Source organism: Quercus suber, unplaced genomic scaffold (genome assembly GCF_002906115.3).
Source record: "Quercus suber isolate HL8 unplaced genomic scaffold, Cork oak 2.0 scaffold_46, whole genome shotgun sequence".
Classification (NCBI taxonomy): domain Eukaryota; kingdom Viridiplantae; phylum Streptophyta; class Magnoliopsida; order Fagales; family Fagaceae; genus Quercus; species Quercus suber.
The window spans coordinates 177,429-249,517 of NW_027069511.1; the positions used below are offsets into that span (position 1 = coordinate 177,429).

A 72,089-nucleotide genomic window follows, 5' to 3' on the forward strand; every position below is an offset into this window, starting at 1 on the left:
AGAGAAAGGATGAGAGGTTGGGAACCACCATCGGGGTGGCAGCTGGGCTTCACAACGGAGCTAGGAGGCTATGCCTTGTTTAGATTGAAGAGAGGGTGAGAGGTGGGAGAGAGTGAGAGAGAAGTGAGAGACCGGATTAGAGAGAGAGAGAACTCTGAGGTGTTTTTTTTTTTTTTTTTTTTTTTTTTTTTTTTTTAATTTATACCAAACCTGTAGTTGTGTTTCTTTAAACGCAACTATAGACATGCTTGAAGCCGCATTTCAAAGAAACACAGTTGTAGGCAGGCTATAGCTGCATTTTCAAAACGCCGCTATAGGCCCTTTTAAATATATATATATATATATATTTATATTGTTCAACCTAGAGCCATGATTAAAAGAGCAGCTATAGGCAACACTATAGTCTGTTTTTGTAAAACATGGATTTAAGTGTACCTATGGTCGCATTTTCTAAATGCAGCTGTAGAACTTCTTTAAAAAAAAAAAAAAAAATTGGGCTGGACCTATAGTTGCGTTTTTTAAACGCGACCATATGCCCTAGTTGATAAAACACTGCTGCAAACACTAAAAACACTGCTACAGAACTATCCTATAGCTGTGTTTTGTAAAACACGCTATAGGTTCATAATTTTAACTGCATTTATAAAAAAAAAAGGCGGCTATAGGGTATCTATAGCCGCGTTTTTATAAACGCAGTTAAAAAAAGCCTGTATAGCTAGGTTTTTTGTAGTGAGGAGCGACCACAAAACTTTGAAGCTTAAGAATATATTTAAATGGGCCTAAGGCAATATATTTAAATGTGGCCTTTTTGTTATTACTTAAATAATATTTAACTAGTTTTTAATATCATAATTTTTTTATTACAAAAATCCATTCTTTTTATCTTGTAATATATATATATATATATATTCTTTTTTGGTTGAAGAAATGCTAAAACTATAACAAATTTTACTACCAAAAACTTACAAAGATGTAGCAAAAAATGTGATTAGTGACACTTCAAGAAGATAATAAACAAGTTTTTTTTTAGAAGAATAATAAACAAGTATTTGAATGAATGATGTTAGAGATATTATAAATTTTACAACATGAGGCTTATAAAAATGTATCACTAATAGGTTGTTAATGTCCACAAATCATATTAATTGTCACATCAATTTTTAAAGGGTTTGAAGTAAAATTTATAGTTGTTTTCCTATTTGAAATTATTTTTTGTGATCAGTGACACATATTTGTAAGTCCTATATATTTAAAGTTGTATTATTTCTAGCATTACTCAATTTTTTGGGACTTCTTATAAGTAGAGGGAAAATGTAAAACTATTTTTTTTTCCTATATCTCAATTAAAAAAAAAAAATTCAATTTTTATCCCAAAATTTGGGGCCTTTTTCTAGTAGGGGGCCCTAGGCGATGCCTAAGGGCCTAGACCTAGGGCCAACCCTGTTGTCTGGATATAATTCAATAGCAGTTTACCTTGTTTGGACTAAATGTTATTTTCTCCTAGATGTTCTAGTCCATAGATCTAATCCCTTATTTTTGGATAAGTCAAAAAGAATATATATATATATATATAGAGAGAGAGAGAGAGAGAGAGAGAGAGAGAGAGAGAGAGAGAGAGAGAGTTTTATTAATGTATACCCTCAGAGACTTAGAGCAAATGTTAGGAAACCATTTAGGGAAATTTTTATGAGAAAATGAAAAAGTGATTAACTTTTTTTTTTTTTAATTTTTTTCAAATCCTTATAAACCCTTTTAAAAAATGGATGGCTAAAGTATACCCTTAGGGCATATATTAACTAGACCCATATATTAAACAGTACTTTGGTTTTCCATCGGAGAAGATGAACTTTTTTTAATCAATTGAAGTTCCATTAGAGGAATGGTAATAGCCAAGAGCAATCACTCTTAAGTGACAAGTAGCTCCACTTTTTTTTTTTTTTAATGAAAGCAAGGTTGTCAAAATCGAGATCCTGCGTGGGATCATTAAGGTAAGTGGAATCGTAGATCGTAGGACCGGATTGTGAATCATAAGATCCTACATATTTTCAGATTTAAAGAAAAAACACATTGATAATGACTTTGTATATTGAATAATCAAGTAAATTATAAATTCATCCATAAAAAAACTAAGATTTGCAACATATGATGTAATTTGCATATCATACATCGCTAAGTTTATACTAACGAGACAAATATATTTAAGTTTTAATCCAATGTATCTAAAAAGTTCAATAAATGTTTAATTAGCAACCAAATACCAAAATATTTATCAAAACATATGGAAAATATTTTCCAAGTTCTAAGTTCCAAGTTTGAAATCCTAAATAAGTTAGCAAATGGAAACTAGCTAACTATAATATGAAATCCAAAAGCAAGATGAATATTAAGGTGAAATGAACATTTAATTATTCACATTCCAAGGTTCTTATAACCACCATCCTAAATTCTTAATCATCATCATCCATTGCATCATCTATGTGGACATTATATATTTGTATACTAGAGCTGCAAAAGATATCAAGATAAAATTTCACACTCAACTATTCAAGTTATTCCATTCAGCAACAATTAAAGAACATGCTCAAAAAAATAAATCAATCAATATACAAATACAAGCATAACTATAAAATTATATATAAAAAATATTTTGTAATATTAGAACACAAATTAGTATATTGATAAACAAATTAACAACTTTATAGCTTAAAAAGTAGCAAAGCCAACATCAAATTCTTCATTTAAAAATGATTAAGTATTCTTCATTTTGATTACAAGTGAACTAGAAACTAGAAAACATTTGCTTAGGTTAACATAATTTTATAAAAATAAAATAAAAAGTCATACCGTCACAACATGAAAAAACCCTTAAAGTTTCATCAAACAAAAAATTTATCCAAAAAAAAAAAAAAAAAAACAAAATTTATGTTTTTGGTAGGATCGTTGGATCCCATATGATCCTACGATCCTACATGATCCTACATACATCTACCCTTTTATGATCCTAATGAATCCTAAACATTTTGTTGAGGTAGGATTCTAAAATCGTGCGATCGTACGATCTAGATCACGATTTTTACAACCATGAATGAAAGACAAGCAGCTACACCATACACAAGGCAATAAATTTGGTTGTTCTAGCCTGAACATCCCTTCTTACGCCCTATCTGTCCATGTTCTTAAAAGACAAGCCATTTTGACCCAGGCCTAAAATAAAATGTGCTCCATATGTATCCTTTTAGACTTGCACCGAAGGCTGGAGAAAAATATGAGTAGAAAACTTTTGAACGGTGACCAAACAATCATTGAAACATTAATCTAGAAAAGCCCACATCTCTAGACCCTTGAGGTGTTGCCCAGTCAAGGCCCAAATAAAATTTAGAGTTGCTGCACGGTCCAGTTCACACTAGCATACAAGTTGATTTTTTTGTTTTGTTTTGTTTCGTTTTAAGCTTGTTTTTTGGTCTATATCAAAGATTTGAAAATCGAATTTCATTTACATCATGCATATTATAATTCAAAGAAAAACATAGTTGAGCATCAAAGTTTGTATACATATTTTGGAAAGAAGCCAAATATGCAACATTTTTTAGGAATAGTCCTAGGACTCCTAGCTGCCACATTTTTATTTTTTACTTTTTGTTCAATTGAGGAATATATAGTAAGCTGAATTTTAGATTAATTATAGACTAATCTAATGGTTATTTCATTTAGGTATTACATCTTGAGACACCAAGGACTCAACCATACTGCTTATTTCTTCTTCAGTTTAATAAAGTATACCAATTTCACATTTTTTTTTTAAAGATTATTTTGATTTCACTATTTCAGTACATTAAAAGGTTTTATAATAAACCAATAAGATTATAAAAAAAAAAAAAAAAACCCTCATAAAATAACATAATAATATTTTAATTCGCATAATTTTGATTTTTTTTTTTAATACCTAAAATGATTTAAAAGGAAGGATTAATGGGAGATGGAAGTTTATCCCATTGTTTAAAACAAACCATTGAGTAAATCCACATTATGATTATTTATTTATTTATGGCTAGATGGATATAATTGGCTAAATATCTATTACTTTGGCTTTGACAAAGACAGAAGGAAAATATCTTTCTTGTCATCTATCTATATAGATAGATGATTATGAAGGTACAATTTGGTAAATCCAGTTGATTATGAGGGTACAATTCTTCTTTAATCAAATTGAACTTGTGATCCCGCTCTATTCCACCAACCAAAGAGGACAGGGTGAAACAAGATTTCTTGTTAATGGGGGCTTTGAAAATTGGTAATAATGCAACTATAATCTGGGTCGACATCACGGGTTCCACGACCTATGTTGTTCAACAATATTCAGACATCACTATATTTTTCATAATTTCTTTTTTTCATTTATTATCATATCTATTGGAATGCGATTCCATAAAAATAATAAGAATAAAAAAAATAAAATTAACATGCGAAAAAATATCACTCCAATCACAATACTACTGACATTCCCTGTTATAATTGGAAATAATAAAAATATTGTTAATAATAGATATATGTGAAAGTTATGTTACTCAAATTTAATCACAATGTTTCTTTTACTGAAAAAAGTTATCACAACATATTATCTCAATGATTCGTGGGAAAAAAAATTACGCACTCCCCTACTATTACTAAAGAAAAAAATAAAGAAAAAAGACGGGCCTAGGTCTAATGGCACACCATCAAGTCTCAAATCTCAAGTTTAGGTTTGAGTTCAGATAGTAATGGGCATGGAGAGGTTTGAGAGGGATTGAAGAAGAGCATTTCTCTAGTTCTCTTATTGTGAAGCCCAATGATCCAGGGAAAAAAAAAGAAGAACATGTACAATAAAATAAAAAGAAATGGGTAATAAAGTAATCACCATTCCTTTTAGGTTTAATTGTATTTTCCCCTTAATTATGAGGTCCATTTCAACCCTCTACCAAACTTTTAAATGAATCAATATTTCCTCTCGCCAACGGGTGCTTGGCTTAGCTGGGTATGGTTCGTTCGTTTTGCCTAACATGCTCAAGTTCGATTCCCACTACCAGCAGGAGTCCATTGGCGGGCATCCTTGGTGGGTACCCCCCACAAAAAACAAAAAATTTATCCAAAAAAAAAAAAACCAAAAATTTATGTTTTTGGTAGGATCGTTGGGATCCCATATGATCCTACGATCCTACATGATCCTACATACGATCCTACCCTTTTTATGATCCTAATGTAATCCTAAACGTTTTGGTGAGGTAGGATTGTAAAATCGTGCGATCGTACGATCTAGATCGCGATTTTGACAACCATGAATAAAAAGACAAGCAACTACACCATACACAAGGCAATAAATTTGGTTGTACTAGCCTGAACATCCCTTCTTAAGCCCTATCTGTCCATGTTCTTAAAAGACAAGCCAATTTTGACCCAGGCCTAAAATAGAAATGTGCTCCATATGTATCCTTTTAGACTTGCACCGAAGGGTGGAGAAAAATACGGAGTAGAAAACTTTTGAACGGTGACCAAACAATCATTGAAACATTAATCTAGAAAAGCCCACATCTCTAGACCCTTGAGGTGTTGCCCAGTCAAGGCCCAAATAAAATTTGGAGTTGCTGCACGGTCCAGTTCACATTAGCATACAAGTTGATTTTTTTGTTTTGTTTTGTTTCGTTTTAAGCTTGTTTTTTGGTCTATATCAAAGATTTGAAAATCGAATTTCATTTACATCATGCATATTATAATTCAAAGAAAAACATAGTTGAGCATCAAAGTTTGTATACATATTTTGGAAAGAAGCCAAATATGCAACATTTTTTAGGAATAGTCCTAGGACTCCTAGCTGCCACATTTTTATTTTTTACTTTTTGTTCAATTGAGGAATATATAGTAAGCTGAATTTTAGATTAATTATAGACTAATCTAATGGTTATTTCATTTAGGTATTACATCTTGAGACACCAAGGACTCAACCATACTGCTTATTTCTTCTTCAGTTTAATCAAGTATACCAATTTCACATTTTTTTTTTTAAAAGATTATTTTGATTTCACTATTTCAGTACATTAAAAGGTTTTATAATAAGCCAATAAGATTTAAAAAAAAAAAAAAAAAACTCATAAAATAACATAATAATATTTTAATTCGCATAATTTTGATTTTTTTTTAAATACCCAAAATGATTTAAAAGGAAGGATTAATGGGAGATGGAAGTTTATCCCATTGTTTAAAACAAACCATTGAGTAAATCCACATTATGATTATTTATTTATTTATTTATTTTTGGCTAGATGGATATAATTGGCTAAATATCTATTACTTTGGCTTTGACAAAGACAGAAGGAAAATATCTTTCTTGTCATCTATCTATATAGATAGATGATTATGAAGGTACAATTTGGTAAATCTAGTTGATTATGAGGGTACAGTTCTTCTTTAATCAAATTGAACTTGTGATCCCGCTCTATTCCACCAACCAAAGAGGACAGGGTGAAGCAAGATTTCTTGTCAATGGGGGCTTTGAAAATTGGTAATAATGCAACTATAATCTGGGTCGACATCACGGGTTCCACGACCTATGTTGTTCAACAATATTCAGAAATCACTATATTTTTCATAATTTCTTCTTCTTCTTTTTTCATTTATTATCACATCTATTGGAATGCGATTCCATAAAAATAATAAGAATAAAAAAAAATATCACTCCAATCACAATACTACTGACATTCCCTGTTATAATTGGAAATAAAAAAATTATTGTTAATGATAGATATATGTGAAAGTTATGTTACTCAAATTTAATCACAATGTTTCTTTTACTGAAAAAAGTTATCACAACATATTATCTCAATGATTCGCCGGGAAAAAAAATTACGCGCTCCCCTACTATTACTAAAGAAAAAAAGAAAGAAAAAAGATGGGCCTAGGTCTAATGGCACACCATCAAGTCTCAAATCTCAAGTTTAGGTTTGAGTTCAGATAGTAATGGGCATGGAGAGGTTTGAGAGGGATTGAAGAAGAGCATTTCTCTAGTTCTCTTATTGTGAAGCCCAATGATCCAGGGAAAAAAAAAGAACATGTACAATAAAATAAAAAGGAATGTGTAATAAAGTAATCACCATTCCTTTTAGGTTTAATTGTATTTTCCCCTTAATTATGAGGTCCATTTCAACCCTCTACCAAACTTTTAAATGGATCAATATTTCCTCTCGCCAACGGGGGCTTGGCTTAGCTGGGTATGGTTTGTTTGTTTTGCCTAACACGCTCAAGTTCGATTCTCGCTACCAGCAGGAGTCCATTGGTGGGCATCCTTGGTGGGTACCCCCCACACAGGTGGTAAGGTAGGCATGGGCCCACAAAGCTCCCCTTCTCGCTGCAACCTAGTGCCCTGTCCGGGGGCTGGAGTAACCTATCTAACCCCTATTTTTCATTCTCAAACAAAAAAAAAAAAATATATATATATATATATATATATTTCCTCTCATTTATTGATAATTAGCAAATTGTACGGAGAAGTTAATGCGACGTTTATAACATTTTCATAACAAATCATAAGTTTGAAGTTGTTATTAGTTCTAATTTAAATTCATTACTAAAATAATTTTTTAACCCGCTAGTTACAACATGCCACTTAAGATTTATTGTGAAAATATTGTGAAAACGTTGTAGATATAATACTTCTTAATTGTCATGGTTAATAAAATCCAATAAATATAAATGGAAAGTATGACTTTAAAGATAGGGTAATCGAGCTGTGAGCCTACTATCTCAGGAAAGGTTGAAGACCTTCATTTTTTTTATTTGACAAGAGAAAGAGGAATTTCATTAAAATCAATCAATGAAGACTGATAGTACTATAGTTCTACTGTTTTTCAGGTATTGTTAGTTTTCCTTTTCTTTTTTTTTTTCTTATACCAAGACTTTCCTTTTTGAATGCATTGATCTCTTAAACACGCCCACGTATCACAATTCACACAAAGTTAGACATGGAGTTATTAACAAAACACAAAAGCAACAAAAAGTTCACCAAGACTCGGTGTGTGGGAATTCTCTGTCTTTGAAATTATGTAGAAGATAAAGAAATAAAAGATCCCAGAAGACTTTGAAACCAGCAGTAGTAGTTGATTACACGGCATTCACGCCAACAACAAGGACCGGCACTAGTTAAGCTCATGCAAATCTTTTCTTCTGTGTATTATACAGTTCTGCTTTAATTAATAAGAACCAAAACCACACATACTAAAAGAGTATTTGCATGCGTGAATGATATGTGTAGGGGACCCAAATAATCATTTCTCCTCTCATGCACAGCATAAATCTTTCCGTCAACAATGGAAAGTAATTAGTTCTGTATTTCTCATTCATCACAACTTTTGTACGTAATGTCTAGCACTGATTTTTTTACCCCTTGATCTAGGCAATATAAGAAATTCTGGAAAGGCAAAGATGCCCACATTGTAGAGAGCAGCATTCATATATTAATACTATTCCTTTTTATATTTTATTAAATGTTTGGCAGAAGAGAAAGCAGTTCTATTCAGGCAACAAAGATGGAGGGGTGAGTGTGTCATGGGTATAAAAAATTAACTAGTTTTCTTAAGTGATACATAGCGGCCATAATGGTCCTTTGTGCTTTCTTAGTTTAAATCAAGAATTGAAAAATGAAAATCCTCCCAAAGTCTCTAGTTCAACTCTTTTAAATGTTATTAGCAAAAAGAGAAGAAGAAAATACAAGTCATTTAAATGTTACGGTGAGATGATAATAGTCATCTTAACTCTAATTTCCATATTATAATTATTTATAGGGTTGAGAATGTGAAAAAGAGAGAGAAATATTAACGTGGTTTGATTTGATGAATGACATCCAAAAATAGATAGTTTTAAGAAACTAAATCTTTACTATATAAATATAAAATTGATGTGTTGCAATGAGTAAAATATGACGTGAAGGTGCAGTACAAGTTGTGTAGGTAAATTGAGTATAGATTGATATTTTTAACATTCTCTCAAACATAAGGGGAAAGTTTAAAGATATCTTGAATCTGGAATGTAAGATGTGAAATGGAACACACAAGACATATATCGATAACACCAAACAACAAAAATCAACAATGGAGATTGGAATGATGACATTGATGAATGAAAAAATTGTGGGTGGCTAGACGATAAAAATTTTGACAATTGGAATGATGACATCAAGAGACCTCGTCATTGTTGGTTGGTCAACAACTGAGTCAAGGGTGAGTTTACTCCTATATACGAAAATTGACTCTGATACTATATTAGAATTATTTAAGAGAAAGAAATTCATGTGATTTACCTTGACAATCTACGTATGTACTAGAAATCTTTACAATTCCACATCTTTGCTTTATGAAATTAGAGGTACCATTATCCAAGTCAATTATACAATCAATTGTTTCATACTTTCATCCATTATTATTTTAACAAAGCATGCTATTGAATGAACTATCTTTTGATTGTTCCCTTGAAAGGATACACAAACTTATCTCATACCATGACACAACTCATTAAGCTTAAAAATTATAGATTCAGTGTCTATTCTTCTAACAAGGAAAAAGAAAATAAAAAAAATAACTATGATCTAATAGTAAGTGTCCTGATCCAATGAAAAGAATCAAAAGATATACTCATTCTATATATTTTATTTATTATTTGAAAAGGATTCACTCATTAGAGTACACAAGAATTTAAAATAAGAAAGTTATATGATGAACCTGAAAACTTATATACAAAAACATCAGAAGAAAATATATTAATACTTGCAAGAAAGAAGTTACTGTTCATGGGGTCTTTGACCAGATACTATTTGTATTTTTAACTGTAACAAATTTGACCAAAAATTACATGCTTATGTTAGAAGTCTCCTCCAACATACCCTTTAACTAATCCAAAGAAAAAGCTAATAAAGTATTAGAGACTATAATTTGATAGAGAAAGAGAAAGAGAAAAACAGAACCTTCTCTTAAGTGGTCCATTAAATGGGGTACACAATGTTAAAAGACACATGAAAAAGCTTCCCTCTGCAATGATTTAAAATGTGGGGGATCCAACGTTCTTCAATGGATTCACTTTCGCTCTTTGTTCATTTCAAAAAAAACACCTAACGTATACTTTCAATTTTGCCTTTATTCCATCTCTGGATTTGACCCGGCCACCACTAAGCACTAGAAGAAAATATTAAAAGCAGTATCAAGCTCGTTCTATTCTATATTTGATTGACACCCACTCCAATTTAGTGTCTAGTGGGTGATTTTGGATTCATGTTTGTCTGTGATGAAAATGGTTCACAGTGTGAAAAAAAAAGGTAAAAAGAAAATCTTTTTACTGTGTCTGGTTATGAGGTTAATGTGCTGCCATTAATTTCTCACCCACCATCTTATTCTTCACCAAACACTAGGTCATGGGAGGGAGAATAATAGTGTCATAGGTGAGCTTTATTTGAGTGATGCTGAGACCACCGAATTGGGCATAATTTTGTGCCACAGCTCGCTATGTGGCGAGTTGTGACACAAAGTTGTGTCCAATTTAGTGGTACTAACATAATTCACTTTATTTGGCAACACTTTTGACTTCACTACAACTTTAATAATAGAGTAAATTATATTTTCGTTCCTAAAATTTGAGATAAATTTTGTTTTAATAATTTATATTTTAAAAAAAAATTAAAATTGTTCCTTGAAGTTTTTAAATGGAAATAATTTATTCTTTCTGTTGATGGGATCGGTTTGATTATGGTCCCTTAAATATAGGTTTTAGTCAATTTTGGTTCTTTAAATATGTAGTTGGTTTTAATATGATCCCTAAAAATATGGTGATTAGCATTCCGCTAGTGACATAAACTGAAAAAAATAATATAAAAATTGAGATGACTAAGTTATTTTATAAAAAAAATGTTAAAATGCAAAATTGGCCCTGTAAGTTTCTTCAAATTTCATTCAATCCTTTAATTTTGTTTTCGTTCATTTCAATTCTCTACTTTTAAGTTTATTTAATTAAAGTTTTTCCATCAATTTTTTTTATATGTTGTGATTAATTTTCAATTTTTTAAATTTTTCTTCAAAAATTTTAAATTAAAAAAATTCAATTAATGATTGAAAAATAATTCCCAGATTTTTTTTTTCAAAAAAATTTAACAAAAGTTGACAGAAAGACTTAATGGAATAAATCTGAAACTTAAAGGACTAAAATGAATGAAAGCAAAATTAGATGACTAAAATGAAATTTAAAGAAATTTAAAGTGTCAGTTTTGCATTTTAACCTAAAAAAAATTTACAAACTAAATCAAAACTTTTAAAATTTGAGGGACCAAAATTGATCCTACACTTAATTTTTTTATTAACCCTTAATAATATGACCTTGAGCTTGAATATATTCAATCAATCAATTTAGTGACTGATATGTGTTGCTTCATTATCCAAGAATTCGCCATAGCTGTCAAGAAATTACTAGTTCTCCAAAGTGATGCTTACCATGTCTTCATTTACGTTTCCCAAGCGAAAAAGAAGGATTAGGGGGAAAATATCCTCGTTTGCGCTTCCCAAGTTAAAAAGAGGAATTAGGGAGAAAATAACTATTCTTGTAACTTTCTAGTTTGGCTCCTTTAAATGGTATGGTGAGAAAAAGATAGTCTATGTCGACATATATATGGATCTTGAAGGTTGAGTCAATATGTAAGACCAAATGCTGATAAACATATCAATAATATGAAAATAGTTTAAATAAGTTGCAATAGATGGTGGCTTAAATGGCTAGCTCTAAGCACCATTGGATGCCCATTTTATTTGATTAGAGAAATGCAAAACTATTTGACAAAGATATTCAAAAGTCAAAAAGAATTGACTAATAGAAAACATGTCCTTTTCTTTTTTACTAGAATCAAGGTTTGGTTTATAAGATTATAGTAATTTACAAATAGAGAAAACTAGCGTGATTATCCAATTGAGACATTTAAAAAAAATAGAAAATTTAAAAATATGGATCCACAAATGAAAGGGGGAAAATTGTAAACAAATGCATCAAAACTTTGAAATACCATAATTTTGTGCTCTATTCTCAAATTTTCCTTTTCGATTTCATTATTTCTTTCGGATAAGAAAAAAATAAAGATAAGATGAATTCCAAGTTGTAAACCATGGATGGTTGATTTTGTTTGATTAGAGAGAGCTTAATTACTTTTTAAAAATTACATAAAAGTTAAATTAATTAATAAGAAGTATTTTTTGTAGCATGAAGAAAAAATCAAATTTTTTAAGTAAATATTTATATAAATTGTCCTAAATCAAAGCAAAAATTTAATAGTCCAACTCGTTTCGTTTGTTCTGCAATCAAATCAGCATGAAGGTCAATTAAGGAATAGATTGGAACATCTTATTCATCATGAAAGAGTAAATGCAGCGTGGCAAACACATAGCATTAAGGAACATGTATTTGGTAAACAACGTACGTTAGCCTAGCATAAAAGGGCTATTTATTTATATAAATATAAATAAATAAAAACATTATAGTCCAAAGATTTAAAAAGCACCCCGTGCTCATCATTTAGGCCAGATCCTGCCGTCCAGTCCAACGATCCAAGGGTCCCAATGTAGACCACACTCGTCATCACCCAATTTGCCACGTGGAATGTCCATCTCAAGTCAAACCACACCCTCAACCCAAAGTTTAACGCCGTCTACCATTTCTTATATATATATATATATATATATGTTTCAGGTATAATATTTTCAAACAAATCATTTGTAGAGAATTTACAAAAATAAGAGTTAAAATGGACTTTATATCGTATAAGTTTTGGATCACTTCTGTATCAATCAATTACTGTATTTTAACTTTGAAAACTTGTAATATATCTTCTTAAATATCATGACATTTGAGTGGAATTAGGTTTTAGCAGTAGTGGTTCATGCTTTCATATTTATCACTCTCTTACTTAATTTTTGTGCTGTCCATTTCTTTATATTGTACCTAGGCATAAGGTTCAGTGCATGTTAATTATTATTATTAAAATATTATAATAATATAAATTTTGTTTCCAACTTTTTACCTTAGATATTCTCAGCTTTGGATAGTGTGGACTCTGGAGTATTTAACTGAACTTTCTGTGGTTGTTTTGCAGTGAAACATTTTTTAATACAATATATCCTGCAGGCTTAAAGAATATATATTTGTCAGGGACAGAGGGAGAGAGAGAGAGAGAGAGAGAGAGAGAGAGAGGCAAATATGCCACAAGAAAGCTACACCAATCCAATGCTAACCTCTCCTTGCAAGAACTTAAGAGGATTAAAGGCTTTGATTGCGAACAATGAGGCTTCATACACTGAAGAGATTATTAATGACCATGAATTAGCACACAGAAAAGCTGAAGAAGCAGGTACTATTTCTACCACCACCACTATGAGTAATTTAGAATCCTCCTACTTTATGGGAAAATTATAATTAATATATAATGACTACAATAGAGTAAGCTCATGGAGAAATATAAAATAGAATATAAATTCAGTAATCTATTCTCTTTTTCCAGATATTGGTTGTTGTAGCTGCTCAATTNTAAATATCATGACATTTGAGTGGAATTGTAGTGTGTCTTTATGTTAGAACTAATTTCATTAATATTTGATGTCATTAATGGATAGAAAAATATAAGAAAAAATGATCAATGTTTTTGGGTAGGTTGCGATAAAAATGTGTGAATCTATAACTAATGGGACACATTAGCAATAGTGTTTTAGATGACACATTGCAACCCTAAATTTAGAAGGTGTAAAGTGTATTTTACTATTTTAACCAAAAGCATATTGTACCAAACAAACACTAAATCCATGAAAAAAAAAGGGAAAAGACCTAGGCAGGTACTTTTGGCACTAAGTGTGTATTAATTAACTTTTTATTGATTTATTACATTTTTGATTTGTTGGAAATGAGAAAAAATATAGTTTTTTTTTTTTTTTAAGAAACGAGTAAAAATATAGTTGTAAGTGAAAATAAGAGACCTTAAAAGTTACAAGTTAATAATTGAGAAAAAAAAAATCAAACTTAAAGCAAGTTTATGAAAGAAGACCCTTTAACAATTTTTTTTTTTTTTTCCAAAAATTATATGGATCAATCAAGATTTTTTGGTATTTCCAATAGAAACATACAATACAGAATTTAAATTTCTCAACTTCCAACTATCAGTATATCAAATAAATAAAAAAATTCTACCAATTATTTTAGAACAGAAAAAGAAAAATTAGATAAAAGTTGTCCTTTTTTTTTGGAGAAGAAAGATAAAAGTCCTCCTCCTAGCTGTTCTCTACATTCGATATAAATTTATAGAAGTTCTTTATAATAAAAAAAAATTGTATAGAAGCTGTAACGACTTGATGTAAGTATAACTCCGTTAATGCACTGTGTCATGGCTTTGAATTCTTTTATTTGGGTCCTAGTTCTAGGCCAAACCACCAACGTTTCAATTTCAGGGTCTTTTTATTTCTCTCTCTTTACTTACACACAAAACTCAACTCTCTCTCTCTCTGTTCAACTTCACATTGGAGCATTTATTAAGCCGCTTGTATATTTGAATGCTCCTTCAGAACTCACGAGAAACTTGTTTCAAATCCCATTTTTTCCTGGAGTCAGATCAGATCTAGTTCTTCTACTTTAACCTCTCACTGCTACTGAAACTCAATTTTCTTGCTCAGTTTTCCTGGCTTTTCCCTGAACTTTGGATCAACACCCTTTAGAGGTAGTCTTTTCTTAAACTTTTCTATCCTTGTTTTCTTCTTTCTTGTTTGAAAAAACCATTGTGTTTTCATTTTCCTCAAGTCAAAATGTGATTGTTTTAGAGAGTTTTAAGGAGGTTTTAGCAGTAGTGGTTCATGCTTTCATATTTATCACTCTCTTACTTAATTTTTGTGCTGTCCATTTCTTTATATTGTACCTAGGCATAAGGTTCAGTGCATGTTAATTATTATTATTAAAATATTATAATAATATAAATTTTGTTTCCAACTTTTTACCTTAGATATTCTCAGCTTTGGATAGTGTGGACTCTGGAGTATTTAACTGAACTTTCTGTGGTTGTTTTGCAGTGAAACATTTTTTAATACAATATATCCTGCAGGCTTAAAGAATATATATTTGTCAGGGACAGAGGGAGAGAGAGAGAGAGAGAGAGAGAGAGAGAGAGGCAAATATGCCACAAGAAAGCTACACCAATCCAATGCTAACCTCTCCTTGCAAGAACTTAAGAGGATTAAAGGCTTTGATTGCGAACAATGAGGCTTCATACACTGAAGAGATTATTAATGACCATGAATTAGCACACAGAAAAGCTGAAGAAGCAGGTACTATTTCTACCACCACCACTATGAGTAATTTAGAATCCTCCTACTTTATGGGAAATTATAATTAATATATAATGACTACAATAGAGTAAGCTCATGGAGAAATATAAAATAGAATATAAATTCAGTAATCTATTCTCTTTTTCCAGATATTGGTTGTTGTAGCATTTGGATATATATATATATATATATTTTTTTTTTCTGGTCCTCCTCTTTTTTTTTTCTTTTCGAAATTTAGTAACTTACCTTTTAAAATCCTGTGTTTAATTAGCTGTGGTTTCAAATTAAATCATATAATTCCAAAAATTTTCAATTTTAACCCTAACATTTTATATTTTTTTCAAATAAAATCCAAAACTAATAACATCATATCAATTCAAACATTGAACTTTTTAGGTTTGATTATGGATTTTACATGATACTCCGTACAAGTTTAAAAGTTTAGGATTAATTTGGAACCACCTTTCAGATGTAATATTTAAAATGTAATTTTATTTTTCTTTGATGGTAATTTTTTTGGGGGGGTCAAACTTCAAATACCTAAACTTGCCTTTTTCTTTTTTGGGCTGAGATCAAAGTGGGTGTGGGTGTGGGTGTGGGTGTGGGTGTGGTTGGGTTTGGTTTGGTGGTCACATAATCATCAAACATTGAGAAAGCTAAAATAAAAGATTATGCTGAACATCATAATGTTGCGCAAAATGCGGTGATCCAAGGGTTAAAAATAAGTTAAATGTGGGTCCAAATATATTAGGCCCCCCTTTTTATGGTGTTCTTTCTAGCCGAAAGAAGGCTTACATTAATGTTTTATTTGTAGCATACTTGCTGGCTTCATGGATTTAGAATTAGCCCTCCTTTACGATCACCATATTTTTGGTACAGTGAAGGAAACATTACAACTAAGGAGAGGTAGTGTCTCAATTTTTATAGGTAGATGATAAAAGGTGACATAATTTAATCTGTGCATTTGCAACCATTAGAAAACTTCATTTTTTTTAAATGAGCGTTTGAAGATTTGTGGTTGTAAAATAGAATTTTGAATTTTAAAAACATCCGTTTAATCTCCCAACATGCCTAACCAAACAAAGTTAGGAAGACACAAATTTCACTACGCAATCACATTGATGATTTATAAATTGTTGTGCCCAACTTGAAAAAATTATGGAGATTTTGATAAAAATGGTTGTGTGCTCTACTTGATGACAGAATTTCATGCATTAACAAGTACTTTTTCTTCTTCTTTTTTTCTCTGAAAATTTATGCTGAAGAAAGATGGAAAAAGTACTTCATGGATTCGTGCCCAGAGTCACATTGGCAGACTAAAACTGTAAAACATACCTACATGTTTCAATTTCAATTAAAGGGAAAAATGTTTTTGGCATATTTAAATTGGTTGCTGCACTTGCCCAGTTGCCCCTACCCAACCTGTAACAAAAATTTAAAATGTTCACATGTACTACACCATGCTGACTAGTAATACATTTTGGCATCATTTTAGTCTGCTTTCACCGTGACACCTACTATTCTTAGAGAATACTGATGGATTAATTACACTGTAGGCTATAGCCCAATTTTCCCTATTTTAACGAATTCTAAATTCTAATGATCATATAGCTCGGCAGGGAAAAAAACTTCCAAATTAATTTTGTAACAATATTTAGTATATTTCTTTAGGACAAAATGTATTTTAAATCCTATAGCAAATTAAATCTTGAAAGATTATTACAAATCAAACTGTATAATTTTGTTAATTTCAAATTGAATCTTAGACTTTCAAAATCAGAACAATTTATATCCTTTATCAAAATTGAAAAATTAAACTGGGAAGTCCAAGTTTTAAATTGATATGATTTATAAAAATCAATGTTTGATCTGAAGATTTGAAGAAGCCATAAAATTTAATTTATAATAGACTTAAAATTTATGATTTAATTTGAAACCATTATAAAATATAGATTTAAAAGGTAATTGGGCAAAATACTATTTTGGTCTCTAAATTTTACCAAAAGTTTGTTTTTCATTCCTGAACTATTGAAAATTTTATTTTTTGTTTTTAAACTATTGAAAATGTTTTATTTATATCTTTAAACTTTACTAAAAGTTTGTTTTTCATCTCTAAACTATTGAAAAAAATTCATCTTTCATCCTTATTTTTTGTCTCTAAACCATTGAAAAAACTCTTTACAAAGTTTAGGAATGAAAAAAAAAACTTTTTAAAGTTTAGGGACGAAAATAAAATTTTTATTAAAGTTTAGGGACTAAAAATAATATTTTACCCAAAATAATTTAATTAACTATTTTAGGGTACATTAGCTGCTCCAGTTTGGCTTTTTCACGACTTGATTCATAAGCTTTCAATTATTATATTTGATTCATTTTGATTGAAATTAAAATATTAAACTTCTGTCCAAATTAACAAATTTTGCTTTTATTTTTTGGACAATTAATAAGTTACCCCATATGATTTGACCTAATCACAATTTAGTTCCACAATTTTTATAGCTAGTGGTATTTTGAATTGAAACCTAACGAGTTTAATTTAATCCAAATTAATCTAGGAGTAAAATATAGCAAATTGTAATTTTTCCTATTTTATTATTATAATAGTGTCAAATCATTGATGTAAATTGTAATTTTTCCTAAAATTATTATTATTATTTTTCCCTTGGGGTGGCTGATGTCTCAACTGTCAAGAACACAGTCAGTAGTCCAACCTTAACTAACATGTGTGTGTGTGTGTTTTTTTTTAGCTTCAAGGAGGTACCAAGCATCAGAATGGCTACGTCAAATGGACCATGGCGCATCATCAGCACTGCCCAAAGAACCCTCCGAGGAAGACTTCTGCCTTGCACTTCGCAATGGTCTCATTCTCTGCAATGTCCTCAACAAAGTCAACCCTGGTGCTGTTCTCAAGGTTATATATATATATATATACATACTCCTACCTTTGTATCATGTCCATGTTTCATTACAAGCAAAACTGTGCTGAACAATCATGTATACAATTCTTATAAGAAACTAATAAAGAACTTGACTAATAGTCCATGATGGGTTTTCCTTTCTAACCATTTTTTCCTTCATGTTAATTTTAATATGCATGCATGGAATTCAAAATGTTTTCTTGTAAGAAAAACTGCTTAACATTTTAGAATTTGTTAAAATTCTCTAATTATTTTGGAAAGTTCTTTTTTCTAGTATAGTTCTTAAGGTATTGTACATTAGGTTCTCAAATTAAATTCATCCATGTGGTTGCATTGATCAATGTAGCACAAAAGATGCTATCTTCACGTAACATCAATTAAATTTAACCATGCGGCTTATTAGCCAATACAATCGCATGGTTGAATTTAATTGAGAAACTTAAGAAATCGTACCTAAGTTTTGCTCAATATGGAATTTATTTTAAACTATAAGCATGGTTTATTCTAAACTTCTTGGTCTCTTTTGATTTTGAGATTGGGGTTTGTTTCTGTTTTGGAATTTATATAGGTGGTGGACAATTCAGTCATTGCGGTTCAGTCTACAGAGGGAGCAGCACAGTCTGCAATTCAATATTTTGAGAACATGAGGAATTTCTTAGAGGCTGTTAAGGAAATGAAGCTCTTGACGTTTGAAGCATCTGACTTGGAAAAGGTTTGGCTTATCTTTCAATTCCTGCATTTGCTATTAATCATGCATGTTACAACCTAAAACAATCATGTATACAATTCTTATAAGAAACTAATAAAGAACTTGACTAATAGTACAAGATGGGTTTTCCTTTCTAACCATTTTTTCCTTCATGTTAATTTTAATATGCATGCGTGCAATTCAAAAATGTTTTATTGTAAGAAAAACTGCTTAACAGTTTAGAATTTGTTAAAATTCTGTAATTATTTTGGAAAGTTCTTTTTTCTAGTATAGTTCTTAAGGTATTGTACCTTAGGTTCTCAAATTAAATTCATCCATGTGGTTGCATTGATCAACGTAGCACAAAAGATGCTATCTTCACGTAACATCAATTAAATTTTATAATTTTGGCTTATTAGCCAATACAATCGTATGGTTGAATTTAATTGAGAAACTTAAAAAATCGTACCTAAGTTTTGCTCAATATGGAATTTATTTTAAACTATAAGCATGGTTTATTCTAAACTTCTTGGTCTCTTTTGATTTTGAGATTGGGGTTTGTTTATGTTTTGGAATTTATATAGGTGGTGGACAATTCAGTCATTGCGGTTCAGTCTACAGAGGGAGCAGCACAATCTGCAATTCAATATTTTGAGAACATGAGGAATTTCTTAGAGGCTGTTAAGGAAATGAAGCTCTTGACGTTTGAAGCATCTGACTTGGAAAAGGTTTGGCTTATCTTTCAATTCCTGCATTTGCTATTAATCATGCATGTTACAACCTATTATTTCAAATATATGACTACTACATTTGATTGTCTTTTCCTGAAAGAGAGAGAAAGTGTGTGTGTGTGTGTACTGTACTAGTCTTTAATTGAGTAACTTGGATATCCAGGGGGGTTCGTCAAGTAAAGTTCTGGACTGCATTCTGTGTCTGAAAGGATTCTACGAGTGGAAGCTAGCAGGTGGAGGTGGGGTTTGGAGGTATGGAGGCACTGTGAGGATCACATCCTTTCCAAAGGGATCGCCAGCCTCCATTCTAAGCAGTGAAAGTGCTGATGAGTCAATAGATGAGTCCGAGTCATCACAATATGAACAGCTATTAGATTTTCTTCATCTTTGTAATGAGGTCTGTATTGAAGAATCCAGAACTGCCAATGCACTGGCTTTCCTCTTCGATCATTTTGGACTTGGACTCCTACAGGCTTACCATGAGAGAGAGTAATGGGATTGAAGACTTGCCTTTGAATGCAATGGTAGGTAAGATCCTTCCCAATTTGTTGTGCATTGCAGGTTGTTTTTCGTTTTTCTACAGACACAGCTTTCTCTAATACACATTATATAAGAGCAAACACTAGCAATCTAGCAACAAAGATTTTTGTTATCTTCATGCATATGGCATACAAATATCATTTGGTAGCTGCAAAAAAAAGCTTATTCCATCTCAATAAAACATGATTGCATGAATATCTAGTTTACCCATAAGGAATTTATAAAAGGTTATGATAGTGAGAAATTACAATTATCTTTTTCGTTTGACCTAAAACTGAAGATCTTTTCATTGAAAACCAAGTTGTAGGTAATTGATACTTTGCTCAGTAAGGTAGTCAGATTTCGCAGCACTGCTAGTTTCTCAAGGCACTCAGGTAATTAAGTATTTGGAGTGTCATTGAATCTGTTGTTAATACTTCTATCCAAAAGTATTTCCAGACCGATTTTTTAATATGAGTACCATCCTTATATTTTCCTCACTGCAGTAACTAATCTATAATTTTCTTTCCCCTATTTTCCATAGCTTGGATTGTTTTTGAAGAACAATTTTGTTGCCTCAGAGCATCATATTAAGGGGCGAAGTGGCCCCATCCTATCACAATGTTTTAGAGGAAAACCGCCAACTCTACAATATAGTCCAAGACCTCAAAGGTGTTCATCTGAAACTTTAAAGTTTTCAACTTGATCATTTATATATGTTACTAGATATGAAGCTTAACTAATAAATTTACTTACTTACAGGAACCATTAGGGTATATTGTAGAGTGAGGCCTTTCTTACCTGGGCAATCAAATGGGCAGACTACTGTGGACTACATAGGAGAAAATGGAAATATCATGATTGTCAATCCCCTTAAGCAGGGCAAAGATGCAAGGAGGGTATTTTCATTCAATAAAGTGTTTAGCACTAATGTCACACAAGGTAGTTTTCCTATCCAAAGCAGGGTTCTCAGTGAAGCTCATAAACTACATTGCAAGTTATGGGGGATTGGTTTAAACATTTTTTTATTTGAACCTGTTGCATAGCTTTATTGAAAGTAAAGAAAGGGTAAATAACCCAAAGATGGAGATATTGAAAGTAACTTAAGAGTAAAAAACTCAGAATGGATATCATGAAGCAAAGATTATTCTTTTTAACTACTGTTAGTAATGTTAACAATAAAATGATGATGGTTATATGGGTTTTTTTTTTTTGGAGGACTGAGAGATAAGGATCTAGTTACCTAGCTCCTTTATAAGCAAAACATATTGATGTTACGTCAGAAATGCAGAACTGAGTAGAATTTTAAGATCAGCTAAAACACAATGAATCTAATATGTCACTTTTAGTCTGTACATCGATATATTTTTGGAAACTACTGATGATCACTATCACTATCATGTGCAGAGCAAATATATGTTGACACTCAACCATTGATCAGGTCTGTTCTAGATGGGTATAATGTTTGNAATATTGAAAGGTGATACTGGTTTCCTATCAAAAGATGAATTTATTGAAGCCATTTCACAATATCTTAATCAAAGAACTAGTTTGGCGTCAAGTGATTTGTCAAAATTTTGCATTTGTGGTGGGAAACGTGAGGGGGTTCAGCCAAATGTCTGTCTCCCTGCCGACAATACAGAAGTTATTGATATTCAACAGAAACAGCTCGAGGTATGAAAAAAACATATTGATGTTACGTCAGAAATGCAGAACTGAGTAGAATTTTAAGATCAGCTAAAACACAATGAATCTAATATGTCACTTTTAGTCTGTACATCGATATATTTTTGGAAACTACTGATGATCACTATCACTATCATGTGCAGAGCAAATATATGTTGACACTCAACCATTGATCAGGTCTGTTCTAGATGGGTATAATGTTTGCATCTTTGCATATGGACAGACGGGCTCAGGGAAGACATATACAATGGTAAGATTCCAAACATTGTAATTCTTGTTTGTATATTTCACACAATTCAATGAATCTGATACATGTTCTATAAGATCATGAGTATCAGGCTGTCCCTAAAACTTTGGCATAAGGCTCATCCCAGTGTCATAATTGAATACTTTATCATCATCATAATGCCATTTAATATTATGGGATCCTTCTTAGATTTATAACCTTCTAAATTTTAATTGGATGGTGCGTTTTTCATGGTGTTTTTAAAAGTGAAAGCACTCAATTGTTTTGTGAACTCAGAACCTTCTCTAGCCATTGGAGAAAGTAGAAGGAAAAACTATAAGATAATCAATGTCACTATTGTCTCAGCATTATTTTTATACGATCTAAATTATAATGTTACTCTATCTTCTTTTATAGAGTGGCCCAGATTTGACATCTGAGGAGACATGGGGTGTAAACTATCGAGCTCTTCGTGACTTGTTTCAAATATCAAAGGAAAGGGCAGAATTCATAAAATATGAAGTTGGAGTCCAAATGATTGAAATTTACAATGAACAAGTTAGAGATCTATTAGTCAGTGATGGATCTAACAGAAGATATCCTTTCCAAGATTTACTTTCTTTATTTAAATAATATGATAAGCATTTGTGTACATTATGCCCATTTGGGTTTGAAAATTTTGAATTGAGGATATACTAAATTTATTAACTATATTGTTGGTTCAGTACCTTAACTCCATGCACATTAGATATACGAAACAACTCTCAATTGAATGGTCTTAATGTACCTGATGCAAGTTTGGTTCGGGTTACATGTACTCGAGATGTTCTTGACTTGATGAGGATTGGCCAAAAGAATCGTGCCGTGGGTGCTACAGCTCTAAATGAGCGAAGTAGCCGTTCCCATAGGTAGGTGCTTTTGTTAATTGAAGTTTGGGATTCTTTTGAGTGTTATTATTAATACCTATTATTTTAACTAATGGTTTTTGGTTCTGGCTATCCTTTTGCAGTGTTTTGACTGTCCATGTCCATGGAAAAGAGTTAGTTTCTAATTCCATTCTTAAGGGTTGCCTCCACCTAGTGGATTTGGCTGGAAGTGAGAGAGTTGATAAATCCGAGGCTGTTGGTGAGAGACTGAAGGAGGCCCAACATATAAATAGATCACTATCTGCACTCGGTGATGTCATATCTGCTCTTGCACAAAAGAGTTCACATATTCCTTATAGGAATAGCAAACTTACTCAAGTATTGCAGGATTCATTAGGTAAAGTATTAAGCCAAAATCCCTCCAAATGTCTTTATCTCTTTCACTGTTCTTACCATTTTTCCATCTTAAATAGGTGGGCAAGCAAAAACATTGATGTTTGTACATATAAACCCTGAAGTTAATGCTCTTGGGGAGACAATTAGCACACTCAAGTTTGCTGAAAGAGTTGCCTCCATAGAACTTGGGGCAGCCCGATCTAATAAAGAAACTGGTGAAATCCGAGACCTTAAAGAGGAGGTTAGTTTTCAGTTATTCTCCTGTTCAATTCTACATTTTGAATATTTTACATGAAAGCTTTCTAACTTTTTTCTATCTATATAGATATCAAACCTTAAACTGGCAGTGGAGAAGAAGGAGACAGAACTAGAGCAAATGAAAGCTGGGAATACTCGAAGCACTATTGAATCCCAAAGACCAAGAGCTGTTTCACCCTACAGAATGCCAAGATGTGGTACTAGTGCTGGCCTGAAGCCTGAAACTAGTCAGCGACCCATTGATGATACTAAAAGCTTTGAAGTAAGTCAATAGCCATCAGGAATTTGTTTCATTGAATAAATTAGAATGGTTGTTTTGTGATATATATACTACTTGAAATTTATATAAAGAAATTCTTGACAAGTTAGGAATAAACAGAAATGGCTAATATAAATCTTGTGATGAACTTTATTCAGGCTAGGAGTTGCTCTTCTGGTAAGCAGAGAAGGTCAAGGTTTCCCTCTGCATTTGCTGACAAGGAGATTACGCCAAAGGTACCTTTCCCCGCAGATGAAAGATTAGCAAGCTCTGGAAAGCCAAGGTCACCATCCCCTCCTATTAGGAGATCATTGTCCACCGATAGAGGATCTGTCTTTAGGAGCAGGATCAAATCTGATACACTTGACAACCAACCCATTGCAAAAGTACCATTCCCGGCTAGAGTTTCGGTTAATAAATCTGTTGCAGCAACGTCAATGATCCCTTCCACAGATAGCAATTCAAGAGCACATATTGGTTCACATGAACCATCCAAGCAGGATAACATTTATGATGCATTCTGTAGCCTCCAGAGGGTAAGCACCAGGAAAGTTTACCCAGAACATGAAGAGGAGCAGTTTAAGCAAGCTCTTAATGTCAGGCAAGGTGGCATTAGGAAAAGCAAAATTGACAGCAAGGCCAAGGCAAGGACTCATCAAATGCCTGCTAGGAATCAGAAGTCTGATGTGGTGACAACATTGCTATCTGACATGGATGTTCCTGGTGAAAAGATGGAGGAACCACCTCAAAAGAGTGACTTCTCTGAGCCAGAAAATGAGCATGGCCTTGTTGAGTCACCACTGCATGCTTTGAAGATGAAAAAGCTTCGACAGAACTTCTCAAGGAACTCCCAAAACCTTGAACCAAGGTATAATGAAAAACTTCTCTTAAGGGACTTAAATACTGAGTGGTTGTACAAGGGGGGGAAAAAGTTGAATTGCTCTTTCTATTTTTTCAGTTATGTGAAATATTAGTAACTCCATATGGTCATTGTTAATTAAAATGGCATTCACCATTTCTTTCAGAGGAATTGTTGAACCCATATTGGCTGGGAAGCTCGACAACAAGGTTCCAAATGGGCTAATTCGCTTTCCAAAGGAAGGCAGCAACACATCAATGCCTGAATTCAGGAGGAGTCGCTCTTCACCTCGCGGGAAATTTTTAATTCTACCTTGAGGATTTCACAGTATACAGCATTGAATTTTATTGCCACTAATTTCTTTTCCTTTCAAATTTTGTACAGTGACTACTATTAGTGTTCAAGTTCCAAATTGCTTACTTCTTCTATGAGGATTCTGATGATGTTTTGGCGGTGATTATGGTGGAGCCTCTTTCTCTTTTTCTGATAAATATTCTGGGAATATATTTATGTAATTCAAATCAAATTAGCATTATATTTTCTGGTTGTAATACTTGTGTTCTTGTTGTATCTGAAGCAGCTTTTGATACCATATCTATTATGTAAACTTAAGAATATGTATTGTTCAACCTATAATACTGAAAAACTTTATTTATAGTGGAAAAACTGTTCGTATAGGTTCCATTTTATTTAGTTTCTTTTAGGGAAAAATTCTACAACAGACACATTGGGAATGAAATGGAGCTCACAACTACTTCAGTTAATTTACTACTAATTATTTAGCTTGAAAATTTTGATTTCATGGCTGGATTAAAATGAAAGATAAACTCAATTCCCCGAAAGGAATTCATATGTCCAAAGGAGCATAAAACCATCTCAACCATGCTTGGATTTTTGTTAGTTTTCATCAAACACTCTTTTTCCTGGCATTTTGATGAAATTTCTTATCTACTAAAACTAGATGATGCCTAACGTAGTGCGTGAATACTTTACAACTTCATTTGAAATCATTTTTATGTATATTAATACTTATATATAACACTTATTTTGTTATATAATGTTTATGATTGTTACAATATTGTTGAATGCTTTGAAACTTGGTTTTCTTAATTCATATATATATATATATATATATTTTAAATTGTATAACACTATAAGACCAAAACATATTATAATATTTATTGTTAAAAGTAAACTTTATTTTTTAAATGATTAAATGATTTTGAAATCTATAAATTATAATTTAAGGAATAAAATATTTTTATATCCTAAAATTACATAAATTTAAGTAACCACTCTATTCTCACAACTAAATATGGAGACCCTAATCTCAAACACCCAATTCATTTTCTCAATGAAATTAAAGAAATCATGTGTAAGAATCAGCATAAAGAGAATGCAATTAAATAAAGAAAAATGGCCTAAAAACACATTCTTTTATCAAAATTTAATTGTCTTTAGTTGGACTTCTGTATCCTTATTTTTTTATTTTTTATTTTAACCAAAGACACTTTGAAATCATTGTCACTTTTTATTTTTATCACTATGGTTCATACAACAAAAAATAAAAAGTGATAAAAATAAAAAGTGACAATGATTAGAATGGTACAAATAAAATAAATAAATAAAATGGTACACTACTTCGAATAACTAAACTAATGGTACACTACTTCCTTCGCTTCAAAACTTATAAGGCAACAAGTGGGGGGGTTTTCCTTCGATGTGGACTCCTAGGACACCGTCCGAGGTGAATGCAAAGCATGCCGAGGGCGTTGCAAGGCCATCCAAGGACGGCCTAGGTGGTTGCCAAGCACGCCTAGGTGAATGCCAAGCACGCCTAGCAAGCCTAGGACGTGTGAAGCACTCCTATGGTACCCACAATTATTTTTTAGAAATAAGGATTATCTAATTAGATTAGAGGTATTTTTGACATTTGTTGAAGTCATAACTAACTTTCTTAATCCTCTTAATATATAGAGATTATATTCTTATATACTATTTCATAATTCGATAGGATTATAGGATAACATCTAACAATTAAAGAAAAGAAAAAAGACAACAACTTAAAAATACAAAACTAAATTGCATCAACCAAAAGTAGACTTCTAAAGGACACAAAAATTTATCAACATAAAGTGGAGATGCAAGAAAAAAAAAAATCCACAAAAAAAAAAAAAATAGAGAGAGAGAGAGAGAGAGCCTTTTTTTTTTTTTTTTTTTTTGTTTTTGTTTTTTTGTTTTGTTTTGTTTTGTTTTTTTTTTTTTTTTTTTTTTTTTTTTTTTTTTTTTTTTTGCGTATTAAAACTATATATAGAATGAAAGAGATAATAAGAATTTTATCTTATGAGGATGAGAATAATAAGAACCAGAATAAAAGAAGATAAAAAGATGGAAAAAGAGTGACATTAAAGTAGAGAGTAGTGTGGAGAAAAGATAGAGAAAGTGTAACAATAAGTTGGAAAATTAATATAAGAATAATAGTTAAAAATTAGAAAGAGGTGATATTTTGATTGTTAAATAATAGAGTTTTTTATTCACTTTAAATACGTAGATGTTAAAAAAATTATAGGAAAAATTAGAAAAATAATGATAATGACATAGTCACTGATGTAACTTAATAGGAGCGTAGTAGTAATAAATGCTACGCTTCAGCTTTTAGATATATACAGATATAAATATAGATTGATTGATTAGTTCGAAGAAAATGGACAAGGTGGTATAGGAGCACCTAAATTAGGAAAAATGATTCTCGACATTTGAAATTAATTTATTTCATTGTTCAGATAAAATATTAGGAAATCTAAAGTTGTATCAAATGCCACGTTTTATAAAATTTTAAACAACACTAGCCTCATTACACGTGTGATGAGGCTTTTTTTTATTTAAATTTTGAGTTTAATATAATTTTTCAATTTGAATTTATCTATTGTTAGCGAGTTTACACAGAAATGAATTTTTAAGAAACTAAAATTTAAGATTTGAAATTGAGCAAACTGCTAAGTTTAGTGTGTGCTAGTTTTTAAAAGAAAAAAAATGTATTAAATATGCATAAGATATACTTAAAGGGAAATGCTATGTTCACAACTTTTTTACAACGTTTTCACAACAAATCCTATGTAATAGGTTGTTACGGATTGTTATTGGTGGGGTAGAAAAATAGAGAGATGCTACGTCTACAATATTTTTACAACATTTTCATAACAAATCACAGGTGGTTAGTTGTTATTGGTTCAAATTTGAACATAATACTAAGATTATTTTTTTGCTCCAATAATAACAACTAGTAACAACTTGTTACTTAAAATTTGTTGTAAAAATGTTGTGAAAATGTTGTGGACATATCATTTCTCAGAAAAATAATTTCAATGATAGGTTCAAATTAGAACTAATAACAACTAACCACTTATAATTTGTTGTGAAAATATTATGGACGTAGCAACTCTCATATTTATATTTAAATAAAGAGTGTGTTAATTTTTAGGAAAAAAGTGTGTTTGGTAGATTTTTTTTTTCTTTTGAATTTTGTTAAATTACAATTTTAACCTATTTTTTATTTTTTAAGAATAAGGATTATCTAATTAAATTAGAAGTAATTTTGACATTTTCTAAAACCATAACTAACTTTTTAAACCTTCTTAATATATAGAAATAATACAATACACTCTAGATACAAAAAATAAAATTTTAAATGAACTTTTGATCCTTTTCCCTTGGTTAGCCACCCTACCTTCATGGCATCATTTTAAAATCGGAGAGATATTAATCTATTAATAGGAAAAATATTTATGCTTTTACACTTCGAGGACAGCCTCAGCGTAGATTTCATTCCTCAAACTAACCTTTTCATGTCAGTTTTTCCAAAACCTCCCACAGTTTCACCATTTCCTAACATAACATTTTGGCAGTTCTTTGACCTCTAGTTTGAGCCTCCCTCCCCATTCAACTCGGTGCCTGCAAATTTGGTACAGCAGTTTCCTTCTATAAACATAATTTAGGCATTCAAACATCTTCAATGATTTTCTTGGCTTTGATAATAATAGCAATGAAATTTTGATTCATCCCATATCTTTGACCTAATGTCTTTGCTTCAAATAGACAATATCTTATCATGCTGATATTCCAAACAAAGTGAAGGTTGAAGAAGATATATTCTATATTGTTATGCAGTTCTATCATTCTTGGAAGCATTGAAGTTTATATGGATTTGGTGACCAGGGATCAAAGAGCTTCAAATGACAATCCTCTATCAACATCACATTTGCAGGTTCAATCCAATCTTGTCCTAGTAAAAGTTCTTTAAAATGTCGAATTATATTCTGGGTGCTGCACCTTTTCCCAATCCAAAACCAGTCCCGCATCAACCACCAGCCAAGGAGAAAGTACATGAGCATCAGGCAACGAATAAAGCAGCCCCTCAGGCCTCTGTCACCTTTGTTTACCAAACCATTATAGCAGAATTGTGGCGGAATGTAACAGTGACATGGTGCAAGAACCTGATCCACCATTCCCTTAGCATCACGGTGGAAACTCCTCCTAATCAAGATCAATATACTTGCAAAATTGATTTGCGGACTTGGCAGTTTTGGGGTAGAAAAGGTCTCAAATCTTTTGAATTAGACAGGAAACGAGTGGATATTTTCTGGGATTTTAGACAGACAAAATTTTCCGGCAACCCAGATCCCTGGTCTAGTTACTATGTTGCCATGGTTTGTGGTCAAGAGGTGGTGTTATTGCTAGGGGATTTAAAGAAAGAGGCTTATAAAAGAACCAGGTCCAGACCAACCTTAGAAGACGCTATCTTGTTGTACAAGAAAGAGATTGTGTATGGAAAAAGATTTTTTTGTACTAGATCCATGTTAGTTGATGGTAAAAGAGAACATGACATTGTCATTGACACTTCTCTATCTGGGCCTGGTGATCCCGAAATGTCGATTATCATCGACGGGGAAATGATGATTCGCATTATGAACTTGAATTGGAGATTTAGAGGTAATGAGACCGTGATGCTGAACAATTTGCCAGTACAACTTTTATGGGATGTGCATGATTGGTTGCATACTATCCACGGGTCAGGCCCTGGCTTGTTCATATTCAAGCCAGGCACACTAGAATGTGAGGCAACTAGTGATCCTAATGGCACACTAGAATGTGAAGCAGATGGTGATCCTAATGGTAGTAACAGCAGCAATGGAAATGATAGTGACAGCATAATCGACTCAGTAGCCTCAGCACCTGCAAGCCCTTCATCCAAAACAACTTTTTGCCATTTTTTATATGCTTGGAGAACTGAATAAGAGTGTGAGACCAGTTGTGTCCAGTGATTCACAACATTATTTATTATGTTATACATGGTTAATATTTCAATGTAACATTATTAGAGCCTTCATTGTCCACTACATTGATATTCATCGTTTTTGCATTTCTTACATTTAGTTACCACAAACTGTGAAACTTTAGATCAAGTTTTATTGACATGAGATTTGAATGTAGTCATTTTTTTTTTTTGGCACCAGAAAATGGTAAATACTGAGTTTAACTTGAACTTTTGGGCATTTTACTTTCTTGCAGAATGTTACCTATTTTAACAATTATTTTGGCTCATAAATTGGAGTTAGTAGATTGGAATTTAGGAAATAGTTGAACAAGTCAAACCAGAATTCCAAACTGGCTCTATCCCAAAAGTTGCATTTTTAAAATAGTACAGAGTTTCTGTAGCAGTTAAAAAAGTTTATTAATAGAAAAACAATAGTGACCATCATAACTAAGTGGTTCCTTCCTCCTTTAAAATAGGCTGTTCCTTCTTGGTCTCAAGTTTTAGGCTCACCTATGAATCTCTTTATAGATTAATAATGGATCCAAGAACTAAATTGTTGTATAATTTGTTAGTACCCATCCTATTGTTAGGATAAAATTTAGCTATAAAATTGGTTATAACTAATTTTAAGCTACAACTTTACTTAATATCTTTTTATTAGAAGTGAATTTTGACAAATCTACCATTAGATTACAATTTCTTTTTATATCTTCCATACTTGCAAAATTTCTAAAACATTAAAAATCAATAGCTATATTATCAATAAATTGTTTAAATTGCAAGTTTTTATAGTTTAAAATTATACATAAAATATAAGCTTATAGATCATGTAGTAAATAATATTTAATTGATACGAAATTTAACATGTATGTTAAGAGTGTAAAAAACATTCAAACCAATTGTTAGATTTTCAAAATATATAGTAATATTAATTTTTTTTTTTTAAAGAAAGTTATAATTTTAACAAACCAATTGTTAGATTTTCAAAATATATAGTAATATTAATTTTTTTTTTTTAAAGAAAGTTATAATTTTAGGTTACAACCAATTTTGTAACTAAATTTTGTCCTTATTGTTATCAAAATTTGAATTAAATAGCAGATTAATCTCTATTATCAATAACTTTGGTGACACAAATTTTTTCACAATGGTTGAGATGATGTTATGATTGGTGTGTAATAAAAATGGTGAAACTATGTAAAAATGATATTGCTCTAATTATTATTTACCACCTTAACAAATTAGAATAATTGTTAAATGTCTTTTATGTTTAACCATTTTATGAAATACTAGTTCTTAAATGCTACTGAAATTTCATCATTGTAGGAAGAAAAATATATTATGGATAGTCAAAATAATAACAGAAATAAAAAATAAGACCAACATAAAAATAAAATCAAATACCATGAGCCAAAATGAAAAATTTAAATCGTAAAGGGCCAAAAAGAAGAAAACCCTAAATTTGAAAGCTTAAAAGTGTATTTTGATCAACTACTTTAGTGACAATATATTTTTGGCAGGATGAACATTTTTTCTTTTTTGGTAATATAAAAATGACCATATTAACGTGTTGATTTATAGTTAACTAAGAAGAAAAATTATAATATAAATTTAGTATATTTGAATTTTTCTTACTATATTTCATATTTGAAAGCTTCAATGAAAAAATATAATTATAAAGACAGAACCATAGGATCAATTTAATGATTTTGGAAGATTGCATGTAAATAAATATATAAACTTGTGCAAGTCCGTCTCTATCGTTAGTTTATCCCTTTTATCTGGCTAGCATGATAAGGAGGAATCCGTCCCAACTCCCAACTCCATATCTGAAAAAAAGGGGCATATACAAATATTGCCTTTACTAGTTAGGGCTGATCCATGGTCCGTCATTATCTCTCGCGGGATCGTATTAGAGCATTCGTATCAATTTGTGTAAAGATTTCTGTTTATTTTACATACTCACTTTTCAAAACATCTTACATTAGATTATTTATTTTGCACTACACTTTCTTAAAATATCATTTGTTTTTCCTTGATTTTATTTAATTTTTTCTATTTTTTCGCACACAACAACCACAATTCATTGTCTTTTTTCATCTTTAGGATACGTAAAAAAAAGAATAAAAATTAAATGCAAAATAAATAATGTCAGTATAAATTTACAGGGTTCCTATAACAACCTATATTTTTACACAACTTTGCATGGCTTGATGATAAATTTTGAAACTATAACTAAAATGCGATACTATTTCTATTATGCAAACACTTATGCAAGCGCTCTTTTTTAAGTACGGGAATTTGCAAAGGAGATCCCAAAGCATAATCAAGAGTCAAGATCCACCAATGTATGTTTTCACTATTGAACCAAACAACGTATGGATGTACGCCTACCTTCGAAATCTCCATTCCATGTTACTCATTGTGTGTAGTATGGTCCTTGTAATAAATTTTCACCCTTCAAATATTCCAGTTTGGACTCATGAATCACTTTCACTTCCTGTGGCTGGATCATATATAACTTACTTATTATTAGCCCCTATCATTTTTGGAATAGTAGTCCTCGCCATGAAAATTTTCCTTAGTATAATATAGAATAGGCAAATGTTAATAAGCACCGTAAGGTACTTGTTAAGGTTAAAATAATGTGAGTCTTATTTAATAAAAAAATTAAATATATAGGAAAAATTATATACAGTTGATCCTAAAACCAATAAAGTTAACAAAATACTTACATAAAACTGAATGACTGACAAAAATTCTAACATAAAATGGTGCGGTAACGAGCACCTTACGGTGCCCATTAACACAACACTATAGAATATTTAACAAATACTATACATAAAAGTCCATATTCTTTTTCCCTTTTTTTCCCAAAACCGCCCATTCCAAGATTAGGTATAATTGCATTGTCTCCACACATGAGCCACCTCTCCACATATGGCTCATAGTCGTCCAACAATTGGGTTGAGCTAAGGTGAAAGAAAGTGCTAATTAATTATCAACGGCTCATTAACTTTTTTGCTTCAACATATTCATTGCTTTCATGAAGCTAATAGATGTGCTGATGGGTTAGTTAGAATAGGTGCCAATCAATCCAGTTTTTCTTTGTTGTATAATAGTCAACCTATGGACTTGTTAGATACTTGGATTTTTTTTTTTTATTCAGACTTGAATAATCTATTATTTTTCAAATGTTGTCCTCAACTTTGTGTTGTTCGCTAATTTTTGTTAATGCATTTCTTTCTCTACCCACAATAATAATAATAATAATACAAATATTAAATATTAAAAAAATTCATAATAAATTTTTTTTTCTTTATACAAGATAAAAATTATATTTTAATCTAATCTAAGAAAAAATAGTTATTAACAATTGGATATAAATAAACCACTAATCCTTCATTTCCCACAGAGCATTAATTTAGGCTCTATTTCTTTCTTAAAATCAAAACACACACAATAGCAAACAATTATTTGGGCCTGAGCCCTGAGTACATGAGTGGGCCCAGAACTTATTCATTACGGCCCAGAAAATTACAGAAACCGAATATTCACGCTCCTACTAGAACATTGTCAAACACGCGCCCCTGAAAACAAATTTACAAAACCCTGACCCATCCCAAATTAGGGTTTATGACTTGTCTCTAAAAACTCAAAAAATGGCGGCTTTGGCGGGAAATCTCAGCTCCAGAATCTCATCCCAACTTCAATATCGAGTCTTCTTCATTCCCTGGTGAGAAATTTCTCTGAATTCTGCTTCATAACTTTTGTACCCTCTGTTTGGCTGCCTAGAAAAAGAAGGAAATGGAAATTAAATCATATACATATAACCTTTTTGGATTTTCTGGAATTGGGTATTATTCTCTTAGTTCAGAATATGGTTTTTTTTTTTTTTATTAAAAAAAAAAATTAAATTTCTTTCTCTACCCACGAAAAAAAAAATAATACAAATATAAAATATTAAAAAAATCATAATAAAATTTTTTTTATTTATAAAAATAAAAATTATATTCTAACCTTATCTAAGAAAAAATCGTTGTTAACAACGGGATATACATAAACAATTAATCCTTCATTTCTGTAACATTAATTTAGGCTCTATTTCCTTCTCAAAATCAAATCACAAACAATAGCAAACAATTATTTGGGCCTGAGCCCTGAGTACATGAGTGGGCCCAAAACTTATTCATCACGGCCCAGAAAATTACAGAAACCGAATATTCACGCTCCTACTAGAACATTGTAAAAGGCGCCCCTGAAAACAAATTTACAAAACCCTGACCCATCCCAAATTAGGGTTTATGATTTGTCTCTAAAAACTCAAAAAATGGCGGCTTTGGCGGGAAATCTCAGCTCCAGAATCTCATCCCAACTTCAATATCGAGTCTTCTTTATTCCCTGGTGAGAAATTTCTCTGAATTCTGCTTCATAACTTTTGTACCCTCTGTTTGGCTGCCTAGAAAAAGAAGGAAATGGAAATTAAATCATATACATATATTCTTTTTGGATTTTCTGGAATTGGGTATTATTCTCTTAGTTCAGAATATGGTTTTTTTTTTTATTAAAAAAAAAAAAATTAAAACTCGCTTCCCAATCAATGAAATCTCTCAAGTCTAATGCTTCAATTTTTATTTTCTTTTCCTACAATTTCTCAGCAGCCAAACAAAAGATTAATAATTTACAGAATTATTTCACTGAAAGTTGAAAATTTGTGGACATGTAATCTTGTGGTAGTTTCCAATAGTAATTTTCTTTTCATTTATAGGGTGAAGAAGAACAATGCCACGGCAATCACTTGTTTGCAGAGTAGGGACTATAGTTCATCGGTTCCAGTTAGGTACATTCCTAAGAAATCTTCTAAGGTTAACAAACCTGAAAGTCCTCTGCCAATAAAGGGTTCTAAGAAACCCAGTAACCGTTCCGATACAATGCAGAGAAGTATAGTTTTTGATGAGGATAAATCTCGAAATCACAATCATATGTTCAAGGATAATGTGTTGTTGGATGATTTTGAAGGAGGTATGTAATGTATTTTTAGTTTATTCAAAGTGGTGAAAGAAAATTGAGATTAGTTTCTACATTGAATGATTGGTAAACTATGAGTAATGTTTTGATGGTGCAATGTTTGTGAGCAATGTTATGTTTTATAGCATTTTAATCTGTTGGTGGTGGTGATCTTGAAACTTCGTGGTTACTTAATGCATGAGCTTTAAGTATGAGGTCTGAGCTATGAGATTCATTCATTCTATTCACAAGTGGGGAGACAATATATTATATGTTTTAAGTTGAAAATAAAGTGGCCATGCAGATGGTTAGATAAGCATGAAGAATGACATTCTTAAAACCATGTGTTCCCTTTGTATATTTTTTTGTTATGTACAAAGAAAATGGATATAGATTAATCTACAGATGTTGCATTGCTGTTTGATGTAACTTTAGCATGTTGTTCTCGTGTTGTTAACTGTGCTCAATATGTATGCAAAATTCTAGCAATATGCATCAGACATAAGGCATTTCTATAGCTGGAAAAAGAAATTCTTCATGATGTGGCATTTGTAGACTATGAATTCATGGAAGAGACTGAGGAGGTTATTGAAAACTCCAGTATCCATCAAAGGAAGGATTCCAAGCAGGATGTATCATGTGCTTTTGAAACTAAGCAAGATGCAGAAAAATTGGCAGTTGAATTACTTGCAACAAGGTTAGAATATTACTTTCTGCAAAATCATAGCTTCAGGACATATCAAGCATGTGTGTCTGCTTCTGCAAGCAGAAGAAGATAAGGGCAATCTGTTTTTTTGAGTTTGTTTTCTTTCTTTGCAGAGCATTCACAGCTGTTGAAATGAGGAAGAAACTGCATGGCAAGGGATTTTCACCTGATACCGTGGAGTCAGTGATAGATGATTTCCAGAGAAGGTACAAAAGTAATTAGTTATGATCCATTATGCTTAAGCTGTTCATTGGCAACTTTTTAAAATGGTCACTGACTTGATTGGGTCCACAACTTTCTTGATTATTTGTTCTTCTTTATATTGCAACTGGGCAAGAATATTTTCTCTTCTTGTGTCTCTTAAGTCTTATCAACTTCCATTCGCATCAACAATAGAATTATGGACTAAAAAAGAACTAGAAATAGCATTATCAAATCTTCAAGTTAATGTTTAATTTTGGGATTCCCATTTTTGAAGCTATCACTCTTTTTTCTTATAAGTCAGATGCTGCTAACAATGGACTGTAGCTTATAAATTTAGATTACAGCTTCAGTTGCATGATTTCTATTTTTGATTATTGTAGGATGTTGTATTCTTGTTACCTGATGCCTAGAGGTCAAAATTTTGAAAGTGGGTTTTTTTTCCCCTGTCTCTTCTTTCCTGTGGATCTGAGTTATCTTTTTGAAGGACTCCAGGCACTTTCTATCAGATCTGTAGTTTTAACTGATTTTCTATTACAACCTTTGTCAATTTGAACTTGTTCAGTAAGCTTTCAAAGGTATTCTTGCCAATGAGTTCTAGCTCAGATAGCACCTCCTCCCCCATGAGAAAAGGTGGAGGGTAAGGTTGTGGGTTCAAATCCCATTGGGGTGTGTGTGTGTGTAAACTTACCAATTTAAAATAAATAAATAAATAAAGGCTTTCAAGTGTATACAATCCATTTCTTATTTTTCAAGCATGTATTACTATTTCTAGCACTTTTTTTTTTTTACTATGAATATCATTGTATTCTAATATTTTCACTCATCCGTATAGATTCTGTTTGCAAGTTTGACCCTTTTTGTTTATTGTAGAGGGTTTATAAATGATAGCTTGTATGCGGAAACATTTTCTCGGTCTAGATGGTCTAGTTCAAGTTGGGGACCAAGGCGTATCAAGCAGGTAAGCTCTCCTGTTTATCCTACCAAACACTTTAAAAAAAGAAAAACTATTGTATCCTACCAAATATCACAACATGTTATTATATAAATCTCTGAGAGCTCAGCTGCCTCTCTAGCCATGGGCCTTCTTTCTCTTTTCAATGTTATTTGGTAGCTGTTTCTTGTCAGCTGCTGCTTCTTCTTTGAGTTCAGATATTACTTTTGTGTATTTTCTTTTAATAAAACCTTAGGGGAGACAACTATTTTGTTATCCATTATTATTTTGTTCCAAATGATTTACCCCAAAATATTTTGTTTTCTTATCGTCAACTTAAGTTGGAATATGGTCTTAATTTTGTAACCTTCTAAAATAATGTGATATTTGTGTGTGGTATCTAAAAGTAAAAAATTTGAGGATAGATTGCATGAAAATCTGTAAAGGTAAAGAATGGGACTTATTGCTTTCATTTTCTTTATGTTATTCTTAGGGGAAATATATTTCTTTATGTGAGCATTGTTGTTGGATCAGGCACTCTTGAGAAAAGGAGTAAGTGAAGTTGATGCAGAGAATGCAGTAAAACTGGTTTTTGAGAAAGGTGAATCCAGTGATCATGAGTCAAGTCTTGGGTTGTCAAAGACTTCTGTGGATCATTTATTTATCCAGGCCTCAAAGCAGTGGCTCCGAGGTCAGGATGTGCCAAAAGAGAAAAGGAAATCAAGGATAATTCGCTGGCTTCAATACCGAGGGTTCAATTGGGGTGTTATCAGCATCATATTAAAGAAATTAGAATCTCAGCATCCTCCCTAAGCAACGATGGAGCTGTTTTATTTTCATGGCTCCTAAGAATTGGGATGGTGCCATTTTCATCACTTCACATGTATATTTTGTAATTTGGATAGGGTTACACTCTCCATTGGAACACATGCTCTGTCCAGAAAAATTACTACATCAGCCTACCCTAGAGCCATCTAATCTAGGTAGAATTACTTAAGTGACGATTCAAAGATGCTTTTGGTGGGATCAACATTCTTATTTCAAAGTGTAGAAGTTCTCATGTACCACAATAACCATCTTAACGAAATCCAGTTGTTTGTATGGTGTATGTGTTTAGTCATTGATTTGTAGTTATTACTCAAGAAGATAAACTGCGATGGTTTACCTTCTTACTTGCATTGTTTATAAATGTTGCTACAGTTCATGTTTGAAAACTGCTGCTGCTTCTTTTTGATAATATGTATGAAAGCTTATATGAAAAAATGAACTTGTAAATACTGGAATGTTATGTAAACTGTTAGGTCAATTTAATTCTTGGGGATGTTATAGACAGCCTGGGTGCACAATATAAATGAGACAGTAACCTTTTTTTTTTTTAAGATCAAGTTAACCTCAATGATCCATTAGTACTATTATTATGCTCACGTTATCACAAACCATGTGCAGCGATTCTTTAATTGGAATTGTTATGTTGTTTTGGTATGTCTACAAGTTAATGGTCCTGCTGGCACATGTGCTTCCGATTAAGACAGAGAGTCTTATAAACCAAGACTAATATCCTTACAGAAGAGTTTTTTTATTGCTGTAAAGTTTCTTTCAGACTGCACATGGACATGTGATGTATGTATCCTGGGACCATGTGGGTACTGCTGGAAAGACTATCACAGAGAGAGAGAGAGAGAGAGAGGAATCTCATTCCCTTACAATAAATTCTAACTACATCAATCCAAAAATACCAATCATTGTATTGGCTTCAACACACCCTGCAGTCTCTCTCTGACCTTCAAGAGACAGTTACTGTTCCCAAGATAATCCTCCTCTATAGCAGAGACATCAAGGAAGTTACTATCTTAAAGCTCCAGAATTATGTTGCCTATGTTAAGGCTATATTTACTACTTAATTGAGAATTTTGCTAACAGATTAATTATTTTGATTTACAACAACCACATATAGTAAAAACTACAAACAAAAATTACACTACAACTCCTCCTGTATTGTTCTTGCCTCCTCTAATGGATATGCACAAAACATAAAGCAAATAGCCTCTTGAAATCTTGATTCTGATCTTAGATTGAATCATCAGAGAAAGCAAAGGAACAATTGGAAGACCCTTGTAAAATTACTTTCCTAGCAGGAGGTGAGGAACGAATAGCTTCTGACAAACCTCCCTTTGACATGTCAGGTTCTGGCCTTGTGGCCTCGACATGTCGAATTTCTGTGAGCATTGCAACAACATCTTTCATCATAGGACGATCATCAGGTCGCGTACTGACACAGAGAAATGAAACTGCCAGTGTTTGGAGCATCTCATGCATTGTAGGGTCAGCCCTCCCCCTAAGCTTTGAATCAAGAATGTCAACTGGGTCTCTCTTGGTAGCTAAGTGGTCACGCACCCATCGAACTAAGTTTGCACCACCAGGCAATGTTGGATCTAATGGGTGCCTCCCAGTCAAGACCTCTAGTAGAACCACACCAAAACTGTAAACATCGCTCTTCTCAGTGATAGGCTGCATTGATGCATGCTCTAAGAACACCAAAATAATAATAATAAAGATTTATTAGTGGGTTATTGAAATGAAATTATTGAAGAACAAAATTAAGCTAATTGAAATTAGGTAGGAAAAAGAAAAGTACCAGGAGCCATGTATCCGTAAGAACCAGCAAGATGAGGTTTTTGACTTTGTTTGGTAGCATCATCACCACCATTGCTGTTCACAATCCTAGCCAAACCAAAGTCAGCAAGGTAAGGTTCATAGCTAGGACCCAACAACACATTCATAGCTTTCACATCCCCATGCAAAATAGCAGGCACACAGTCATGGTGCAAGTATGCAAGTGCATGTGCTACACCCAAAACAACATCATATCTGGTCTCCCACTCTGCACCTCCCTTGCCAGCACCATGAAGAAGTGAGCTCAAGCTTCCATTTGGTAGGTAATCATAGAACAGCAGCTTCAGGTTCCGATTTGATCCCCAACCCAGTAGCCGAATGATATTCTTGTGTCGAATTGAACCAAGTGTCTGAATTTCAGAGTTGAATGCTCCTGACTCTTCTGATGACCACATCTTCTTAACTGCTAGTGTCTCTCCATTTGGAATTGTCACCCTGTATACAACTCCAGAGCTCCCAGTGCCAATCACATTAGATGATGTTAGATTCCGGACTATTTCATCAATGGAGAAGTCGAGCTTTTGATATAAAGTCATTTCCCAATTGTCATCTTCCATGAGCTTGCTGTTGGCCAAGCGGGCACGTACTAACATGTAGATTGAGAGAAGTACCAGTACTACACTAGTACTAATGAGGACGGACATAACTAGCTTCATGGCTGTTCTGGCATGGCCAACAGGTCCCATGCTTCCAGCAGGAGTTACGACCCCATTAGAGATGTAGAGACCTTTGTTTGCAGCCAAGTCACTGAGAGGGAGTTTCCTAAAGAATGGAGTGTTGGGCAATTCACCTGAGAAGTCATTGAAGGAGATATTGAGGGAGACAAGGTTTTGAAGGTTTACAAGAGTGTCCAGATTGCCACTGAGCTTGTTGTGGGAAATGTCTAGGACTCCCAGCTTGCTAAGACCAGAGAATTCAGATGGTACCTTACCAGAAAGTTGGTTGCAGCTTAGATTGAGAGAGATTGCAAGTGCTGGAATTTGACCGAGTTCCTTTGGAATCTCACCAGAGAAACTATTGCTGCTGAGGTCTAGTAATTGTAGATTACTACAAGACAGGATCTCAGCTGGAATTATACCAGAAAGTTGATTCTTGCCAAGAATGAGTTTGGCTAAATCTTTCAATGACCCAATGCTATGAGTCAGTGGCCCTGTAAGCCTATTGTCTGAGATGTCCACAAACTGCAGGCTTTCGGGGAAAGTATCTGGCACAAAACCAGTGAGTCCATTAGAATGAAGATCAAGAAACTCAAGTCCTTGGCAGCCAGATATTGATGGAGGAATTGCTCCCACAAGACGGTTGCTGCTAATGTCGACAAAATTCAAACTTTTCAAGTTTCCAATCTCCGATGGAATAGTTCCCCCAAGCCTATTGCCACTGAGTCTTAACCTGTACAAGTTTGTGCAGTTTCCTATATCAGGAGGTATAAAGCCAGAGAGATTATTAGAAAGTAGCAGCACCTTTGTAAGATTTTTCAATGCAAATATCTGCTTCGGTATTGGACCAAACAAATTGTTATAAGACAGATCAAGAGACTGAAGTTCCTGGCACTCAGAGAGGCTCTCTGGAATTTTTCCAGATAGCCTATTACGCCAGGCAAAAAATAGTGTTAAGCTCTTTAGATTGCCAATAAGAACAGGAATATCGCCTACAATGCTGTTGTTGTCGATTTCCAGATTAACAAGAGCCGTGCAATTTGAGATTTCAGAAGGTATGGTACCTGATAACTGATTAACACTCAGCTGAAGGTCATGAAGATTGGAAAGCTCTCCAACACTCTTTGGCATACTACCTGTCAGAAGATTTTCTGATAAGTCAATGACTTTGAGCTCTCTGCAGCTTCCTATCTCATCTGGGATTGTACCAACTAGGATGTTCTGCCACAACAACAATTTCTGAAGCATTTTAAGCTCTCCAATTCTCCTTGGGATTTGACCAGAGAGGGAATTTTGATACAAGAACAAATTCTGCAACTCACTGCAATTTGCAATCTCTTCTGGGATAGAACCAGACAATAGAGACGTATAAATGGCTATGGTTTGAATTTTTTTCAACATTCCAATTGATGAAGGGATGTTTCCAGAAATGCTGGTTTCAGCCAGGCCTAACATAACCAAGTTGGTGCAGTTTCCAATCTCCCAAGGCAGCTCACCCTTAAGATCTTTATTCCCACCTGCTCGGAAGACTTGTAGCTTGTTTAGTGCTCCAATACTCCTTGGAATTTCGCCACTGAGTTGATTGTCCATGAGAGTCAGATACACAAGACTTGAGAGGTTTCCAATATTAGAAGGGATTACACCTTCAAGGTAATTTGAATTAAGACGTAAAGTTTGCAGTTTGCTTAGCCTGCAAAGTTCATCTGGGATTTCTCCTGAGAGAGAATTGTCACTGAGATCTAGTATACTGAGCTCATGATAGTCTCCGAATTCTTTTGGAATTGTTCCAGTGAGATTTGTTGATAATAGGGCAATGATCTTCAAGGACCTGAGAGGTTGTAAATTTGAAGGCAATGAGCCTTGCAAATCTACTTCTTTCAACCTTATCTCCAACACTTGGCCATTTGAGTTGCATTGAACCCCAAGCCAATTGCATGGACTGGGGTCCAAAGGATTCCATGAATTCAATGCGTTTGTGGAGCTGTTTAAACTGTTCTTCCATGCTAAAAGAGCCTGTCCTTGCTCATCAATAGAGTAACAACAAGTAAATAAAAGTGTGTTTATTGAAAGAAGTAAGGTGAAGGAGAAGACTCTGGGAGAAAGCAAGAGATGCCTTAGACTTGCAGGCATTGCTGAGAGAAGAGAACAGGTGATCTGTTTTGGGATTGTAGAGGGGGGAACCCCATGTTTTGTTTATAGAAGAAAAGCAGAAGATTTGGATCCAAGAGCACCTTCTTTATTTTATTATTATTATTGTAATTGGTATTGTTTTTTAGTTTAGAGATGGTGATGGGGATAGCTTTCTGGATTTATCTATGTATCTGTTTTTTTTCTTTAATGCATTATTTGTTTAGCCTTTCAGTTACTGAGCACAAAGCTTTATGATTTTAATTTCTGTTTGTTACTCTCTTTTTAAGTTAGTCTTTTACCAGGAGTAAGCTGTCAGAAATGACAATGACGGTGATGAATGTTTGTGTAAAGAAAATTTCCTTTGTTTATTGCTCACTTTGACAGAGGATTTCTGTTTGTTACTCACTTTGTAAGTTAGTCTTTTACCAGGAGTAAGCAGTCAGAAATGAATATGGTTGTGAAGAATGTGTGTGTAAAGAAAATTTCCTTTCTTATTGCTCAGTTTTGACTGTTTCATCATCTTGTTTTTTGGGTTATCTAGTTGTATCCCAATCTATGTAATTATTATAATTGGAAGATAAAATTGACATGGTTAAGTTGTACAGGAAATCAGGAACTGATAAAATGAGGAGTAACAGTTTCCTTATCTCTTAGCAATCTGTGAGCCGTTCGATTGGTGGATTATCCTGAAGATAGTGATGGGCTAATGATCAAACCAACCAGACACAATGACCCATTTGAATGTTTTAGCCCCAGATTTGTTAATTAAGATGGTCATGTCTTCTTTAATAAGCAAGGTCCAGAGGTGGTCCATCAATTTATGTGGTTTATAGTTGATGAGCCTGCCATGTGGTTGTTACTGAATGTGTTTCTGTAACTTCACAGTGTTTTCAGGAGGTAAAAACAAGTACACCGTACGCATATTTCTATCAAATTTTGATGTTTGAGCTAGAGAATAAGAGTCATACCCTACGCATAAAACTTCTACCTCTACGAAATTTGAAAAAAACGGTGAATGGTGATTGGTAGACAGTCTTGCCTTTTTTTTTTTTTTTTCTTCTTGTTTTTACGAGTTTTGCTGCATTATTAAATAGTGTTAGGAAGGTTCAATTGGGTTTTGGTCAAGAAACTATACTCAAAAATAGGTTTTCTTTATTATTTTGCTATGACTTACTTGAATTTCAGGTCACTGAATCATTTATTCTATAGAAGGAGAATGAGTATATTTAATCATTATGAAAGGCATTGATCGAGATCTATATGGTTTTGTTTTATAGAATCGAGGAAGTTTGTGGAATCTGATTGAGAAGAAGTTAAGTGCACATGGAGTGAGGAATATGATAATATATACAGCTTTATAAGCTGCATATATCGTCATGCTGTCTGGTGGTCTTTGCTGTAAAGGATTAAGAAAACAAAAAAAGGTTCATTGTCCTTGAGTGGAAGGGACAACATCACACTCACTTAGAGTTCTTAATTAAGATTAATGCACCAAACCCAAATGACTAACATAAAAAATTCAAAATTAAAAAGGATAATTGTTGTAAAATATTAGGTAAATGCGGTCTCATGCCGTATTGCAGTTGGCAACATGAGGTCACGGGCTACATTTTCGAATATGAATTCTTAAATTCACAAATGTTTGTTTCTTTGAAGAAATATTGTCCAAATATGCTTCCTTTGTCTCTATTGATAACACTGCATGATGAAAAAATAAATAAAAATCACTTTGTGATTGTGGCTTGGTAATATAGGATTTAGTGGGGGAAAGTATAGTTTTATACATGTGATAAATTAATTTTATACTTTTAATTATGCCAATGTAAATCTCACATTTTTTTTTTGTTGTTGAGGTTTTTCCCACTCTTTAATGTAAGGAAATAAAATGGAAAGCAATAGGGTTGAGTAAGACAATGCTTTTTGTGTGTATTTGTGTTATATTTCTCATGCTAAATTTAACTAACTGAGATGGAGATTTTGATTTTCTTTGTGTAGAATTTAAATTGACACAATTGAAAATGTAGGTTTTATTTTGTCATATATAATTGTGGATTTTTTTGGAGGGAGGAATATTTCCCCTAGAATAATGTGTAGACATGCTCCTTATGTTAAACAAAAATTATATAAACTAATAAACCATTTCCATAGTTATGCATATCTATGATATAATATATAATAATATATTATGTTATATATTACACTATAGCTTAACTAGTTGACATCTCTTTTTGTATCCATGATATTTAGGGTTCAAATTCCTCTCCCTTGTTGTAATTATCGACTTATGGAAAAAAAAATTCTAATTATCAAGTGCCATAAATCTTGCAAGCATTTATCAATAAATAAATAATTCTTAACAGTAAACAAGGCTACTGGCCACCTTAAAAGACTGTACTATGTATCTTTTGCCTCATGGTGGACAAAAAGAATGGTATAACTTCCATTATTAATTGTGTATCAAAGTTTCCTCTAAACTGAGAGGTATATGAGCATATATTTATTGTGAAAAAAATCTGGTAAACAGTAATTGCAATGTAGCAACCTCACCATATAGCCTCACAAAAAAATATTCAATGATGTAGACAACTGAAGTGTAGACAACTTGAAGAAGTACTTCTTTTTCCTTACTCGATCCAATGAATCCTAATGATGAGAACCCCTGATTTGATTAAAGATCCTTAAGCACAATCTGACCATAAATTTTAATGCATTATCTTCTTGGTACGTATCATATACATATTACATGACCAAATATCATTGATTGATATGGACCCCAGGGTGCTTCATTTGTAGCTAGCTTAGGAGACTTTCAATCTCCATCACCATGCTTTAATTTCTCGTTATACTATTCATTACTTCTCATGTGCAATTTGGCCAACATTGATGGGTACTTTGACATGAATTTGCCAACAAACTTATGATATAAACACAATTTGTAAGTTTAAAAAAATGGCTGAAGTAAAAGTATATATCTCATCAATAATTAGTCGAGTGAACAAAAAATTTACAATTAATTTGTTTAACAATTATTGAGTTTGTATATTGTGATGGGTGCAATGTCGATGATAAGTCTACATAAAAGTGATATTACACTAATCATAATCTATCATTTCAATAAATTTTGAAAAAAAAAAAAAAAATTTCTAGCATAATATAAGGTTGAAAGAAAGGACAAGGATCCAGCTAAATATGGATAAGAAAAATTAGTTCATCTGAAATGGTCCCTCCTCTAACCACATGCCTTGTACTGTTTTAAATGTTTTCTCGGTGAAAGGCTACTCAAACAAATATGGGCTTGCCTTTGCCTATCTATCATAAAAATAAAAGAATTGGTTTTCAACTTTCGAGATATGAATTTTGCCATACATACTAGTACCACACGAATGGGTGCGTGGTGTCTTTTTCACCGAGCAATAATGATTAGTTAAATTCCCACATGCAGTAGTGGTAACGTACTAGCAAGACAGTACGTGTGGCGATTTTCCTATGCCTGCTCGAGTACTTCTTTTTGAGTTCTTCCAACTTTCTACACCAACTAAACTAATTTTATGGTTGCAAGTCGCAACTGTTTTTATAACTTGTTAAAACCATAATTTACAAAACAAAAATAATAATAATAATTTTATAGTTACAATGGGATTAAAGGATTTGAATCTTGAACCGTTTAAAACATTAAGAGGTTATAATATAAAATTGAAGATTTGAATCTTGGATGTTTCTATTGAAAACATCAAAAAGTGTTAGTGATGGAACTGGAATTTTAAGAATGAGCTGCCAAGATAATAACAAACATAAAAAAAATGAACTAATTTTAAAGTGTAATACAAGAAATATGAAGAGTTTTGAGAGGGGGGCAATCATACATCTATTGTAAATTTTATGTAAATTTCAAGGTAAAAATCTAATATTTGAGTAGTTTGAGGGGAACCATATATCTTTTGAAAATTTTAGCTAAATCTAGCAGTAAAAATTAAAGATTTGAAAATTTTGGGACCTTTTTTGTGGTTTTGTCTTTGAGAGGTGTCAACTAATTGAATTACAAAATTTTTGGCAGCCATAATTTATAATTAAAGTAACGTTACTTTTACATTGACTCACGTCACTAATCATTGATACTACTTTTTTTTTTAAAGAGATACTAATATTACTTTTTATTACACACATACAAGTTACAAAAAATCATAGTAATAGTAATAGTTATTGTGAAAAATTTGTCACTTAACATAATTGGTTTTCACCATAATCTTTTGTGGGATCCCATGCACATGGACATGGTCATTGTCTCTTCATTGTTTAAATCTGAGTGAACTTTTCCAGTTGCTGTGTTGGTTTTTTTTTTTTTTTTGGGTATATTTTGCCACGTCCATGGCCTCTTTTCCATTCAAGTCACTGAATAATGTTTGAAGGAAAAAACGAAAAGTCTTTCTCACTTTTGTACTGTGGTGGGCTAAGTGAAGAGTGTATATGAAATTTTCAGTGTCTATAGCAAGGCTTAAAGAAAGAAGCCATATAAGTTTGGACTAAGGTCACGATTGAAGGGTCCTGATTTGTTCTAAATCTTATGAGAGATTTGATAATGCATTACTTTTATTTTATTTTAAAAAAATTTTAAATTATTTCTCACTGTCAAATTTATTATATATAGCTGCTGCATTATTTTTCCTCAAAAAATTTTGCCCTTATTCACCAATCATGTTATGTTGGTCACAATCAAATATGGTTATCTCAATGTGAAGGGGTTGAGATTCGGATCTAAATCACATTCTGGTGCTACATGGTAGATCTCATCACATGAATGTCATATTTTGTACATTATTTTCTTTATTTCACATCCATGATTGATAGGAATCAGATCACTATCAATGGTTTAATGGCAAACAAGGTCGGACTGGCACATGACATGACATAGCATTGTTGGTTTTTGCAATGGCACTTAAAGAAAATTAACTGAGAAACAGTGGAAAAGTAGTGGCTGTATGGTGCAAAGAGTAATTAAAGCTTATGTTTTAAGCTTTGTTTATGACCATCATGTTTTCACATAGTTGTCATGTTACAAACTGCCTTGTGCAAATTTTTAAATGGTTAAGTTGTCAGTTTTGGTTTTTGGCATGAGAGTTGAACATGCGAGTCAGTTGCAGAGAGAGAAATGGAAGAAGAATGAGAAGCTTTTTAGTAAATGAATCAACCCTTTTTCATGAAAATAAAGCATATGCAAGTGCACTGATAAAATTTTCTACGGATGTGGAAAAGAATCTTAACGAAGAGAGAAAGTTCACCAACTAAAGAAAAATGAACAATAAAACGTTCTCACAAGAGGGTGAGAGGGAAAAATCTCTACGAGTTGATATGCTACTTTATTTTTATTTTTTTAAGAAACAAACACAAAGGAATTGACCAACAAACCACACACATACAAGGAAGAGAGAACAACAAACACAAATACACACTACAAATTTTACTCAAAAATCATGGTAACCTTTTAAAGTCTATTGGTTTTTTTTTTTTTTTTTTTTTTTTTGAGAAGAGGTCTACTGGTTTTTCAAGTCAATGGTAACCTTTTAAAGTCTATTGGTTTTTTTTTTTTTTTTTTTTTTTTTGAGAAGAGGTCTACTGGTTTTTCAAGTCTTATATCATATCATATACGATATAATAAATATTAGAATTAGACATTATGGTTACGCCAAGTGGCTTCACCAAATTACAACACTATTTTGGATAAAAATAATTTTTTAGATAGAGATAGACAACAGCTAATATGTTTTTATCAATTTCTTTGAATAAAATAATAATAATAAGTGTTTTAATAAAACATGCAACATGCATCTAAGTTTCAGTTGATAGAGAAAACAACTTATTTTTTTTTTATCAATTTCTTAAAATAAAGTAACAATAAGTGTTTTAACAAAACATGCAACATAATTTTCACTAGGTTTTATTTTCACACGTACATAGGCAAGGAACAAACTTGCACACCTTTTAACTAAACATGTAGTTGACATTGTTGATTTTTCAGTTTGGATGGAAGAGAATCTTTTTTTCTAAGAGTAAGCTCTTCATCTTGATATATTGTCTTTTTCTAATTAATGAAGTTTCCAGTATTTTTATCAACAACAAAACACTTATTTGTTCTTATCAATTTATTTAGATAAAGAAACAATAAGTTTTTTAACAAAACATGCAACATGTATCTAAGTTTCAGTTGATAGAGGCAACAACTTTTTTTTTTTTCCTCATCAATTTCTTTAAATAAAGTAACAATAATTAAGTGTTTTAACAAGACATGCAACATACATCTAAATTTCAAAAATTTAAATCCTACACCAACTAAAAATCTATAATCAAAATTTTAAAATTTATATATATTCACCAATGGTCTTTCCACAGAATCTCTCTTGCACCCAACTTTTTTTTTTCGAGTTGCAACTTATGCATATGCAAGTAACAATAATATGCAAGTATTAGAAAAGATTTAACTGCTTGAGTTCAAATCACCATCTTCATTAATAAATAAGGAATTATAAAAGAAAATAGAAAAATTTTATTGATAATTTTAATTAGAAATATTATATATAAGGACAAATATACAAAATTATGCGTTTTATATAATAATAATCATGCATTTAGTCAGAAATAAGTTTTAAAATTATGTAATAATAACTCATTTAGAAAATTTATGATTAAAGCAATACAACACAACGCATGGGACTTTCACTAGTAATCCATAAAATTCATGTTTAAGTCTCCTTAGACCTTATTAGCATCTTGACTGATATGGGAAACAAGAGAAAATAATCAAGCACCTCGAAGAGTCTCGCGACTCCACAGAGAGAGAGAGAGAGAGAGAGAGAGGTGGACCCTATGAATGGTCCACGGTAATACCATCACCAAGACCTCTTGGTGATTGGTACTTTATAGCGTTTACTTACCCCCCCTAAAAAGATAAGTTTGATTGATGCTTGGCACACGTGCAATGGAGTTGGCAAATTAGATATGCTCCCTAGACTTTTTAAAACCTAATAATACACCTTGATTGATCCAAAACAAGATTTGTCATTGCATAAAGTTCAAATCAATTTGAATCCATTGGGTCCATGATTGTCCTAAGTGATTTTCCATACAATAAAACAGATAATTCTTTCTAATCATCCAGCCAAAACTCACTGATTGATCTTTCAAATTACACCTAAAACTTTAGAAAGTTGGGAACCATAGGTAGGGGCCTCTTGTATAGAAAATGTGTTAGCCTCAATGTAACATTGATAACAAGGTACACTTTGATGGAAACAAAACCTTTTTTCCAAGATTCCCTCAACTTTTAATAATCTATTAGCCCACATAATTGAATGGCAATTTGTAGCTAGATTTATGTATAAAAAAAAAGTGACCAAAAGAATTATGAAAGCATCACCGTAGGCACTTTTAATTGGGAACCACCCTCTAATCTTTAATTGCTTTGGTAATAGACTTATGAGTTAAGATAAGACCATTCTTTGCCTCTTTTTGTATGAATTATACAAGTAAAAAGACTAAAGGAAACATCCAAATACCACTCTTTTATTTTGAATCCACCACCTAATCTTTGAGCGCAAAAGATTTGTTCTTGGGCTTATTACATATCATTCTATGTTCCCTACCTTTTTTTTTTTTTTTCTTTTTTTATTTTCCCAAGTGAGTTTTCTATCATTTTGGTCTCTTTTGAATTGGATGCACCATCTGATATCTTACCACAATATTTGGTCACGTCACACATATTTGGCCATGTCAACAGAATATTATGTTGCAGGTATAAGGAAGACCGTTCTTTGTTTCTTTTTTCCTTTTCTTTATGGTGGGTCAAAAACCCAAGCAACACCTTAAAGAGGTCATATATAACTAAGGTTTGCTATTTTTTATATAATTTGTTTTGGCTTTGCCTCTCGTTTCCAATACATATCTTCTTTTTTTACCTTCATGATGCCCCATTTGTGGTTGGCTTTGATATTCTTAATGAAAAAGATGGCCCCTTTGGTTTCAATAATTCTGTTATTAAAAACAGGGCTCGATGAAAACAAAGCTTTGTCATACACAAGCTCCATCTTAAAGGTCAAATCAATGTCCTCTAGTGCAATATTGCCATCCTAATCTTCCCTTAATTTCAGGATTTGGTTCTCAAATACCCTTTTTTTTTTATCCCTATAAATTATTCAAAGAGAGATAATGGATGTAAGGTGGGAGATTCAGCTCTTGTAACCTAGCTTATAAAAACCTTTCCTTTACCTAAAGCACAAAAATTGTAACATTTCTATTCGTTCTCAAAATCATATTCAACTTCTGTGTGCTAGAGTTTTAGAGCCTTTCCTCAAACTTATCTGACCTTTTTATTTTTAGAACAAAGTTTGATTACAACTCTCACTAAAAAAATTAATATTGATACATATTTTGAAAATTTATCTGTAAAATTTAATGTTTTTTATGTTTTTAACAGGCACATCAAATTTCATGTTAATTGGATTTTATTTACTATTTAATTCGTAAACTTATTTTTATACATAAGTTTAGATTATAAAAATTTGAAATTTAAATATTTATTAATGACATAGCTATTGATTTTTGATCTTTTGAAAAATTTGCAAACATGAAGAATATAATAGGATAATGTAATCTAATGGTGAATTTGTCAAAATTCAAATCAAATAAAAAGATATTTATTAGAGTTTTAGTCAAACTTTGTTCAATTATTATTTCAATATATGAGAAGGGAAGCAATTGCAATTAGGGTTGTTTATTGTTCTTCCTTGCCTGAAGTTTTAGTATTTTAGATCTTTAAAAAAAAAAAAAAATGGAATGATATTTGTAATTTTAGACTCTTAACTTTTTTTTCAATGTTAACAGTTAAAAATTAATAAATTTTCAATTATGAGCTGTAATGTGCAGTTTTTTTTTTTTTTAAAATTTTAAATACACTCATTAATGATTCATTGGTCTACAAGCATAAATTTATCGTGGCTTTTTCTTGTATGTGCCTTTTTAAGTATATCATATATGTGTATAGTTTGACTTTATTTTCTGAAGAAAAAAAATATAAAAACATTATTTAATAAAGAATTAAATTTTGCAAGCATAAAGAATATAATAAGAAAATGTAATCTAATGGTGAATTTGTCAAAATTCAAATCAAATAAAAAGATATTGATTAGAGTTTTAGTCAAACTTTGTTCAACTATTATTTCAATATATGAGAAGGGAAGCAATTGCAATTAGGATTGTTTATTATTCTTCCTTGCCAGAAGTTTTCGTATTTTAGATTTTTTTTTTTTTTTTTAATGAAATGATCTTTGTAATTTTAGACTTTAACTTTTTTTCAACATTAACAAGTGCCTAGTTAAAAATTAATAAATTTTCAATTATGAGCTGTAATGCATAGTTTTTTTTTTTTTTTTTTAAATACACTCATTAATGATTCATCAGTCTACAAGCATAAATTTATCATGACTTTGTCTTGTATGTGCTTTTTTATGTATATCATATATGTGTATAGTTTGACTTTATTTTCTGAAAAAAAAAATTATAAAAACATTATTTAATAAAGAATTAAATGCACTTTAACCAATGCATTTAGGACATTCGTTAACAAAAACCTTCAAATATAAATGGTTTTGAGTTTTGACTTTCAAACTTTCCAATTTTTTAAATTAAAATGGGTAAATGGCTAGCCAATCATTAAAATCCCACAAAATCCTATGCGCTTATTAGTAATTTCTAATTTAACTATTATAAGTTGAGTAATGTTTTTTTTTTTTTTTTTTAGAAGAATAAGGTTGCATTTGGATAACTTATTTTTACTACTATTTATGGGCCCCACTGCACTTTTTGGTACTATTTATAGGTCTTATTGTACTATTTCAACTATCATTTACTTTTATTTACAATATTTTTAGCAAAAAAATTTCAATTTAAGCAAAATAAGCAGATTCCGAACAGACCTTAAGTTGAGTAATGTTAGAAACACAATTTCACAATTTAATGAGGTGGCAAGTTATGATTGGTACAAATATTATTTTTACATAGACCCACCACTCACACTACTTTTATTATACACCAATCACAACATACTACTGCATTTAGGGGAAAAAAAAGTTATAAAATTGTTTATGTCACTACTTTATTGTCAAGCCAAAATACACTATTAGGTTTTTTTTTTTTTTTTTTTTTGAAACTCGTTGTTGGTCTTTAAACTTTAGCCTATTAGTGATTTTAGCCTTTGGAGTTTAAAGTAACAACTTTTAGTCACTACCAACATAGCACATCATATACAAAAAATCACCTCCATTAGATTTGTCAAATGTCAAATGAATTTAGTATGACCTACAGTGACATTCTAATAATAGAAACGTAAGGCAAGATGTGCTACTAATATTTGGGTATTTCTTATTCAAATTTTCTCTCTTTTATAACCATTGGGAATTATACAAACTTTATCTCTTCTACAATTGTTGGGGACTTTTTATAAAGAGTGGTAAAAAAATAAAATATGGGATATAAGGTTTATTGTTAAGTGAAGTATTAGAATAGATAAAATAATTTTTTGTGTGTCTAAATAGCATATTTTTTAGCACATCTAATGCAAGTGCTTAGTAATCACTTTTAGTCCCTAAAATTTGAAATAATCACTCCTAGTTCCTATCAAACTTAAAGTGATGATGAGTCAATTTTTAATTTAGCTACATCATCGTTCCATTATAGAGATTTGACATATATTAACGAAAGGACCAAAAGTGATCAATTTAAGTTTGTAAGAGTCTAAAATCGATCACTTTAAACTTCAAGGTGTAAAATAACTCATGCTAAATATTTTGACCTACAAGTTACCAAGTAATTCCTTATACAATGGAAACTCCTTGGTTCAACTTATGGGATCCGGGAGAATTTAGAAAAAGCAAGGCTATAATCATCATTGGATATAATTGAAAATAAAGTCTAGAAAGAATGCAAATGGATATAGAATGAAGCCCACTCATTAAATGGGTTGTCATGTGCACTATGAATGCCTATGAACCAAGGTTGGGCCAAAGCACAGCCTTCTGAAAATGATGGTTGATATTACCAACAGTGCCTATAATAGGGTCTTGCTGCCACGCCGAACCATGTCCTTGGGTGTGAAAACCATGAACCAGTACCACCAGGACCACATCTATATGCTGGATTAGCATCACCACCAGTTAGACTTAGATGTACTACAGACGGCACATCAAGATTCAAGACATGGGGACTGAAAATAAATGAGCTGGTATGGCACATGATAATGTCAGAATGCAACATTTTGCATAGACACCTAGCATTGCTATGATTTGAATTTTATTGTTAATACTCCTGGACCATCCTACAGATATGCTATAGAAACATCCCACCCCCCCAATAATGTTGAGCAACAGAACAGAAAAGCCTTCCAATCCTTTTAAGGGTTAGCTTACATACGTGTTTTTAAAACTTTAATTCTTCCGGGTACATTGTACATTTACCAACTGTCGGCAAATAAGTTAATAAATTTTTGGCAAACGCGTTAATCCAAAGCACAGACTAAAATGTAAAATTCTTTGACGTTATTTTTGGAGTGTATCCAAAATGAATTTTTAAAAAATGTTACCATTCAGACGGCTGTTTAGTTCAGGGTAGCTAAAACAAAACACACTACATCTCACAGCTAACAATAGAGTGAGGACAGCACAGAATAAAATTTGATCATGTTCTTTTGCTTTTATCAGGAATTTTGAAAATTTTGTATTAAATGCATTGCAGGCAAAGTACATCAATCAATCAGCTGAGTTCTCATGCCATTCCAAAGTTTCTACTAACACTGACAGTGATCTAAATTAAAGTAAGAGATATACAAGTCGGCAACCATAAACAGAGCAAGGCCAAGGTCACCTTCCAAAACATCTCATTACTGAAGAGGTAAGAGCAGATGAGAGGAATTTCATCCCTGCAGATCCACCAGGGAAGTATGAAATAGCATAGTACATGAGTGCGAGAACCTGCAAGTTCCATGGGAACATCAATTTCGTTGTTCAATTGGATAACTTAATATCTTCACTTTTAAAGTTAATTATCGATTATTGATTAGTAGTCAACATATATTGTCTTGGTAGAAAAAAGATGAAGATATTACAACTAATTCAACACCAACCAGAACATGCACAGCTGCTTCAATAAAACAATGGTGAAAATATAACCAACAATTACAGGAATGCAAGAACAACAACAGACCGAGGTCCAAAGGCCCAGTAAATCAAAAAATACTCTGTCTTATATTGTTTTTGACTTTCCCAAATTCCATTTACTTTATTTGAAAAGTCAAAATAACTTTTTCAATTTTTGATAGGACACCCTTTCATTTTTAATTTTATTTTGATAGGATACCTTTTTCATTTGAGCTCAAATTAAACAGGGTAATTTTGGAAATCTTTTAACTTGAAACCTTAAAATTCTATTTGAAAGAAAATACATTAAATGACATTCCCATAAAAAGTCAGATCTTCTAAAGAGGACTAACAGCATGAGGGAGTATAGTCTATAGAGTAAAGATATAAATGGGAGTCATGAAACTAGAAACCTGAATCACAGAGAAGAGCACAGAGAGTATGTAGCTGTGAAGCACCATGGAAACATATATGGTAGCCACCATACTGCCTATAAATCCCAATGTCAAAGGAAGTCTCTGGATAAATAACAAAAATACCACACACAAAAAGTATCAGACAACATATTAATATTAAGCTGATAGTCTGTCAAACCATCAAAGACCATGTTGCAAAAGTAAACCATAGGTATATAATATAGCAGATATACCTCCTTTGATGACATGTGTGCAAGCTGATTTGATGGGCCTCTTAGTGCAAAGAATGACCCAATAATAAAGCCACACCCAAGGGTAAAGCATATGGCAAATTTCTGGGGCATTAGCACCATGACAGGAAGGAACATGGTAAATGAAATGAAAACAAAGAACACCCCAGTTGCCAGAAGCAAACCAAAATACATAAGTGCTTTTCCAGAAGGGACGGTACTAGTGACAGACTGTAGGTTCCCAGGTAGTTCTCTCACTCCTTTAGAAACCCTGAACAAGTATCAAACAGTGAATGCATAACTAAAAAATAACAGAATTTACATATTCCCATGTTTCTGCTAAAGAAAACCTATCAGTATGAGCCCTTAATTCAAGATCCTGCCCAATTGTTCTTTCACCATTTTTAGCCACACCATCCAAAGCTCAGGATTTAGTTGCTTCACCATTTTTTTTTTTATAAGTTCACTAATTATTATAATTGTGACAGAATAGTACTGGCTTATTTTGCTGAAGTTCAGATTCAGACTGAGTAGAAAGAAAATGAGATGACCTTCCTTTACAATAATTATTATTTTGCATGCTACATCGTGTAACTGACATGAAAAGGAATTCACGTACATACTTAAGAATGGTCGTTTACAGGATTTAGGACCCTATATCATAAAGAAAGTTAATGATAGACCATATACTATGAACTATATATAAATAGAGCAGTCCCCACATATTTTTTTGATAGGTAATAAGAGTAATTTTATTGATGAAAAAAAAAAAGAAAGGAAAATACAAGGTGTTCATGATGATGAACATAGAAAAGCAATAACCGAAAACAAAGAGAAAATAAATCAAGAGGCTATTCTAAGAGAAGAAATGAACTCTATAAGAGAAGAACAATCCATAAAACCCCAGCACCAAGACCAAACAAAAAGACTACGCTAGCACAAATCTTTTAACTCAACCAACATCTTCTCAGTGTCCTCGAAGGAGCGACCATTTCGTTCCGTCTGTACAATCCACATCAAACAACCTGAAATCAAATTCCAAATATCTGAATTATGGTTCCCAAGCCAATGACTCCAACAAAATAACAACCCACCACAGAGCCTGGCATGACCCATTGAATACCAAAAACCTGAAGCATAATCACCCATAAAGAGTGTACTGCAGGACAATGAAGAAGGAGATGGTCCACAGGTTCCCCATTACAACTTGTAGCCCCCACATATTATACAGTTGGAAAGCCCATCTCAAGCTAAAGCATGATATCATTCACTGAAGCCCAATTATGATCCGGGCTATGTATAAATAGTGCAGTCTGCACATATTACAGAATAGGAAAACCCATCTCAATCTAAAGCATGATATCACTCACCCAAACCCAAGTATGATCCAATCAACAGAAAATGAGTTCCACCAGAGCTTTGGTAGAGACAACTACCAAACCTCTTGAGTTCATGAAAGTAGACATCCTTACATACTCCTCACTGCATCAGTTATAAAATTACCATCCACCTGGGTTTATATGATTACTTTATGTACTGGGCTAGTGGCAATATAATATGTTACCTGTTACCTAATAATTATAGAGCAACGCTATAGGTCCAGAACTGAAAAATTCAAACTTCTAACAGAAGCCCTCAAAAAAAAATTCACATTGAGTTGATTTCCAATGCTCAGAAGTGCACCATGTCCCGAAACAATGCTTTGTTTAAATTTTGACCCTTCCATATAACAGTGTAATAGTTGCTCGATAACTAAACATATCACAGCTACTGCCTAAATTAGAAATAAGAAATAGCCATGGGCATGGCCATCTCTTGAGAGCAGTGTATTGATGAGCATGCCTCAACAACAACCTTAAATGACTCAGAGCACCTGATCTAAATTTAAGACTTCTAACCAAGTCTAAATTTAAGCATTCTGACATTTTATGAATCACCTTATCGCTAAAGGCATATCCCCTTTAGAATCCACAAGTTGGCACCATCTTTCATCCAACATCATAATTAAATTTCTAAGTGCGTGAGCTGACCTCACTACCAACACAGTCTCCTTCAAATATGTAGCACATACTTTCTCTGCAATTAGTGTTAGTCTGTGAATTTAGGAATTCAATCTCTAAGTTGGTGAGTCAGTGCCAATTAAGATGTCCATGCTTTCTTTCAGCCCTTTACAGCAAAGGCCATGAAGGAGCTTATGAATTTAAAACATACGCATGGGATCAAGTAACACCTAAAGTAACATTTTGTTAATGTTACACCGCTTACAACAATTTATTGGATTCATATTTTGAAATCCCACCGTCAGATTATATGTTATCTTATTCTTAACACACATGCCAAATTTCTTGTTATCAGATATTATTTACAATCCAGTCCATAAACTCATGCTTAGTGTATAGTTTTGAAGTATAAAATAAATAAATAAAAATAATATTTATATATGAAAAAAAAAGGTTGATCTCTAATTATCTTCAATTTTGCAAGCATGAAGGGTATAAGAAGATAATGTAACCCACATATACATACACATGTGCCCATATATACACTTCATTATTCGAATTCATTCATATTTGCACCAACATGATGAGAAATCAGGTAATGTACTTATGCCTAAAACCAAACACCCATAACTAGATCCACCTATACATGCACATAAACATAGCTATGTGTGTATGTTAACTTTCCTATAATATTCCATTCATACTTACACAACATAATACAAAATCAGGGAACAACTGTAACATGCTATGCCTTACACCATACTGATTTTTTTTTTTTTTTTATTGATAATTAGGGGTGGGGGGATTTGAACCTAGATGTCTCCATTTGAAATACTTAGGAGGTACCAACCAGTTGAGCTACAAGCCACTTGGCAATACTTAAAACCAAACAACCACGCCAGATCCACCTACACACACACACACACACACACACACACTCTTTCTTATATGAATTCACTCATACTTATGCAACATAATGCAGAATCAGGTAACCCAACTATGCCTTACACCCTACTAATGCTAAAAACCGAACAACTGCAACCAGATCCACCTACACACAAAATCTGCAAAATCAAGTAATCTACGTTCATGCTACAAGACTCCACTTAAACATAGTCTAAAAGAGGTAACTTGATAGACAATCTAACCCCAATTTCTGAAAAGCTGATTCTCAGACTCAAATCTGTTACACATCACTTGGATAGAGGAAACTTGCCATCACACCAAGGTACAACATATATTCATGCTTACTCAACATAATGTAAGTTCAAGTCACCATATATGTGTACTTTTTTCTTATATTGAATCATTCAAACTTACTCAACACAATGCAAAAAAAAATCAGGTAAATCTTGTATTGATTCATTCATACTTACACAACCAAAATCCTAAAACCAAACACCCACATCCAGATCCCACATATACATACATACACACTATTCCTTATAGTCTAATCCATTCATACTTGCACACTATTCCCCAAACCCCAATATAAAAAAAATAAACACATTTACAAAATACCCAAACCCCATAATTCAAAAAGGAAAAAAACCCATGATTGAGAAATGAGAGCGATAGCTTACACACTGAAAGTTCCCGAAACGCTGTCGTTTGCGGACCTGACCGCAGATTCGAGATCGAAACCCAAACCCAAACTAGAGCTCTCCTCCGGAGATTGAGCAGCCGCGTAAGAATTCCAATCTGCTAACAGAGACGACGAAGGCTTTGGCTGCTGCTCTTCACTGTTACTGCTGCTGCTGATCCCAGAGAACCATCCTTGCGCCATTTTCTCCATTTTGTTTTTTCTAGGATCCCAAACAAGTGTTTAGCTTTTAAGGGAAAGTTTTTGGTTTTTTGAAATAAAAATGAAAACGTTTTTGTTTTGGTGTTTTAAAAAGTATCGAAATTGGTGGGTTTTCTGAGATTATATTGCTTTGAAAGCAAAATGATGTTGCGGGTGAGAATAATTGTTTTTACTTGTTCCATTGTGTAATTTGACTTCGGAATTAAGCAAGCAAAAGCAGTGTTGTTCTTACCTCAAACGACACCGTTTTGTTTGGGTGCAAATTTTTTTTTCCCCCTTATATTAGGAGATCCTGATTTTTTTTTAAAATTTTTTAATAAGAAAGATCTTTGATATATTAATATAACGAGTTTATAGATAAACTCCTCTTTTATATTTATCTCACCCAAAAAAAAAAAAATCCTTTTATATTAATGAAATTTAACTAAGCAAATCCAAGTGTGTTTAACAATGATGATTTCTGTATGAGAGATATTCTGTTGAATATACTATTTAGTAAGAGAAAGAGAGTTACAAACACTAATTAATTAGTGCTTATCAAAAACAGTGAAGCTTATAAAGAAGAACACTAATTAATTAGTTTGAACTTAATCACATCATGACTAACAGTTTTTTTTTTTTTCTTGAGCGATAAGTAGATAGTGAATAAAGGAAATGTCAAGTTTTAACCATAGATACGTCATTATCTTTGATCTATCACTTAAACAATTAAACCCAATGACTAGTGAATTTAAATCACATCTTCCAGCCATGGAACTAAACTGATTTATACATACCAAACCTCCCTCTTGCCTAAAGTCTTGAAGTGCAAGGTCCTTATTTTTTGAATGCATGCTTTAGCCTAAAAATCAACCTTTTACATTACAAAAATCCATTTACTTTTACCGGAACTTATATAGTCCATGCCATTCCACTTTTAGTGGATAATATCTATGAATGTGTCCGTCCTAAATTATTTCTTTAGTACATGAATTGGCAGAGGCATATTACTCAGATTCAAGATATTATTACACAACAATTCAAATAAATTTCCCATTTGAAATGTCACACGTTGTCAATTCAAACTATTTATTATCACCCATCAAACCAAAACTTGAATCACTTTCTCAAATAAATAAATAAAACTTGAATTTCACAAAAGAATTGAATACAAGTTTTCAAGAACTCATAAAACTTGAATCTTCACAAAACAATTGAATACAAGCTTTCATGAACTCATTTTACTTTCAAAAGTTGCACCTCAAATAACAAATTTTTTTTTTTTTTTAATGGTAACAAAGCCTAATTTGCATGCAACAAAATGATACAACCAAGCCCAAACTACAACAACAATCGTATGCGGTTTCAAAGAGGTGGGGATTATATGTTGATAATATTCTTAAAGAATCACCGGTGACAACAAATATGGGCTTTGTGGTCAGAACATATGCTGTTATTCGTTGACAACTCTGGAGGATATCTTCTTTTTAGGGAGAATTTATATCAGGAGCTTCAGATTATTGATCCTGTGAAGAAACTTCAATTGAAGGTCTTGCACTACACCAAAATAAGTATATTACACTATTAGACACAATATTGTATCTACAAGTAGGCTTCTGGTTTCCTCCAATGTCTCACAATATAGTTTTCCTTTGTTATAAATTTTCTCAAGAGAAAATTGTAAACGTATTATCAATTATTACTTCAATTTCTCTCAAGTATGAGTAGTTTGAGTGTAGGGGATGAAAATGAGATGAAATGTTTTTTACATGGAATGAAAGATATAATAGAGAAGTTGTTGGAACTTGTAAGATGTATTTGCAAAAATGGTTCTTTATAAGAACAACAATCATGTTGGGGACACATTTTTGCTTCACAACTTATAGGTGCCAAGTCATAAGTGATGCACCATCACTTTTACATGATTCTAACACAACATATGGTTTTTATTTGTGCATTATTTACAACATTTTACTTGAATTTGTTTGAGGAGAACCAAATTTGTATTACTCAAAGCAATTTAAAATTATTGGAAGGAAATTATTTGGCTTCAAGGATCATGTTATAGGTTTAGTACTACCTAACCTAATAAGACTTTTTATGCAAAATGCGTAAGCTAACAATGGGAATAATGAATTAGTCTAAATTTACAAGTCTACAATAATATGCATGTCCGAAGTGAAACAACATACTCAATGATAATAAACTATTAGGGACTTAACTTGGTCGGCTCGAATTCTTTTGGTAGTCTCACAAACTATGTCATAGCTAGAGATTCCTAAGACCAATTAACCTATCCCAACGTTAGCTATCAAAGGATATTTCTCTACAAGTGGGAAGATTGTAGAAATGAGGCATTTCTCTGTCATCTTGAGTTCTAGCTTCTTAGCCTAGAGAGCTTGAGGGCAAAGATCTAAATCCGGGTTGACTTTGAAAAACTTTTTCTCTTGGTGAAAGGGAAGCGGTATGACTATTTTGATAGCGGAAGCAATGCCTCTGTCATTTCATATCCAATTGGTTGAACTCGCGTGTTTGATTAATGAAACTTAAACTCTTTGTCACTTACCGATTGAGGATCCAAAACACACTTCAGTAGGATATTTTTTGCGTAGTTGAGAATTGGGTGCATGGTCATGTGTGGAAAAATGAATGCTTCATGGGTTTGAAATTATTAGGGAAAATGTCTATATGTGATTTGCATGCCACCACTTCTTGGTAGTGAATGGTCACCCTACTTGGTCATCTCATAATTGGAGTCTTGGTATTGACTTATCCCTCTTAGGAATGCATGATTTAAAAAAAAAAAAAAAAAATGATTTCCATGATTTTGCTCTCTTTATTTTTTGAAAAAAAAATTTTTTTGCCCCTTTTCTTTATTATCAAAAATTTATTTGAAAATCTTTGACTAGGTTCAACAAACCTACCTAATTTTGGGAGAAATGAAAATATGAAATTTTGAGAGGATAAAAATGAACGAGTGTTCTCTCCTATTCGTTCCATTCTTTCCCATTCAAACTCTCAAAACTGAAGTGTGGCATTTATTACTGCTGAGCTCCTGTTGCGCCACCTCATTGTCATGTCATTCGTCACATAATTATTATTTATTATTTATTCCTTTTTTTTTGTACAAATATATATATATATATATATATAAATAGATTATTGACTTTACATATTCATCTTTGTCGGTTTTAGCATCTATATATATTCTTTTCTTTTTTTTCCAATTTTCCTATAATTTTTTTTTACATTCACTTATATTTTAAATATTTACACTTTCTTCAATCTTTCTTCTTCCCTTACCTTTTCATCTCCCTACTACCCTCTACTTTAATATTGCTATTCATCTTTTCCTTCATCTTCCTTTATTTGTCTCTTCTTATCCCTTCTCTTTTACTATAAATTTGTCACTCTTTTCCATTCTTTGCATAGTTTTCCCTCACAAAAGGTCTCTCTCTCTCTCTCTCTCTCTCTCTCTCAATGTTTTGGTGGATTTTTACTTTTTATTGCATTTCCGCTTTAGGTTGATAAATTTTTATGTTTTTAAGAACTCTAATTTAGGTTGATACGATTTACTTTTGTGTTTTAAGTTATTATTATTATTATGATTTTTCTCTTTAATTGTTAAATTTTATCTGATTACATTATTAAAAAAATTAAGGATAGTAGATAAAAATAAAATAGTATTCCATTACATAGCATAATTTGGATAATTTAGTGTTTATTGTTATATCTTTAATTTTTCTTTTTTCTTTTTCTTCTCTTCTATTTTACTCAATATTGAAATTCAACTACATCCTCCTTATCATTAAATTATTTATATTTTCTCTCTATTTTTGTTTTAAAAAATAAAAAATGTAATATTTTACTTAAAAGAAAATTGTGCTTATCAAATTGTACTCATTTTTTTAACATTTATACTTTCTCCGACTTTTCTCTTTCTCTTTATCTTTTCATCTCCCCAAACATTCTACCTTGATATCACTCTTCCTCTTTCCTTTTTTCTTCCTTTATTTATTTTTTTTTTTTATTATCATCCTCTTAGTATAAATTTGTCATTCACTCTTCCATTCTTTACACAATTTTCTCTCACAAAAAAAAGTGGTTATTTCCCACTCTTCTCCCTCAATTTTTGGTGGACTTTTTTTTTTTTTTCTTGCATCTCTATTTTAGCTTGATAAACTTTTGTATTCTTTAGAACTCTATTTTGTTTGATGGATTTAGTTTTGTGCTTTACGTTTTTCTTTTTTTCTTTTTTATGACTTTGATTGTTAAATATTATCATATTGCATTATAAATAATTAAAAATAGTATATAAGAATGTACCATTATTACATTACATAGAATTATTTGGATAAGTTAGTGTTTATTGTTATGTATTTTTTTTTTTCTCATACCATTTTATTTAACATTTAAATTTAGCCACATCCCCCATATATATCATTAAATTATTTATATTTCCACTCCTTTTTATTTTAAAAAAATTAAAATATAATATTTGCCTAAATTAAATAAATAAAATTGTCCACATTAAGTGGAATAATGCTAGAGAAACACTCATTCTCACACCCAATGCATCAAATGAAGAATGAAACACAAAACAAATCAAGTTAGAAAAACAAAATTATAAATAAAAAATAAAAAAACTAATAATGCATATTTAATGTCATAGAATCATCATCAAATTTTGGAAAAAGATAGGTTGCCAATGGAGAGAGAGAGAGAGAGAGATGGTATGAAAAAAAACCAATACAAAGTAATAAAGAGTAGATAAAGAAAAAAACCAAAAGTCAATTAGTAATTGTTGATCGGAAAACAAAGAGGTTGTAAGGAGAAGTAAAAAATAAAATAGAGATTACCGTGTGGAGAACATTAAAAACTTTACAATGTAGTAACATAATCCGTTAAATTCACTAAAAATTAAATCAACAATTAAATACAATCATAGTACTAAATTTAAATTTAAAACTAATCAAACTCTAACTATGGAAACCATATTAATCATAACTAAAAAAGAGATATTTTCTGATAGTAGTAGAAATTACATAAGAAATAAAGTTAGAAAATTTAAAAATCCATTTTTTGACATTTCATTTAACCTTATTTATAATATACTAGCCTCTGAGCACGCGCTCACACGCGTGCTCAGAGGCTCTTCTATTTTTAGGTAAGAATTAATTTAAAGCATTTATTATAATTTGAGATTACTACATTTTCCAATCACAAAAAAAAAAAAAAAAAATCTAGGGGTGTGATGAAAAATTATTTCACCACACATAATACTCATCACACCCCTAGGTTTTTTGTGATTAGAAAATGTAGTAATCCAAATTATAATAAATGCTCTAAATTAATTCTTACCTAAAAAATAGAAGAGCCTCTGAGCACGCGCTCAAAGGCTAGTATGATTTAAACAACTAATGTAATGTAAGCATTAAATATATCATGATTTTGTTTTTAGGAAACAATGCAACATGACTATTATTTGATAGCTAATAAATCAGTAACACGAAGTTAAAAGGATAAATATATTATCACATGAATCATTGTGTATAGCATTCACATAAGATGTAAGATAAATTGCAATGAATATGGAGTGAATTTAAAAGATGAGAGACTAAAGTACCTTCTTTGGAGCTACCTGTCGTTGGACCTAGAAGAAAATGGTGTTTCCGTTCTCTTCGGGTGAAAATTTTTCTTTAGAATCGTAGCCTTTAAGGTTTAGACTTCAGAGGATAATAATTTTCTTGTTAGTAAATATCATATCAAAACGCGAAACATAATTCAACAACGTAAAATGAGGAGAAAAAAATACCAACTGTTCATATGAGGATTCTCTCAATAAATTGTTTGGTTAAATTCCTTTGCATTTACTTCAACTTCACCACCTCATCGCTATATAGAAAATAAATAATCAATTGTGTTACAATATAGTTGCAAAATACAAAATAAAATGCGAAGGGAAAAAAAATGCCAAGCGTTCATGAGGATTCTGTAAGCAATTATATGCCAATTTTGAAAAAGAAAAATGATACTTAGGGGAAGTTATCATTAAAGATAAAATTATAAAGTTATGGATAAAACTGCTTCTAAATAATAGGCTAACTTTTAGGAGAAAAACCCAAAACGTGGGTTTTTCTTCCTCTTCTTTTGTTTATACTTCAAAATACTAATAGACAGTTCCAAAAAAAAAAAAAAAAAAAAAATACTAATAGGCTAACTTTTAGTGGGTGGGGGGACCTAAAACGTGTGTTTTTTTTTTTTTTTTTTGAAAAACCATGCTAGTTAGTAGTCTATCATAGAAAAAAAAATTATAAAATCATGAAGATAATTGCTTTTAAATACTAATAGGCACTTCCTAAAATACTAATAGGTCTTTCTCCAAAAAAAAAAAAATTTACTAATAGGCTAACTTTTAGGGGAGGTGGAAATACTTAAAACGTGTGTTTATTTAAAATAAATAAATAAAAATTTGAAAACCGTGATAGTCTATCATAGCATCTATATAGGATTCTAAAATCCTAAAATATAGGAATTTTTTTTTTTGTTTGAAATTGTAAAAAAGAAAAAAAATTGATATTCAGTTTGAATTTGAAAACTAAAAGGGAGTGGTCCTATTTTATAGGCAATATTTTAGCAAGAGTTAAAGACGTAGTTTTACTAAATTATCCTTTAGTTTTATCTCTACTTAAACCTAGTGAAATAGGGGTATTTTGGAACCAAAAAAAAATCTGGTCCAAACAGGTGCAGCCCTTAAATAGTAGTGTGTGTATGTATATATATATATATATATATATATATATATTTCATACACTATTATTTTCGAAAATCTAATGAACAATGCTACCTCTCATTTATCGTATTTGTTATGCAAATCATCAGTTAGTAAATATATGATAATGGTAAGAAACATTACAAATGAGATCACTAATATATATATATATATATATATATAATTAATTAGCCACTATCATTATTGAGTAATAGTCTATAATTTTACGCATCCGAAAAAGTGGAATATATGAGTTTTCTTAAAAGTATGTGTAGAGATTCACTATATATGTGTGTGTGTGTGTGTGTGTGTGTGTGTGTGTAAAGGTAAAAAAAAAAGGTATATTTAAGGTTTTTATTAACTTAAAAACTAATAAAAAACTAATGGTTAATAACTAAAATTATAGTATTAATAAAATATTTAATGAGACAATCCTAAAAAAATTATCACACGCAACGCGCGGGTATGCAACTAGTGTTGTTTAAAAATTGAAAACATGTGTTTAAGTAAGTGTACCAAATGAGGTCTAAATATTTAACACACACACACGGGAAGAGAGGAGAGTTTGTGTTGTACATTGATTAAATTAAGACTGATACATATATGATTTTTGGCTCATGGTTGCAGTTTGGTCCTCGACGTAGCCTTTTATCGCATGCAAACGAGCCTTTGGTATTTGAGGTGCAGCTGTTGAAAGTAATATTCAATATTCTTTTGAATACTTGTTCTTTTTGATTGGTTTGTTTTCTTTTCAATGCAGTGAGTTTACTATTGTAAATCCATTGTACTTTTATTATCAATAAAGTTTTATTCTTGGGTAATAGCGAAGTTTTATTTTTTTGAAATTTGATTATTGTATTTGGATCTTCTTCCCTACCATATATAGTTTGAATGACAACGTTGTCATTTCAAATGGGAAATTTATTTGATGTTGTAGAATATCTTAGATCTGAATAATATGCCCCCTGCCAATTCATGTACTAAAGAAATAATTTAGGACGGACACATTCATAGAATATTTCACTAAAAGTGGATGGCATGGATCATATAAGTTCGTAAAAATAATGGATTTGTAATTTAAAAGGTTGATTTTTATGCTTAATCATATCTTCTATATATAAAAAGAGTCAATACGTAAAGCTACAGGGACATGGCTGCAGTAAGTTAGGTTTATTCAATGTAGGGGTTGTCAGGGGCTTTATATAGTGAGCTCTACTAGGGTTTTTTTTTTTTTTTTTTTTTTGAGGGAGACTCAGGCAGTCTATGGGGGTATTGATTGGGATACCAGTGGGGACTTGGAAACTTTGTGGGAGTTTAATCTATAATAGAATTGGATAAATAGTTTTAATGTGTTTTATATAATGCAATGAGAGCTCTATTATCATTTTTAATATATTAAAAAAAAACAAATTAGAGATTTTGTATAAAAGAACTACCTAAATTTTTTTTATTTGGATTGATTGTGTACCTTGAATAATAACAGTATACAGCAGATGCAAGAAATTAAATAAAATTTTATTTAAAACAACAAATTACAAATATTATCAAAACTAACTCTAACTAATCCATTCAGGAGGAGAGAAAGGAATGAAAATAATTGGAATAAAATAAATTATTTTTTTATTTATTCAAGCCAAGCCTCACAAACGAAATTACAAGTCCACCAAATACAAATCTTTAACAAGTCTCCACATTGACAAGACATCTCCCAAACCACAAATGCAAAGCGCTAAATCAAATTAGAGCCTAACCAAGAGAACAAAGTGCAAATTATCCAAAAATCTACTTCCAAATGCGCCAATAGACGCCAAATGCACCCAAAGATGGTGCCAATCCAAAAACAAACTTCAAACAAGTGCATATCACCACAAACAAAACTTCTTCGTCACCTCTAACAAAGCCCCTATAGGCTAATTCAAATTGCAAATACCAAACATGTCGAAGCAACATTGAACTTGTGCAAAGGCTTAATCACCATGTCACCACCAAAATTAACATCATGATTCCTACCTCCAAAAGAAGCAACCTTAGTAGGCCCCCACACATCACTATGTACATAGTCAAGCATACCCTTAGTACGATGAACTAAGGTACCAAACTTGACCCTATTTTGCTTCTCCAAAGAACAAGGCTCACAAACTTCAAATTTGCAATTCTTGGTACTCTCAAAACAAGTATTATCATTGGCGTGCTCCAAAAGTCTAATAGTGTCTGAAGTAACCTCCCCAATCGTTACTCCACCTACAATAGTACTCCCTTTAAGGAAATACATGTTCCTTCGACATGTGGCCATCATCACTACCAAAGCACCATGTAGTACTTTAAGAGTTCCATTTTCCATAGCAATCTTGAAACCCTTGGATTCAAACCAACTGAAATGAAATTCCTCTTCAAATCAAGTATGTATCGAACCTCATTCAGAAAAAAGAAATGTTCCATCATGCAATTTCAACTTGATTTTACCTTTCCCAAAATCTCATAGGTTTGATCATTACCCATGTTGACTGAACCAAGTTCCGACTCTTTTAGGTTGTAAAACCATTCCTTCTTCGGACACATATGGAAGGTGCAAGCTAAATCCAAAAACCACTCATTTGAATGGCAAACAAATGATGAACTAGTCAATCCAAAATCAAAATCCTCATCACTATCATGTGCTACATTTGCATTAGAATCCTTATTGTCTTTGTTTTGCAACAAAGGACAATCTTTCTTCCAATGCCCCTTTTTGCGACAATAGGCACACTCATCTTTCTCGAGTTTCTTATCGTTAGACACGCCCTTAACAATCAAAGTCTCAGTCATTGTGTCCCTTTGAGCTTGCCTATCTTTCTTACGATACTCACTATTAGTCAAAGCATTGGACACATCATCAAACTTAATCTCATCTTTCCATACAGCAGTGTAGTAATTAGATGATCATAAGTATTATGCATGAATTCAACAACAAGAGAGCTTTATCCTCACTGCTAATACCAACTTCCAAGTTTTACAAATCAGCAAGTATTTTATTATAATCATTCAAGTGCTCAGACATAGAAATACCTGCATGATATTGGAAACGAAAGAGCTTTTTCTTCAAGTAGAGACAATTCTCCACACTCTTGGTTATATACTTTTCCTCCAATTTCTTCCAAAGCTCTTTAGCCTCTATCTCCCTCATAACTAAATACTTTTTATTCTTGGCCAAACACAAACAAATGGTGCCGCATGCTTGTCTATTAATCTTTTCCCAATCCTTGTCTAACATCCTTTCAGGTTTGTCTTCCAAAGTAATATCCAACTCTTGTTGACCAAGACATCCATAACTTCGCATTGCCTCATGCCAAAGTTATTCATTCCATCAAATTTCTCTACTTCAAATTTGGCATTAGAAACCATCGTCCTAATGGTCAAAGGTTTTGCAGAAGACTCTGCTAAAGCTTTCCTAAGGAATTTGCCGAAGATTTTGTAGAGAAATCACCTGACATCTTTCTCTCTAATAATCAAATTAATGAACTAATCATCAAAATCTCAAAGAGAACAAATCCAAATGCCCAAGTAACGAGCCTTGACTCTAATACCAATTTGTTGTAAAATAGAGGAAGCTTAAACTTACCGGATTGATTATGAAAATATTTTAGGCTTGAAAAAGATCTCCAAACAATTAATAGGAACGAAGGAAATTAATCCAAAAAAAAATAGACACAAAACACTAAGATTTACGTGGTTCAGCAATAGCCTACATTCGCGACGACGATGAACAAATTTCACTATATCAAATTGCAACTCACAAATATGAAATAACCAAACCAAGAAAGAGCCTCTTTTCTCACACCTCAGAATTCTCCTCAATTTGCCGCAATAGCATTATGCTTATATAGGAGACTTGAGTTAGCTAGCAGATCCAAAACCAAGGAAGACTAGACTTCTTTTCTACACACAAAAGGAGAATCACTCTTATTCCAAATAAAACTCAAAACCAAGTAGTAGACAAGATTTCTAATAGAGCTTGATAATTTCAAACAACAGTAACCCAAAAGGAATAAAATTCCTTTCTTATCCAAATCCAACAAGGAGTCAAACTCCTAATTCGAGCCATATTCTACAAACACTTGCAATGATAAATCTTCATAACCCATTGAAAAAAAAAAAATAATAATAAGAAAAATTCATACTTAATTTTTAAATACACTTTAATAAAAATTTAAAACAATAAATTTTAATTTTGAAATGGAGGATAATCTTTGAAATCTGCCATTAACCAAAGGCAAGTTTGCACACGACATTTGCCACTTACAGTTGTGATAAAGAAATTGTGTAATAGATTATGGTAATAGATTTTTTCCCAGGTTATATAGAAGGACAATAAAAATGTTGTTTTCACTGTTAAATCATCATTCCATGATGTGAGTCAGAGCTTGAAGGAGGATGAAAAATAGATCAAGAGGGGGAAAAACTACATAAATGAAGGAGAAGCAGAGATAGGAAGTGAGATGAAGAAACAACCAGAAAAAGTAAGCTCGCTCCATGCTTCAAGGATATCTTCTGGAGTTCTGGAAGATTCTTTCATTTATAATTTTATGTTATATACAAATGGGCATATCTGAGAACTTAGAACTAACCAAATTAAGGCAACTTGGATAAATAAATAAATAAATAGCCTTCAGACATTTTTTCTTAATATATATATTTTTTAATTTGGATCAACTAATTATTATCATAAACATTACTCAATAAGACTTATTTAATAAAATAAATAATTTATTACTCATAATCTTCATCATCATTAAATAAATTATATTAATCATAATAATATTAATAATACTGTCCACATTTATTTTTCCACTTCGTCCTAATCGGCATTTTGTCCTATTCGGTCAAATTTGGTTCTGTTTGTCTACGTTGGTCCTATTGGGTCCAGTCGGTCCATATTGGTCCTATTCTATCCACTTCAATCCTATTCAGTTCACATTGGTCATATTCAGTCTCTTCAGTCCACTTTGATTCTATTCGGGAGGCATGATCGTGGGTTGTCTCTTCCATGAGCCATTGAAGACGAGAGACGTGTATAATGTGCTGCCCAAGCAAACTGTTGACCAATGAGAATACCTGGTGCAACACCATTTAGGAATGGTCCGATACCACCTTAGGGCAGTGCTAATAATAATAATAATATTAATTATTAATTATAACATACTTTAATAATCCATTAATGATGATTGTGATGTTTTTTGAGTAATGATTATTATTTTTGTTTTGTTCATAATTATTTTGTCAATGTTCCAAAATCATAGTGACCTAATTGTGATATTAAAATATATCCTTAAAAAGACTACCATTAAATTGACTCTTCTATGTTGAATGGGGTATTTAAGATTTGAAATTAATTTGTCAATCAATACAAATTGTATTTTTTTTTAATGAAAGTTTCTTCTAAAATATTTTTCAATGTCACTTATTTAAAGTTCTATAATTTTATTGTTACTATAGATTGCAAAAGTATAAATGTTCTTTCTTTTCTTCTCTTTTTATATAGTTACACAATGAAAAAGGAGAGAGAAGATTTGAATCTTGGTTTTCCTTATAAATGGGAGTAGATAATATCATTTGAGTTACAAGACTCTTGGTTGTACAAATGTTCTTTCTAGTTTATCAAACTCACAATTCTTGTTCTTCTCAAGTCTTTTTCAAAAGGGTTAACTTTGAATCCTAACATTTACCTTTTGATCACGATTTAAAAAAAAAAAAATTGTAAATTAGTTAGTTGTTGAAATTAAAAAATACACTAAAACAAAGTATCCATCACCTAAAGAAAAAAGGGCTGACATACATTAAATCAAAGTTCACGTTAGCAAATAAAAATTTGAAACAAAGCCCACACCTCAAAGTGGTCTGCCACTACTAGTACCATGGTTGTCAAAATTCCGATCTAGATCCTACGATCCTATGATTATATGATCCCACCTGCTCAAAACGACCCGGATCTCTTAAGGATCTTTGCGATCGTTCAAGATCAGTAGGATCATACGATTCTGACGATCCCAAATGAGTTTAGTTTCTTGTAATCTTCTTTAACTTAACAGAAGGCTCAGTTGGACCCAAATGAAAAAAAAATTCCAATAGACCAAATTTTTTCACTCTAATGTAGAGAGAGTGTCAGTTGGACCCAAATAAAAAATATCTCAATAGAGTGTCACATTTTGAGGTTTTGGCCTCTTTAAATGATGCTTACAAATAGATATAGTGATATATGGTAATTATATCAATAAATGTATCATTTATGTAATTATTTAACATACCAAGTGTATTTTTTTCTCTCAAATAATGTAGGATCTTACGATCCAATTTTACAA

The 72,089-nt window shown here is 31.9% G+C and overlaps 5 protein-coding genes across 6 annotated transcripts; 3 read left to right on the forward strand and 2 right to left on the reverse strand.

Moving 5' to 3' along the window:
- Positions 1–14,473: 14,473 nt before the first annotated feature.
- On the forward strand, positions 14,474–25,384 carry LOC111992149 (kinesin-like protein KIN-14F). Its single transcript, XM_065771614.1, is given in 19 exon segments — positions 14,474–14,749; positions 15,128–15,350; positions 18,098–18,261; positions 18,837–18,980; positions 19,851–20,165; positions 20,167–20,211; positions 20,535–20,563; positions 20,565–20,601; positions 20,751–20,777; positions 20,809–20,878; positions 20,969–21,148; positions 22,036–22,142; positions 22,536–22,714; positions 22,862–23,026; positions 23,128–23,381; positions 23,458–23,621; positions 23,706–23,900; positions 24,056–24,765; positions 24,923–25,384. Coding segments are annotated over 18 exon segments (3,087 nt in total). The 5' UTR covers positions 14,474–14,749; positions 15,128–15,199; the 3' UTR covers positions 25,074–25,384.
- A 3,250-nt stretch (positions 25,385–28,634) lies between these two features.
- Positions 28,635–30,189, forward strand: LOC136066764 (uncharacterized). Its single transcript, XM_065771571.1, has 2 exons — positions 28,635–28,718; positions 28,924–30,189. The coding sequence occupies exon 2, from the start codon at positions 29,058–29,060 to the stop codon at positions 30,048–30,050; it is 993 nt and encodes a 330-aa protein (XP_065627643.1). The 5' UTR covers positions 28,635–28,718; positions 28,924–29,057; the 3' UTR covers positions 30,051–30,189.
- Positions 30,190–33,666: 3,477 nt separating this feature from the next.
- Positions 33,667–38,019, forward strand: LOC112020800 (uncharacterized). Of its 2 annotated transcripts, none has more exons than XM_065771572.1 (6): positions 33,667–33,806; positions 34,839–35,092; positions 35,633–35,774; positions 35,897–35,989; positions 36,858–36,945; positions 37,453–38,019. In XM_065771572.1, exons 1-6 carry the CDS (start codon positions 33,733–33,735, stop codon positions 37,729–37,731), a joined length of 930 nt encoding a protein of 309 aa, XP_065627644.1. In that variant the 5' UTR covers positions 33,667–33,732; the 3' UTR covers positions 37,732–38,019. The 2 variants fall into 2 exon arrangements, with proteins under 2 accessions (XP_065627644.1, XP_023909125.2); XM_024053357.2 differs by lacking the exon at positions 33,667–33,806 and adding an exon at positions 34,314–34,474.
- Positions 38,020–38,463: 444 nt separating this feature from the next.
- Positions 38,464–42,789, reverse strand: LOC111992154 (leucine-rich repeat receptor-like serine/threonine-protein kinase RGI4). Its single transcript, XM_024023982.2, has 2 exons — positions 39,554–42,789; positions 38,464–39,443 (listed from the first exon to the last, which is right to left on the reverse strand). Exons 1-2 carry the CDS (start codon positions 42,375–42,377, stop codon positions 38,986–38,988), a joined length of 3,282 nt encoding a protein of 1,093 aa, XP_023879750.2. The 5' UTR covers positions 42,378–42,789; the 3' UTR covers positions 38,464–38,985.
- Positions 42,790–54,082: 11,293 nt separating this feature from the next.
- On the reverse strand, positions 54,083–59,188 carry LOC111992129 (protein transport protein SFT2). Its single transcript, XM_024023949.2, has 4 exons — positions 58,783–59,188; positions 55,203–55,470; positions 54,967–55,071; positions 54,083–54,388 (listed from the first exon to the last, which is right to left on the reverse strand). The coding sequence occupies exons 1-4, from the start codon at positions 58,992–58,994 to the stop codon at positions 54,278–54,280; spliced, it is 696 nt and encodes a 231-aa protein (XP_023879717.1). The 5' UTR covers positions 58,995–59,188; the 3' UTR covers positions 54,083–54,277.
- Positions 59,189–72,089: the final 12,901 nt, after the last annotated feature.

Excerpts from the sequence above, each read along its gene's own strand:
- LOC136066764 (XM_065771571.1), top strand. The coding sequence starts at position 29,058 with ATGTCGAATTATATTCTGGGTGCTGCACCTTTTCCCAATCCAAAACCA.
- LOC112020800 (XM_065771572.1), top strand. The coding sequence starts at position 33,733 with ATGGCGGCTTTGGCGGGAAATCTCAGCTCCAGAATCTCATCCCAACTT. Across the intron at positions 35,775-35,896 it reads GTTGAATTACTTGCAACAAG|AGCATTCACAGCTGTTGAAA; the intron begins GTTAGAATATTA and ends CTTTCTTTGCAG. Across the intron at positions 36,946-37,452 it reads GACCAAGGCGTATCAAGCAG|GCACTCTTGAGAAAAGGAGT; the intron begins GTAAGCTCTCCT and ends TTGTTGGATCAG.
- LOC111992154 (XM_024023982.2), bottom strand. The coding sequence starts at position 42,377 with ATGCCTGCAAGTCTAAGGCATCTCTTGCTTTCTCCCAGAGTCTTCTCC. Across the intron at positions 39,444-39,553 it reads TTACGGATACATGGCTCCTG|AGCATGCATCAATGCAGCCT; the intron begins GTACTTTTCTTT and ends TGGTGTTCTTAG.
- LOC111992129 (XM_024023949.2), bottom strand. The coding sequence starts at position 58,994 with ATGGAGAAAATGGCGCAAGGATGGTTCTCTGGGATCAGCAGCAGCAGT. Across the intron at positions 55,471-58,782 it reads GTTTCGGGAACTTTCAGTGT|GGTTTCTAAAGGAGTGAGAG; the intron begins GTAAGCTATCGC and ends ATACTTGTTCAG. Across the intron at positions 55,072-55,202 it reads CACACATGTCATCAAAGGAG|AGACTTCCTTTGACATTGGG; the intron begins GTATATCTGCTA and ends TTATTTATCCAG.